At 37.3% G+C, this 72,089-nt stretch overlaps 2 protein-coding genes across 8 annotated transcripts; both read left to right on the top strand.

The window, feature by feature from the left end:
* Positions 1–27,894: 27,894 nt before the first annotated feature.
* Positions 27,895–58,674, top strand: LOC104226272 (inositol hexakisphosphate and diphosphoinositol-pentakisphosphate kinase VIP2-like). 7 transcript variants are annotated; one of them, XM_070156410.1, is made up of 30 exons: positions 27,895–28,539; positions 29,179–29,408; positions 34,257–34,399; positions 34,546–34,605; positions 35,382–35,428; positions 35,685–35,768; positions 43,143–43,296; positions 44,598–44,702; positions 45,651–45,743; positions 46,114–46,188; positions 46,764–46,849; positions 47,912–48,118; positions 48,198–48,297; positions 48,392–48,462; positions 50,412–50,493; positions 51,339–51,497; positions 51,642–51,684; positions 52,054–52,136; positions 52,369–52,431; positions 52,520–52,594; positions 52,955–53,080; positions 53,352–53,593; positions 53,779–53,823; positions 53,974–54,040; positions 54,410–54,481; positions 55,858–56,096; positions 56,251–56,308; positions 56,977–57,144; positions 57,703–57,777; positions 57,983–58,674. In XM_070156410.1, exons 3-30 carry the CDS (start codon positions 34,337–34,339, stop codon positions 58,244–58,246), a joined length of 3,006 nt encoding a protein of 1,001 aa, XP_070012511.1. In that variant the 5' UTR covers positions 27,895–28,539; positions 29,179–29,408; positions 34,257–34,336; the 3' UTR covers positions 58,247–58,674. The 7 variants fall into 7 exon arrangements, with proteins under 7 accessions (XP_070012511.1, XP_070012514.1, XP_070012510.1 ...); XM_070156413.1 differs by having other exon boundaries at positions 29,118–29,408; positions 34,257–34,381; XM_070156409.1 differs by having other exon boundaries at positions 29,118–29,408.
* On the top strand, positions 27,949–29,390 carry LOC104226271 (uncharacterized). Its single transcript, XM_070158055.1, has 3 exons — positions 27,949–28,198; positions 28,259–28,539; positions 29,118–29,390. The coding sequence occupies exons 1-3, from the start codon at positions 27,949–27,951 to the stop codon at positions 29,388–29,390; spliced, it is 804 nt and encodes a 267-aa protein (XP_070014156.1).
* Positions 58,675–72,089: the final 13,415 nt, after the last annotated feature.

Here is a 72,089-nt window from a genome sequence, read left to right as displayed (position 1 = left end):
TGAGGATGAAGAAGTTAAAAAGAAGTCAGGCGTCCACCTGGAGAATGAGGATGAGAATTGAAGAAGTCAGGCGTCCACCTGGAGAATGAGGATGAGAATTAAAGAAGTCAGGCGTCCACCTGGAGAATGAGGATGAGAATTAAAGAAGTCAGGCGTCCACCTGGAGAATGAGGATGAGAAAAGAAGAAGTCAGGCGTCCACCTGGAGAATGAGGATGAGAAAAAAGAAGTCAGGCGTCCACCTGGAGAATGAGGATGAAGAAAGAAAAGAAGCAGTCAAGGCACCCACCTGAAGAACGAGGGAATGAAATTGAAGTGTTGAAATCAAAAGCCCGCTCATATGAAAAAGGAGCACACTTAGAATCAATAAAGCAGAGGAGTCCAACAGAATCCCCAGCAAGAAACAACAAAGAGTTCCAAAAGGAATACGGAATAAGCCAAATGCCCAAGAGTCACCAAGATATCAAGACAACAAGAAACGCAAGGGCATGATCTAGATAAGATTTTTATAATTCATGTACCATAGTCTAGTTTAGCTTTTTGTATTTCCTTTAAAGTAAGGTGTAATAAGGAGGTCAGCAAGCAGTAAAAACAGCACGAAGCAGCAGTAACATCACAGTCCCACGGTAGTCCCAGCTACCCAAAATTCCCGAACTACATTGACCTGATTCCTTTATAGCCAAGGATATGTAGGAAACCTTTGAAGCAGAGGTTCGGTCAAATCTTTCTAAAAATGCTTCCCACGGAGTATTCGAACGGGCAAAAATCGCTCGTATCCGCTCACTTTATCTTTGCACGAAAACTCTTCGAGTTTCCGCACAAAGAGGGGCAGCTGTGAGCACGTGATTTTTGCCTTACGAAAACTACTCCAAAATAAAATAAATTTCTTTTACTGTGTAATTTTTGAATTTGCGTGGTGTTAAATATTTGTGTTATGACCATAAATGTTTATTTTGTCATAAATAAAATGAAAAATAAAATAAAATACATGTTGCATGCATATAGGATTTAATTATGCATTTAAAAGATAATTTAAATAAAATCACAAAAATATGCAATAGTTCGATTTTAAATATTCCACTGTGTGATTAATGTTTTGTCTATGTGTTAAATAACTGTTATAGAATAATTAACATATTTTTTGCGAAGTTAGATTTATTTTATAATTAAAAATTTAAATTAGAAAAAATGAAAAAAAAAAAGAAAAAACAATAATACATATACACAAAATCGGACCTGGATTAAAATTCAGGCCCAAATCGAATTAATTCCCCCTCACAGCCCAATCCAAACCAACCTGTCCGGTCCAACTCATGAGTAAATCCAAACGACAACGTTTGGTCACACTCCATCAAGGACCGTTGGATTAAATCAATCCAACGGCTGATATCCCCTACCCTTACCCGCAACCCGTAACCCGACCCATTGACCCGATTCAGTCCGACCCCAACGTTAAACCAAACGACATCGTTTGATTAAGTGAGTTGATCCTGGCCCTTCATTCTATCTAATCCAACGGATAATATCAATCCACCCCACCCTTATATAAGTCCCAAGCCCTACCCCGGCCCCAAACTAAGCACCCCCCTCCTACACTGTTCATCATCGTCCCCCAAACCCCCACTCCTAACCCTAGCCGCCCTAGGATCCCACCGCCTGAAACCCGGCGGCATCAACGTCGCCGGTCACCAAAATAACACCCTAGAACCCCCTGAACATCCTCTACACAAATCTGACCTTAGTTTCCTTCGAATCAGGCCCCAACTCTTCGAATCTTAAATCGAAGGTTGGCCTAAAAACCTGATCTTCTCCGATGGCTTCCAAAATAACACCACAACTTCCCCTAGATATCCTCATCACGGATCTGTTAGTTGCATGGTTCGAATCATACTGGAACTACTCGAATCTTCATTTGAAGATTCGAGTACAACCTGACCTTATCCCAACCTACTTCAAACTCACACTAGTTACCCCCCTGACCTCCCTCGTGCCTAGAACATCTTTGGTTTCCCTCGAATCTAACCAGAAATGAGTAAATCCCAAATCAAACTTTCAAGAACCCTAAAAATACCAGACTTTTGGATTCTGTCCAGATTGAATAAAGATTGAGGTTTAATCGACCTTAGTCGAAGTATTTTCAGTGGAAAATACTTCGACTAAGGTCTGTTTGATTTCAAACAAAATCCAAATCCAAGTCGAGTTGAGTTCAGTTGAATTTAAAGGTTCAGAGGTAATTTCTGTTTCTTATGTGCATTCTATGTGTATTCTATGTTCGTTTCATTAGTTTGTTTAATTTTTCATAATTTTCTAGTCAAATTTTGTTATACTGTCCCCTACCCGTCAACTTGATTCTAAATGTGAATTGTTTCTGTTGATTGTGATTATGTACAATGTGTGTAATCGACTCGACTAAGTTCGTCGATTAGTTATATCATAAATCCTGCTTCTGAAAATGTTGACTGAAATAACCTGTTTTGGATGGATTATTTTGCTATAATCAGTTAATTAGTTATTGTTAATCAGTTGGTTCTTGTTTAATAAATCCATCAAATGGACGTTATATGTGTGTTGTTTTCTGAACATTAAGTTCAGAACATTGTCAATATATTGACAATGCTCCTGTTTGTTTGATCTTAGTTCAAAAGCTGAGTTCAGTTGAATTATTAGGCTGAATTCAGTATAATGTTGTTATGATATTAGGTTTAATTTCAATTTCACAAATGTTGGTTAGATACCATTGTGTTAGAAAAGTGCATTCTCAGTCAAGATTCAGTCCAGAACTTGATAGGATTGATTATAGCTGTTTAATTCAGAAGGATAATCGATTCTGAACAATTTTTAAAATCTGTTTTTTTATCAGATTCTGATTTCCTTGAGGGCTGTAATTACAGAAGGATTTCAGTTTTATTTTAGAATGAAACAGAAGGGTAATGTGATAGTGTGCTTTCAATAATAATGATAGTGGCTATAATTTAAGTAATAATGGGGAACAAGGGATAATGGGGCTGCTGAAAAACAGGATAAATAGCACTTAGTTTTAAATTATTCAAAAGTAGTTTTAATAGAAAAACTTTCTGATTTTTAAAGGAGAAATAGGTCCATCCAACTCTAAACTGTATAGGACCAGCCCTGTATAAATACAAGGAGCTGGACAGACTGAAAGGAGGAGAGTTTTTTTTTCAGAGAGGGAATTGAGACTGATTTAGGGTAAAAAAATAGAAGAAAAGATCAGTTTCAGAAAAAGAGAGTTTGGAGAGATTTTGAAAGAAAAAATCTGATTTATCAGTGAGACAGAAAACAGAATTAAGGAGACAGACTTTAAGAGATTTAGAGAGGAAGAGAAAAAATCTGAAAAAAGATACAGTTTTCAGACAGAGAGATAGAGCTTAAGGGGACTGGAAGGGTTACAGTCATAATAAATTTGAAGGAGGGTTACAGTCACACACACACACAGATACAACAACAGCAATAGAAAATCAGAAAAATGGGAATTTGAAACCGAAAAGAAATTGAAATCTGAAATATTGTTCTTTTGTTGAATCTGTTCAACTTTACTTGGTTCCACTGATTCAGTTAACATCTGAAGTGTCTTTTAAAAAATAAATGTACTGTGCATCTGTTTTCTTCGGATCTTATTATTGCTCAAATCTGTGGGAATACTGGTATTTTGCTGTTTTGTTACTGCTGCAACTGCTAAAACTTACTTCTTCTACCTCCATTTCCAGGTACATATCCTTTTAAATTCTATGTTGGAAAGAGATTCAGTATGACGGATAAATGAAGCTTGAATTGTAATAATATCTTTATTCATTTGAGCTCTTTAATTAAAAATTCAGTTTTGTTTCTGGATCAAATAAGTAGTATATGTTGATAGGATGACTGTAAGTTAAATATCCTTTATTGAAGACTGTATAAGTGTTGTAACAAGGTTAATTTTCTAAATTTTCATTAAAGTATAGTTGTGATTAAGATTGTCAAGGTAGGAAACATGGCATAAAGTGGGCCATTATTTAAATTTTATGGTGTTGTTAGCTAAGTAAAAGAGTAATGTAGAAATATCAAGAAAACTACATTACTAACTCTTGTTGTTAAATAAGGTTAAGATGGTATTGATGGTATATTTTTTATAAAGATAAAAGATGTGTGTATAAACGTTGGTGAAAGGTGATATGATATAGCTTGTTACGATGTTAAAACGTTATGAATGTTTACGATATACAGTTAGGTTGCATGTAAGGTAATTTTATTGAATTAACTTGTATAATAATTCCTTTCCTATAAACTCGATGCCTATCTACCTTCATAAAACAAATTGACCAAATAATTAGGCTTATTAGATTAAAAGCGAGTATATGAGAATGAAACGAGATGTATAAGCACCAATTGCAACACTTTATATCAATGGTAATTAGAAATAGAATTTGTTAGTTTCATATACAATTTATTCTTTGGCATACATATATATGTTGTATTTGCTAAAAATCAAATTTTTATCCTTTCACTGAGAATTTGAATAGTCTTGGGATGAACATAATTAATACTCGGAAATTATAGTCAACGGGCAATATTTAAAAAATTGTGAATTTCTTTTAAAAGAATTTAAAGACATCCCTTGAATATGAATTTCTCAGTATTTTCATATAAAATGTGTAGATACAACAAACAATTTGTGGAAAAATCCCTAATATCATTACAAATATTTTGCGCAATTAGGGATACGTTCGCGTACCCTGATTATATTTTTAAAAGAAAAAATTCGGATTATGCGTACGCGCAATTTCGAGCGAATATTTAATAAAAGGATTTTTTTCAAAGGCGTTAAATTAATTTCATAAAAACCCGCGATGTGCGGTTCAATATTTAAGAAAAACAAATATTCTTGATTCAACACAATCTCGAAAAATGATTGCTTAATAAATATATTATCAAAAGTTATTGTGTACATGTACGCGTGACACAATTCCACATTTTTTTAATTTATAACACGAATATACGTACGCGTAATTCGATTCAAAGAAGGGTCCTTAATCACAATAAGTAAAAGCGGTAGAAAAATCACGTAACAAAAAGTATTTAATAAAAATCAAGATAATTAAGCCAATAATAAAAACAGTTAAGCGACCGTGCTAGAACCACGGAATTCGGAAATGCCTAACACCTTCTTCCGGATTAACAGAATTCCTTACTCAGGATTTCTGGTTCGCAGAATAATAAACAGAGTCATATTCTCCTCGATTCAGGGATTAAAATTGGTGACTTGGGACGCCTTAAAATTCCCGGGTGGCGACTCTGAAATAATTAAATAAATCCCGTTTCTACTGTCCTTCAATTGGAGAAAACTCCCCACGCGCCCCCGCGGGCGCGGTAAAAAGGAGGTGCGACACATGCCGCAGCATGTTGTTACTGATTTATGACTGAGTGAGGCCGAGGGCCTGATCTGTAAGGATATTTATGGGATCGGGTTGCACACCACAGCATGTTGTTACTGATTTATGATTGAGTGAGGCCGAGGGCCTGAGTGATTTATGCTACGAGGTGGCTTGTTATAGCACTTGGGCTGAAGGATCCCCTCCGGAGTCTGTACATACCCCAGTGAGCACAGGTACCTACTGAGTGCGAGTGCCGAGTGCCGAGGCTGAGCGACTGGGAGGAATGACTGATTATGAGGTTTGAGAGAATGGGAGGACAGAGTGACTGTTATTCTGAGAAAATACATTTACTTCATTACTGTTGCATAGCAGATGTCATATCACTGTTTTGAAAATTATTGGAAGATATTATTTACTGCTCAGTCAAATTTGATAGTTGGTTTATTGAGTACGTACTGATGTGACTTAAACTGTTAAATTGAAAGTATGACTACTCCTATTTGAAAGTTATTGAGTTAACTGTATTTGCATAGCTCATCACTACTTCTCAGTTCTTTATTTATTTCTGTTACTTACTCAGTTGGTGTACTCACGTTACCCCCTGTACCTCGTGTACAGATCTAGATACTTCTGGTCACAGCGGTTACTGATTGAGGAGTCATACTCATGAGACTATTGAGGTAGCTGCATGGAGTTTGCTGACCTTGACTCTCCTTTCCTTTTGTGTTGTACTGTTCTATATTTCCAGACAGTATTTTATCAGTCGGATGTTGTTATCATTTAGATGCTCATGCACTCAGTGACACCGGGTTTTGGGGATGGATTGTTTAGTACTTTTGGAGTTATATTCTGTTCTAAAAGGTTTTATTCAATATTAACTGCTTCCGCCTTTATTTAAAAGTTCTACTATGTTGAGATGTTGAGTTGAGGCTTGCCTTGTACCACGATAGGCGCCATCATGACGGGTGAGATTTCGGGTCGTGACACCTACCCACCCATATCCATTTGGCTTTGCTTAGCTTGATTTGGCTTGGCTTGGCTTGAATTTGCTTCTCTTAGATTGGCTTAGTTTGCTTGGCTTGGCTTGAGTTAGCTTGGTTTGCTTGACTTAGCTTGAATTGGCTTGGTTTAGTAGCTTAATTTGACTTCTTTTGGTTGGCTTTTACTGGGTATTAAAAAAATGGGTAGAGGAAAAACCACATGGGCAGGAGCGGGTAAATAGTTTTCCCTGCATGGGTTTTTGCCAAAGATCCCCTATATGAAAAGCATGCCTAAATTCCTGATACGTGAATGAGCTGAACATGAATTCTACTAGGCTCACCAATATTACACTATGTTTGCGCAACAAAATAAATGGGAATTTATGTCCTCTTAAGTTAGAGTTCCCACCCAACAATGCAACTATGTATGTTGTGGTAGTGCCTTAGCTTCATCAGCGTCTAAAGGTTAGTACGCTCGACCTCATCTTAACATATAACAATGTATTTTATTTATATATGTGTTCACGGTGTTAAAAAAATTACATTAGGCTTGAATTGGGGTATGATGCACGGTTTTAGCATTTTATGATGTGATTTGAGGTTTTGACTAAGTTCGTGTGATATTTTAGGACTTGTTGGTGTATTTTGTTGAGGTCCTGAGGGCCTCGGGTGGATTTCGTAAGGTTAATGGATCAATTCGGACTTGTATTTATCTGCTAAAATTTTTTGGGCAGTTTCTACATTTTTCGCACGTGTGAACAGTGACCACACCTGCGTGAACAACAGTACAGTAGCCGTATACAGTATCCGTGAACAGTATTCGTGAATAGTATCTGTGAACAGTAGCCATGTACAATAGCATGTACAGTATCCGAGAACAATATCCATGAACAGTAACACGCGTGAATAGTACCCGAAAATTCTGGACAGTGTAAAGGATGAGCAGTCCGGTTTTCCTCATTTTTTTGGACTTCCAAGCTCGGATTTTGGGCAATTTTGAGCGAGAAGTTACGAAAATTCTTGGGGTAAGTGTTCTTTACTCTCTTGTGATTATATTCCATGAATAAATCTTCATTTTTGGCTTTAGATTATTGATATTTGAAAAGAAATTGAGATTTGAACATCGATTCATAGTCGGATTTGAGTAAAATTAGTATGATTGGACTCGTAATTGAATGGGTTGTCGTATTTTGTGACTTTTGTCATATTCCGAGATGCGGGCCCCACAGGCAATTTTTGGGTTAATTTCGGATTTTGTTGAAAGATTAGTATTTTTCATATGGAATTAATTCCTAAAATATGTATTGAATGAATCAAGTTAATTGTGACTAGATTCGGGACATTTGGAGACCGATTTGAGCGGAAAAGGCATTGCGGAGTAAAATTTTGCTCGGATTGAGGTAAGTAACGGTTATAAATCTGGTCCTGAGGGTATGAAACCCCGGACATTGTGTCGTATGACTATTTTTGAGGTGACGCACATGCTAGGTGACGGGCATATGGGCGTGCACCGTAAGGATTGTGACTTGGTCCGTTCCGCGAGACTGTGGAATTAATTGGCCTACTATTTAATACATGTTCTCTCTGTTTTCATAGAAATTGACGGTACTTCATGTTAGAAATCTTGTTTAGGCCTTATGTGATCACTGTTGAGACCTGCGATGTCGTGTACTTACTGAATTAGTTGCTAATTGTTGTTTTGTACTCAGTCATAGCTTTTCTTGCTTATTATGCCTTTGTCTCTTGATGTTCATTATTGATACATGACATTACCTCTGTTTGGACTGTTTATATGATTTTTGTGAGCCTGAGAGACAAGAGAGATTGATGACTGAGTGAGGCCGAGGGCTTGATCTGTGAGGATATTTATGGGAATGGGCTGCACGCCGCAGCATGTTGTTAGTGATTTATGACTGAGTGAGGGCGAGGGCCTGATCTGTGAGGATATTTATGGGATCGGGCAGCACGCCAAAACATATTGTTACTAATTTATGATTGAGTGAGGCCGAGGTCCTGAGTGATTTATGCCACGAGGTGGCTTGTTATAGCGCTTGGGTTGAAGGAGCTCCTCCGGAGTCTGTACACACCCCCAGTGAGCGCAGGTACCTATTGAGTGCGATTGCTGAGTGCGAGTGCCGAGTGCTGAGCGACTGTGATGAATGAGTGATTATGAGGTTGGAGAGAATGGGAGCACAGAGTGATTGTTATTCTGAGAAAATACATTTACTTTATTACTATTGCATCGCAGATGTCATATCACCGTTTTGAAAATAATTGGAAGATATTATTTATTGCTCTATCAAATTTGATATCTGGTTTATTGAGTACGTACTGATGTGACTTAAACTGTTAAATTGAAAGTATGACAACTTTTATTTGAAAGTTATTGAGATAACTGTATTTGCATAGCTCGTCACTACTTCTCAGTTCCTTATTTATTTCTGTTACTTACTCAGTTGGTGTACTCACATTATCCCATGTACCTCGTGTACAGATCTGGACACTTCTGGTCACGGGGGTTGTTGATTGAGGAGTCAGACTCATGAGACTATTGAGATAGTTGCATGGCATTCGCTGACCTTGACTCTCCTTTCCTTTCATGTTGTACTGTTCTATTTTTTCAGACAGTGTTTTATCAGTTGGATGTTGTTATTATTTAGATGATCATGCACTCAGTGACACCGAGTTTTGGGGATGGATTGTTTAGTACTTTTGGAGTTATATTCTGTTCTAAAAGGTTTTATTTAATATTAACTGCTTCCACCTTTATTTAAAAGTTCTACTATATTGAGATGTTGAGTTGAGGCTTGCCTTGTACCACGATAGGCGCCATCAAGACGGGTGAGATTTTGGGTCGTGACACCTACCCACCCATATCCATTTGGCTTTGCTTAGTTTGATTTGGCTTGGCTTGGCTTGAATTTGCTTCTCTTAGATTGGCTTAGTTTGCTTGGCTTGGCTTGAGTTAGCCTGGTTTGCTTGACTTGGCTTGGTTTAGTAGCTTAATTTAACTTCTTTTGGTTGGCTTTTACTAGGTATTAAAAAAATAGGTAGAGGAAAAACCACATGGGCAGGAGCGGGTAAATAGTTTTCCCTGCATGGGTTTTTGCCAAAGATCCCCTATATGAAAAGCATGCCTAAATTCTTGATACATGAATGAGCTGAATATGAATTCTATTAGGCTCACCAATATTACACTATGTTTGAGCAACAAAATAAATGGGAATTTATGTCCTCTTATGTTAGAGTTCCCACCCAACAATGCAACTATGTATGTTGTGGTAGTGCCTTAGCTTCATCTGCATCTAAAGGTTAGTACGCTCGACCTCATCTTAACATATAACAATGTATTTTATTTATATATATGTTCGCGGTGTTAAAAAAAATTACGTGCGCGATTAGTGTTGCATAAATTATTGATTTAACTTATAGATATTGACAATGCAAAGAGTTTCTTTATTGTGTATATTGTAAAATTTCCTGGCAGGATATCTATCTTATTGTATTGAATACTGCAAGATGTGGTTAATTAAGACTTGACTAGTTGATGATTGAGCTTAGTCCATAGAGCCAATTTGGTATTTATTTTTTCGTGACGTGTATGCCATGCTCATATTGGGCTAAGTGTTATTATGTTGGGGCGACGCATACACCAAGCATCACTATTCATCTATGTGATTACGATTAACACTTGGGTAGGATCCGCCCTCCGTAGTTTGACATACCAGCAGTGCACGCAAGCATAGTATTTTGTATACGTGCTTGATGATAGGCAGTTATACCAGGCACCCATACAGTGCTAAGTTAGATTATTCTTGATGGATCGACTGTGTTATTATTGATTTGAAATGTATATTTAACATGTAAGCATAAAGATGTACTTTCCTCATGCTAGCCGATAAATAAAATATTTTAGTTAAAGTGTTAGGCTTTAACTATTTTATATGAAAAGCATGCCTAAATTCATGATATATGAACGAGTTGAACAAGATATCATTGAAATACTAGCTTACATTGTTTTCCTTTATATCCTGAGTTGTTATTAGTTATTAATATTGGTCTTTAATAGTTTCTTGAGCTCGTCACTGCTCTCAGCCCAAAGTTAGGTTTGTTACTTATTGAGTACATGGGGTCAGTTGTACTATACTACACTCTGCACTTCGTGTGCAGATGGAGGTACTTTCAGACAAGGTGATATCTAGAGTTAAGGTTCTACTAGCGTTTGGGACACTACGAGGTAGCTGATATGTCCTCTGCAGTCCTTGAAGTTCTCTTTCAGTTATTTCTACTATTACTGTTCTATTTTTCTGACGGTTGTGCCAGAGAATTTGGTTTGTATTTTGATATTTAGTAGTGCTCATGTACTTGTTGAAACCAGATCAGTAGGATGGTTGTAGTATTATTTTAGTTATTTTCATCAGATATTTTATAACATTTCTGTTGTTAAGTTATTAAACCACGTTTTTTCATATTTGTTGTTATTGGTAACTGTTGGCTTGCCTAGAAAGTAGTGTTAGGAGCCGTCGTGGCTCCGATGAGAGTTGGATCATGACAAGTTGGTATAAGAGCCCTAGGTTGCTTACGTTTCATGAGTCATGAGCAAGTTTGGTAAAGTCTTGTGAATCGGTATGGAGACATTTGTACTTATCTTTGAGAGGCTACCAAACTATTAGGAAACTTCACTTTCTTACATTCTCATCGTGCAAATTTGTTATTTCCAAAGTTTGAAGCGTGACTCTTCTATTCTTTCACAAATGGCAAGTACATATGCAGCCTGATCAGATGGACGACCACTAGTATCACCAATTAGGGCTGCGAGAGGCTAGTGCCACAGTAGAGGTCAAGGTAGGACTCGTGATACAGCCAGAGCAGTACTTGTGGAGCCACTAGTTGATCCAGCTAAGGAGCAAGTACCAGATATTGTTGAGTTGGTGGGACTAGCTCAGGCACTAGCAGTGCCTATCGTTATTCTTAGCCTTCAGGAGGCCTTAAACAAGATTTTGATTGTGTGCACGAGCCTGGCTCAGGCGGTTTTGATTCGAGTTGCACCGGCTACCTTACAGGTTGGGAGAGGTGCCCAAACTCCCATCGCTCGTACTCTAGAGCAGCTAGCTCAAGGTCTTCAGACACCGGGGGTATTGCTAGTTTAGCAAGTTGTTGTTGTTGTTGCTAGGGCTGAGGTTAGTCCACCTTTGACTGATGAGGAGCAGAAGAGGTTGGAGCGGTTTGGGAGGCTTAAACCGTCAGAGTTCAGCGGAGGAGAGTCAGAGAATGTTTAGGATTTTCTAGACAGGTGTCAGTGGATTATTCACACAATGGGTATTTTGGAGACTGGTGGAGTTGTATTTACTACTTTTCAGTTGACAGGGGCAGCCTATAGATAGTGGCAAGCTTATGAGTTAAGTAGGACAGTTGGCGCAGCGCCACTTACATAGCATGAATTCTCAGTTCTCTTCTTAGAGAAGTTTATCCCACAGACTTGAAGAGAGGAGCTGCGCAGAGATTTTGAGCAGCTATGACTGTGACCTAGTATGAGATGAGATTTGTGGATTTGGCCCAGCTCAAAGCTTTTACCATGCTCCATCAATTCAGGGTTTGTCAGTACTGGTTCTTCTGGTAGTTATTCTAGTTCTCCGGGTGCGATTCAGGCCCCATAGTTATACCTTGTTCGAGATTGCTATGATTGTGGAGAGTTGGGGCATGCGAGGAAGTATTGTCCTCGTCATTATAGAGGTCCAGTGTAGCAGGGAGGCCAGACAATGACTCATGCACCAGTTGCTACACCACTTTCTTAGCCAGCTTGGTGTGGAGATCGTACAAGTCGAGGTTGCCCTAGAGGGATAGGTCCAACAGGTGGTGGTCAGGCTCGATGCTATGCTTTTCCTGCCTTGCCAGAGACAGTTGCTTCCGACGTAGTGATCACAAGTATTATTTTAGTGTGCCACAGGGATGCTTTAATATTATTTTACCCTAGTTCTACTTATTCATATGTGTCATCATACTTTGCTCGTTATTTGGATATGCCTTGTGATTCTTGAGTTATTCATGTTCATTTACCTAAGTTGGTGGGTGATTCTATTATTGTGGACCGTGTATATCGGTCGTGTGTGGTGACTATTGGGGTTATAAGACGAGAGTTGTTCTTCTACTACTTAGCATGATTGATTTTGATGTGATTTTGGGCATGGATTGGTTGTCGCCATATCACGCTATCCTTGATTGTCACGCTAAGACTGTGACATTAGCGATGCCGAGGGTGCTGAGGTTAGAGTTGAGAGGCTCCCTGGATTATATTCCTAGTAGAGTGATTTCACATTTGAAGGCTCAACATATGGTTAAGAAGGGATGTTTGGCATATTTGGCCTTCATGAGAGATGTTAGTGCTAATACTCCTATTATTGAGTTAGTTCTAGTAGTGAGAGACTTTCCAGATATGTTCCCACAAGATCTACTAGGCATGCGGCCTGATGGATACATCAATTTTGGTATTAATTTGGTGCCAGACACTTAGCCTATCTCTAAAGCACCGTATCGTATGGCACTGGTGGAGTTGAAGGCACAGTTATAGGAGTTACTTGATAAGGGCTTCATCAAGCCTAGTATGTTACCTTGGGGTGTACAGGTTCTATTTATGAAGAAGAAGGATGTTACTATGCATATGTGTATTGATTACAAGTAGCTGAACAAAGTTACAGTCAAGAATAGGTACCCACTATCGCGTATTGATGATTTGTTTGACCAACTTCAGTATGCTAAGGTGTTCTTGAAGATTGGCCTGAGATCAAGATATCATCAGTTCAAGATCTAGGATTTAGATATTCCGAAGACAGCTTTTAGGACTCGCTATGGTCACTATGAGTTTTTGGTGATGTCTTCTGGACTGACTAAAGCTCCAGCAACATTTAAGCATTTGATGAACATCGTGTTTCAGCCGTATCTTGATTCCTTTGTCATAATATTCATTGATAATATATTGGTGTACTCACGCAGTTAGGAGGATCATGAGCAGTATTTGAGGATTGTACTCCAGACTTTGAGGAAGAAGAAGCTATATGCTAATTTCTCCAAGTGTGAGTTTTGGCTCGATTTGGTGGCATTTTTTGGGCATGTGGTGTCTAGTGAGGGGATAAAGATGGATTCGAAGAAGATTTAGGCAGTTCAGAGTTGGCCCAGACTGTCTTGTGCTACATAAATTTGGAGCTTCTTGGGTCTGGTAGGTTATTATTGCCATTTCGTGAAGGGCTTTTCATCCATCACAGTTTCTTTGACAAACTTGACCTAGAAGGGTGTTCCTTTCAGATGGTCCGACGAGTGTGAGGTGAGCTTTCAGAAGCTCAAGACTGCATTGACTACAGCCCAAGTATTGGTCTTGCCTATAGATTCGGAGTCTTATACTGTGTATTATGATGCATCGTGTATTAGGTTTGGCACGATGTTGATGTAGGATAGTAGGGTAATTGCCTACGTGTCTCGGCAGTTGAAGGTTCATGAGAAGAATTAACTTATGCATGACTTAGAGTTGGAAGTCATTGTTCACGTATCAATGATTTGGAGGCACTATCTGTACGGTTTTTAATGTGAGGTCTATATCGACCATTAGAGTCTCCAACACTTGTTCAAGAAGAAGGACCTTAATTTTGCGGCATCGGAGATGGTTAGAGTTGTTGAAAGACTATGATATCACCATATTATACCATCCGAGGAAGGACAATATAGTGGTTGATGCATTGAGTAGCAAGGCTAAGAGTATGGGCAGTTTTGCATATTTACTGGTTGCAGAGACTCCACTAGTCATGGATGTTCAGGCTTTGGCCAATCAATTTGTGAGATTGGATATTTCGGAGCCTAGTCGGGTTCTTGCTTGCGTTGTGGCATAGTCATCATTGTTTGAGCGTATCAAGGCTCGCCAATTCGATGATCCTCATATGTTAGTGTTGAAGGATGCAGTGCAATGACGTGGTTCAAAGGAGGTTGTGATTGGTGAAGATGGTGTTATACGGCTTCAAGGCCGGATTTGTGTTCCAAATATTAGTGGGTTGAGAGATTTGATCCTTTAGGAGGCTTACAGCTCGCGGTATTCCATTCACCCAGGTGTCACAAAGATGTACCGTGACTTGAAACATCATTATTGATGGCGGAGAATGAAGAAATATATTGTTGCTTATGTCTCTCGGTGTCTGAATTATCAACAGGTGAAGTAAGAGCATCAGAAACCGGGAGGGTTGACTCATATATTGGAGATACCAGAGTAGAAGTGGGGGCGCAGCACTATGGATTTTGTGGTAGGCTTACCACGGATCTTGAATAAATATGACAAAGTTTGGGTTATTATGGACCTTGACTAAGTGCTTATGCTTCATTTCGGTGATGACTTCCTATTCTTCAGAGTGGTTGGTTCATATTTACATCTGGGAGATTATCCATTTGCATGGTGTGCCTTTTTCCATCATTTCTAACTGAGGTACGCAGTTTACATCATAGTTTTGGAGAGCAATGTAGCGAGAGTTGGGCACATGGGTAGAGTTGAGTATAGCATTCCATCCTCAGACGGATGGGCAATCCGAGCGCACTATTCAGATTTTATAGGACAAGCTACTTGCATGTGTTATTGATTTTGAGGGTTCATGGGATCAGTTTCTCCCATTAGCAGAGTTCGCCTACAACAACAGCTTCCAATCGAGTATCCAGATGGCTCTTTATGAGGCCTTATATGGGAGGTGATGTCGTTCACCGATTGATTTGTTTGAGCCCGAAAAGGCTAGATTGTTAGGCACTGATTTGGTCTGTGATGCTATGGAGAAGGTTAAGGTGATTCAGGAGCGACTTCTTACAACATAGTTTAGACAAAAGAGTTATGCTGATAGGAAGGTTCGTGATGTTGCATATATAGTTGGTGACAACGTTCTACTCAGAGTTTGCCCATGAAAGGGTTTTGGTATAATGGCCCTATTGAGGTGCTTGAGAGAGTTGGAGAGGTGGCCTACAGACTTTCCTTGCCATATGACTATCTGGAGTTCACCTAGTATTTCATGTTTTGATGTTCTAGAAGTACTATGGTGATCCGTCACATGTTTTAGACTTCATCACGGTGCAGTTAGATAGGGATTTGACATATGATGTAGAGCTAGTGGCCATTTTGGATCGGCAGGTTCGAAAGTTTAGGTCAAAGTATATAACGTCAGTGAAAGTGTATTGGAGAGGTCATCCAGTAGAGGAGGCTACTTGGGAGACCGATCAGGAGATGCGGAACAGATATCCTCACCTTTTTGAGACTTCAGGTATGATTCTTGACTCGTTCGAGGATGAACATCTGTTTAAAATGGCGAGAATGTAATCATTTGGCTGGTCGTTTTGTGTATTATAGCCTTGTTCCCCTATTTATTGCTTCTTCTATGTTCATTTGTGGTTATGTGACTTGTCGGGGTAGTTGGATTGGGTTCGGGAAGGTCGTGGAGTAAATTGGGACACTTAGTCCCAAGGTTGGAGGCTTAAGTTGAAAGAGTTGATCGGAGTTTGACTTTTATGTAAATGAACCCGGAATTGTATTTTGATGACTCCAATAGCTTTGTATGGTGATATGGACTAAGGTGTACGTCCGGATGTTGATTTGCAGGTCCATAGGCTGATTTGGCGCTTTTTGCTGAAACTGGAAAAGTTAAAGATTTAGAAAGTTGAGAGGTTTGACCGAGAGTTGACTTTATTGATGTCGGGATTTTATTTTGGTTTCGAGAGTTGGAATAGGTTTGTTGTATCATTTTAGACTTCCATACAAAATTTGAGGTCATTCGAAGTTGATTTGATATAGTTAGGCAAGAGTTTTGGAAGTTGAAAGTTCATTAGTTTTATTATGCTTGAATTGGGGTGTGATTCGTGGGTTTGATATTGTTTTGTGTGATTTCAGGCCTCGAGTAGGTTCTTGTCCTGTTTTGGGATTAGATGGGGTCCCCTCGGATGGTTTCGGGCCATTTCTTCATGTTTTCGAACTATTGGTTCTCATTTCTGGTTTTCTTCTTCGCGATTGTGTAGAGTGATCTTGATGGCAGGAGGGTTGTTCTTCGCATTTGTGGAGCAGTGAGCGTGTTCGTGAAGGTTTGGGTATAGTGATCATGGTGATCACACTAGGATGGACGCATTCCCATAGAAAGGAGTGCGGCTGGGGGCTTCAAGTCGTAAGCCTTCACGATTGCATAGGGATTTCCGTGTTTCCATAGGCATGGGGTCATTTGATCATCGCATTCACAACTTGGACGTCGCGTTCGCGTAGGAGTAATGGGCAGCTGGTGAATTTGGTTCTTCACTATCGCGGAGGCATTTCCACGATCGGAAAGGGTAATGCTTGGGTAGATTGTTTTAAAACTCTATTTCAAGCATTTGAGTTATTATATTTTGAGTTAGAGAGATGAGTATGAGGCATGTATCTTGGGTTTGAGGTTGGCTATAAACATGGGTGTCCAGGAAGTCTTGGTCTTAGGGGACTTGGACCTTCTGGTGCACCAGATTCAGGGAGAATGGGAGACACAGGATTTAAAGCTCATACCGTACCGACAATGTTTGCATGATCTTTGTCAACGGTTTAAATCAATAGAGTTACGGCATATTTCGAGGATTCATAATGAGGTTGCCGATGTTCCGGCCACTCTGGCGTCAATGTTACATCATCCGGATAAGGCTTTTGTGGACCCTTTACAGATTCAGGTCCACGATCAGCATGCTTACTGTAACGTGGTGGAAGAAGAACTTGATTGTGAACCGTGGTTCCACGATATCAAAGAGTATATCAGGATGGAGGTATATTCAGTACAAGCCACATGTGATCAAAAGAGAACAATTCGACGGTTGGCAAGTGGATTTTTCTTCAGTGGAGGGGTGTTGTACAAAAGAACTCCAAATCTTGGATTGTTAAGATGCATAGATGCTAGACAGGCCACGACTATCATGACCAAAGTGCATTCCGAAGTCTGTGGACCGCATATGAGTGGGTATGTTCTGGCAAAGAAAATCCTCCGAGCAGGTTATTATTGGCTCACTATAGAGCGAGATTGTATCAGTTTTGTGTGCAAGTGTCATCAATGTCAGGTGCATAGAGATTTGATTCATTCTCCACCATCTGAATTACATACAATGTCTGCACCATGGACCTTTGTTGTTTGGGGCATGGATGTCATTGGACCAATCGAGCCAGCAGCGTCCAATGGGCACAGGTTTATTCTAGTGGCCATTGATTATTTCACCAAGTGGGTTGAAGCTAAAACTTTCAAGTCTGTGACCAAGAAAGCAGTGGTCGATTTTGTACACTCAAATATCATTTGTCGGTTCGGGATCCCAAAGGTGATCATCACAGATAATGGTGCTAATCTCAACAGTCATTTGATGAAAGAGGTGTGTCAACAGTTTAAGATTACACATCGCAGTTCCACCCCATATCGCCCCAAGGCGAATGGAGCAGTCAAAGTAGCCAACAAGAACATAAAGAAGATACTTCGAAAAATGGTGGAAGGTTCCAGGCAATGGCATGAGAAGCTGCTTTTTGCATTGTTGGGTTATCGCACTATTGTTTGTACTTCAGTAGGGGCAACTCCTTATTTGTTGGTATATGGAACGAAAGCAGTGATACCCGCAGAAGTTGAAATCTTATCCCTTCGGATTGTTGCTGATGCCAGAATTGATGATGATAAGTGGATCAAAACCCGTCTGGTGCAATTGAGTTTGATTGATGAGAAAAGATTAACAGCAGTGTGTCATGGCCAGTTGTATCAACAGAAAATGGAAAGAGCATATAACAAGAAGGTGCCTCCACAGAAGTTTGAGGTGAGTCAGTTAGTATTGAAACGTATCCTTCCTCATCAGGCTGAAGCAAAAGGCAAGTTCGCCCCAAACTGGCAGGGGCCGTTCGTCGTAACAAAAGTGTTGTCCAATGGTGCTTTGTATTTAACAGATATAGAAGGCAAATGTATAGAAATGGCCATCAATTCTGATGCGGTCAAATGATATTATGTATGATTTCTTTGGTTAAATTGTGTTTGTTTGTACTTGGCATGTCTTGAAGATTGGAATGATGAAGGCATTTTGTTCTGCTATTTAAACACTTTATCCTTTGTTACAGCTTTCGACCCTTATTTATTTCCTTTCATACCCCTCTTTTGGAATCAGTGGGAAAATTCAGAAACGCAGCAAAAGATAAGTAAGGGAAAAGAATGAAAAGAGAAAGAAAAGAATGAAAAAAAGAGAAAAAAGAAAAAGAGAAAAAGAAGAAAAGGCAACAAAAGAAAAACAAAGAAGAAGAAGAAAGGGAAAAGAAAAGAAAAGAAAAAGGAAAAGTCACAACAACAAAGCAATTTCTATGACATGAACTACGTTCGACCTGATTTCTTTTAAGGATACATAGGCAGCCTCACGGTTTAGTTCCATCAAAATAAAATCCAAAAGTCTCCAAGCAAGAAACTAGGGCCAGATTTGTGGTTGTTGTAAGAAATCTGATTCCGAAAGTTGTAATTTTTAAACCCATTTGAATTGTTTTGAGCCTTTTGATACCCTTTCTTTATAACCCTACCAAAATCCCACGTTACGGTCTAAAGAAAGACCTTCTGATCAGTCTTCGAGAGATGCCAAGTCGAGCAAGTGGAGGTGATTCATATCAGGGGCAACACTCTGGTCCAAACAGGAAAAAAATAATGAAAATGAGAGAGTCTTATTGGTGAAAACCCTCACGGGCACCGTAAGGCGACGAGAGCTAAGAGAAATAAAAAATGAGAGAGTCTTATTGGTGAAAACCTTCATGGGCACCTTGAGGCGAAAGTGAGTTGAGAGATGAACAAATGAGAGAGGCTTGTTGGTGAAAACCCTTCAGGGCACCGCAGGCCGAACAAGGTCAAGGCTTTGGCGACGAAGAAGTCAGGTTATGGAAACTTCGGGGCAACAAAGTATGGCAACTAAAAGTTGATTGGTTGGACAGATTGGGCCGATTAATTCGAAATGCATGTCATGATCATTGATACCAGCTGTTCCACTCAGATAAGTCTCTTTCCTTTTTCCTTTTTAACAAGTCATCCAGTTTGGATTTTTTTTATCCTTAACTCTCAAGGTCGTTACATTTCATTTCTTTTGGGTTTTATTTCTCTAAGATGTTTCAATGTCAGTCTTGTTCAAGCAAATAAGAAAGGATTTCAAAGCTCACTACCAACTTCCAAAATTGCAAAGCACAGTGGGCCAGAACATACCAAAGATAGTATGATGTAAAGTGGGATATAAAGTGCCAGCGAAAGTTCCATCGACGGATTGATTTAGTAATTTCATGGGAGATGCAGAGGTTTAGGTAAAGAGGTCAGAGGTGTAAAACAACGGTTTGGGTATAGAACACTCGGGTCATCCAAGGTCATGTGGGTTGAAAGTCAGTCAGAAAGTCAAGCGGTTCAGGGCCAGTTCGGGGAAGCCAGTCAAAACAAAGTACGGCAGCGGAGAGACCTTCAACAAGAATGCCATCAACTAACCACCACATTTTAAACTGACAAGATTTTTCTTTGATTGAAACAGAGGCAGAAAGTTTCGTTGTTTCGGAAAAACCCTCCATAAGGAAAGGCAAGCACTAGATAGGTTTGACCGTAAACTCTCAGGACCCACCTGGATAATGGGATTTAATTTGAAGTTCTCACGACCCTCCTAGAAAATGGGACCTAGTTAAAATTCAAAACAATCATGAGTAGCATAATCTAGCATTAACGTACCCTAAAGGAATATAAGTTGGCTTCAAAGTTGGCATGTTTAAGATAGGATTCAACTAGGAGTTTTCAGGACCCTCCTAGATAATGAGACTTAGCTTTAATGATTCCATCAGATAACAAGATTTAGCGTAAGCTCTATTATAGGGTAGTTCAGCCGTAAAAATTGTCACTTTTAAGATAATACTTGATATTCGATTGTCAGGACCCTCCTGGATAATGGGGTATAGTTTTAAGACCTTCTTAGATAACAAGATTTAGCGGAAGTCACACCTTTAGAAGACATAACTTAGGTTTTAAATTGTCGTTTAATTAAGAGTTGTCCGGATCCCCTCTAGATAATGGGACCTAGCTTTCAAGTCTTAGTAATATTTGGTAACATGATTCAGTTTAATGCTCACATATGTGCCCAGCTACCAAACTGGGGCAGAAAAAAGTTTCTTTGTTTTGTCTATTTTTGTTGAAATCAGGCACCCACTTGGAGAACAGGGAGAAGCAGTTCAAGTTCAGCAGTCAGGTGCCCACCTGGAGAGCATGGGAATACAGTTCAAGTTCAGCAGTCAGGCGCCCACCTGGAGAGCACGGGAATACAGTTCAAGTTCAGCAATCAGGCGCCCACCTGGAGAGCACGGGAATATAGTTCAAGTTCAGCATGTCAGGCGCCCACCTGGAGAGCATGGGAATACAATTCAAGTTCAGCAATCAGGCGCCCACCTGGAGAGCACGGGAATACAATTCAAGTTCAACAGTCAGGTGCCCACCTAGAGAGCACGGGAATACAGTTCAAGTTCAGTAGTCAGGCGCCCACCTAGAGAGCACGAGAATACAGTTCAAGTTCAGCAGTCAGGCGCCCACCTGGAGAGCATGGGAATATAGTTCAAGTCCATTAGTCGGGCGCCCACCTGGAGAGCACGGGAATACAGTTCAAGTTCAGCAGTCAGGTATCCACCTGGAGAAAGGGAAAGCATCTCAGAGTACAATTCGAGTTCAGCAATCAGGCGTCCACCTGGAGAAAAAGGAAAACATCTTAGATTACAATTCAAGTCGTCAACAAAGGGATTTCGCTGGGAGAATACAAGGCAACAAGAACCACAAGAGCAAGTTTGAAGATATAGATATGATTTTTGTAATGCATAGATCATAGTCTAGTCTAGCTTCTTTTTATTTTGACATGGTGTAATAAGGAGTTCAGTGAGCAGCAGCAACAACAGTGAAATCACAGCTTACCGAAACTTCCCGAACTACACTGACCTGATTCCTTTATAGCCAAGGATATGTAGGCAACTTCGGAAGTAGGGTGCGGTCAAATCTTTCAAAAATGATTCCCATGAAGTATTCAAACGGGCAAAAATCGCTCGTATCCACTCACTTTATCTTTGCACGAAAACTTCGTGTTTCCGAGCAAAGAGGGGCATTATTATTGATTTTACATGTATATTTGACATGTAGGCATGCGATTTACTTTCCTCATTCTAGCCGATAAATAAAATATTTTATTCCTGTTGGATTTTAACTGTTATATATGAAAAGCATGCCTAAATTCCTGATACGTGAACGAGCAGAGCATGATAACATAGAGCTACTTGCTTACATTGTTTTCCTTTATATTTGGAGCTATTATTAGTTATTAATATTGGTCTCTGACTATTTCTTCTGAGCTCGTCACTGCTTTCATCCCAAGGTTCGGTTTGTTATTTATTGTGTACATGGGGTCAGTTGTACTCATACTACACTCTGCAGTTTGTGTGTAGACCCAGGTACTTTCGGACGAGGTGATTTCTAAAGTTAAGTTGCTACTAGCGTTTGGGAGACTACGAGGTAGCTATTATGTCGTCTGCAATCCTTGAAGTTCTCTTTTAGTTATTTCTATTATTACTGTTCTCTTATTCATACAGTTGTATCAGAGGATTTGGTTTGTATTTTGATATTCAATAGTGCTCATGTACTCGTTGACACTAGATCATTGGGATGGTTGTAGCAGTATTTTAGTTATTTTCATCAGATATTTCATGGTATTTCTTCTGTTAAGTTATTAAACCATGTTTTTATCAAATTCGTTGTTATTGGTGATTGTTGGCTTGCCTAGGAGTCCGAAACCTAAATGCCAAGTTTTTGGACTCAAAATATGTTTCTATTGCAAAACAAAAGATATTTTTCTATATATAACGCGGTATTATACCGCACTATACTTTAACGGTGTTTCTGCCGTTAAAGTATAGTGCGGTGTAATATTGCATTATATATAGCGCGGTGTAATACCGCGCTATACCTAATTGTAGGCCCACCAATTAGTCTCCCACATTTAATTGACATAACTGTAATTCAAATATATATAGCGCGGTATTACACCGCGCTATACCTGTTTGTGGGCCCACCAATAAGTCTCATGTGGTTAACTGACATAACAATAATTTAAATGGGTATAGCACGGTGTAATACCGCGCTATACATCAAAAAAATTCAGCCCCTCGTGCTAGGCATTGCCCTATTTAAAGGCGTTAGGATTTTATGAAAATCCATTCAAAAAATATTCTAACTTCCGTTCAAACTTTTCTTCTTGTTATCAAGCATTTTTTATAATGCCTGAAGAGCCAAAAATAAGGGTTTCATTATATTGGGGGGGGGAGGGTGAGGTTGTAGTGGAGAATAACTCTCTGAGGTATAGTTCATCTCCACAGTATCATGTTAAATTGCCGCTTACAATGGAGTACGATAAATTGGTATCGTTGTTATGTAAAAAATTGAGTGTGAGGAAACGTTCGGTGAACCTTAAAGTAACCGGTAGATTTCCATATTCTGTGACTCCGGAAGGGTTTGCTTGTTATTCTGAGTTTAACATCGAAGATGATGAAACTGTTAGAGATTTTTTTGCGGATTTCGGATGAATACATGAAATTTATTGTGATAAAATTATTGGAAATGTACGTCAAGGCTGAAGACGTTGGCAATAATGAGATTGCGCAAAGCAGGGATAACCCTCAGTCATCGGGTGGTTATTCTTGAGCAATTTTAGCCCAACAAGTTCCCGCTGAAAGAGTTTGGTCGGATCTTAACTTATCTCCGCGGGCGAACGAGGATCGAGTAAATAATTTCTCTCCTACTTTACATAATCCACAAGACGACTAGTAAACTTCAATTTTCCTTTCTGTTACGATGTTTATTTTTTGTTGAATTAAATTTCTATTAACACTCATATTTTTCACAGGGGGTACCATCCGGATATGAATTTTACAAGTTATGACCCCACGCCCAGTTGGAAGATGCGTAGTTCTAGAGTGTTGGATCACGGTGGTCCATCCGGGAGTCATCACCAACAGGAAAATGTCCATCATGGAATATCAGCACAGTATTACATCGCGTTATATATAACGTGGTATTACACCGCATTATATATAACGCAATATTACACCGCGCTATATATAACGCGGTATTACACCGCGCTATACCTTAACGGCAGAAATACCGTTAAAGTATAACGCGGTATAATACCGCGTTATATATAGAAAAATATCTTTTTTTGGGCAGTAGAAACGTATTTTGAGTCCAAAAAGTTGGTATTTAGGTTTCGGACTCGCTTGCCTAGAAAGTAGTGTTAGAGATCATCACGGCTCCGGTGGGTGTTGAGTCGTAACAAGTTGCTCTTGTCGTTGTGCTCCTCATGGTAAGACTATCCAACGTTTGCTTATTGAGAGTGATGCTGCACAATTCCTCTAGTGTAGATTTGGCCAACCTTTGGGAATCAAATACCATAGAATTTCTGTGTGGGCTTCCCTCAATAACCGGTGGCAAAATGAATACATGAAACTTGTCCATATAATGCTCATACAAATAACATCTATTGTCATTTATTAGGAACTCCAGAAGAGCAGATGTGCTTGTAAATATTGATAACAAAAAAAAAATCTTTCTTCTAGCATGGAACACCAAATTATATGGACTATTAAGACTACAATTGCAAGGGCATTTCCTAGCTGCACTATGCCTTGGAATAGAATCTATGAGGATGTTGAGAAGCTTAGGCCAATCTCTAGAAGTATATATGTCACATGGGAGAAATCGAATTTTGGAGAAGTTAAAGGTAATACATATGGGAGTTTTTTGGAGGAGAGTGGAAGATCAGGAATAGGTGGAATTGTCAGAAATAAACATGGGGATTTCATCTTTGCATTCGATATCCTTATATAATGCAAGGACCACAACTGTGCGGAAGCTTTAGTTGTACATTATGAGGGATCTGGTGTATTTCTAGCTGGCATAACAGATGTGCTATAGAGATGGATTCACTGGTTGTGGCCAACATGTTGAGAAATAGACTCTTTGCAACCTTCTCCTCAGAAACACCATCGACAACACATTGCAGCTTTTAGATCAAGCAATTGTCAGGATATCTTATTGCTATGGAAGACAAATAAATGGTTGATTATCTCGCGAAGTTAGATGCTACATTGACTGAGGGAGCCATATATCATTCCTTTTAGTAATAGCCAGAGAAAGCTAGAGGATCACTTTGATGGATAAATAGCAACTACCTAGCATCAGAATAAAATACGACAAACCCAACTTTTTTGTTAGTTAATTGTGTAGTAGTTATTTTGGAGACTTTGTGGTTAACTGTCTCCTTTTTGTATAGATTGTCTAACAATCTGTGTTGTATTCTAGAGGTCAGGTCAACCCCCCTTTATTTTCTGAGTTTATGATATAATACAGCACCCCTAGAATCCTTTCTAGGTTTAACAAAAAAATTGAACTACAATTTTATAAAATCAAAACTAACATTAAAAAGACAACAAAGAGAATTCTACTAATAAAATAAGCAGAGAACCAAAGGAAAGAGAGTTTCAAGAGGCTTATGTAGTCAGGATTCGAGCCCATGAACTCCACCTTATTTTGAATATGGTTAGTGTTGGGTTGCCTTTCTCAATCATATTAAGGGTTTTCAAAGAATATTAATGGGAACCTTACACAAATGTCCCATATAAGTTTTAACTTACCAACATCTAGCCATTAGTCATAATCTTACCAAAACTAGCCCATTACATATAAAAAATGAAAAACTAAATAAATAAGGTTCTTTATCTCAAAGAATCACATGCAAAAATCTCCCTCCATATTTTTAAGCGTGATTAGCAACATTAGATGCAAGATGGAAAGGAAATTTCATGGATAAGGTAGCAAATAAGGTAATGAAATACAAAAAAAATATAATATTCCAAAAGTCTAAGCAAAAAGGGAACTTTTTTCAATGGGTATAGTTGAAATTCATTGAAAACATATAGATAAGTCAATATATAAAATTTGAGGAAGATTGGAGGTGATTTGGACTGATTTTGTATCAAAATTCATAATAAAATCGAGTTCAAAAAAGTTCTTCCACGACACATGTATCAAACATGCATCACGCATATATCTCACACACAGGTATACATGAATATATATGTGATACATAATTGGTACAAATATGATACATATGTGATACACATATCATTTTTTTTCATGTTCGAGTTTTACTTCGAATTTTCAATTCAAACCGCCTCAAAACTTCACCAAATCATCCCAAACTGAGATTCAAACTTTTTAAGATATATCCAATCTATTTTAATAACACCCACTCAAAAAAAAAAAGCAAAACATTGACCTAATTTTGCTACAAATAGCTAATTGGCTAATATTAGTAATATATCATGAATTGACTAATTTTTGTAATGAGCTACTTATAAATGGACATAGCCGGTAACTTCCCATTAATAGTCACATAAAATTAAATGATATTTAACCTATATTGTGTAGTATAATTTTTCAACGAAGGATGTTCGCGTGACCACCCTTGACACCGCTATTGTGTTCATCCAACCGTAACCTTTGGTGGGAAGCTCCTTTCTACCCGTCCTTCATTTTCATAAGGGCATTTGTATCTATACCCGCTTTTTGTGTCACGTTTTAACTTGTGCCCTCTTTGCAAAAAAATTTACAAACGTACCCGCTTTTTCGCATAACTTCAGCATACGAGGCAGAAGTAGCAAAGACAATCACGCAAAACTTCAGCATTCTAGTAGTCGGGCCTGAAGTTCAGCTCTAGAGCTGAAGTTTTTGTTTTGTAACTGGCGAACTTCAGCTCTAGAGCTGAAGTTTTTGTTTTGTATCTGGCGAACTTCAGCTCTAGAACTGAAGTTTTTGTTTGTAACTGGCGAACTTCAGCTCTAGAGCTGAAGTTTTTGTCTTTGTAACTGGAAAAATATTTGATTAACTTCAGCATGTTTTATGCTCTCATGTTTTATGCTATCTGATCCAAACTCTTCTTTCTTTTGTCCAATATGTACGCAGTATACAAGGTATCCATAGTTTTCACTCACGTTTAAGTTTGTCAACGCATTGGACTAATAAGCAATATGTCTTGTATGTAATGAGAAAAGTTAGTTTCCATTAATTTTGGAAATTTTGTAACTTATCATAAACCCAATGTCCATTACCATCACCTCCATCTCCTCTGTACTGTTCTGAATCATTGTAAAAAGAGACGACATAATGTATTTAATAATATTACCGGCTTGACATATGCTACTTTAGTTTGTTTCACCGAAATTCACAAATACAGAACTGAAATTTCAAAGAACTTTTATTGTCTCTTGGTTTGAGATTTTTAATGTTATAATAATCCAAGTGGAAGTCCTCAATATATTTGCTTTAGCTTCATTAATCAAGGAGAGCAATGTTGAAGTCATCGTTGTAGAAGAAGAAAGAAGAAAATAAAAGAGGAGAAGGAGGAGGAGAAAGGAGGCTGAAGTTGTTTAAAAAGTGGGTACAAGTTAAAAGTTTTGAAAAAAAATAGATATAGGTTAAATGTGGGCGACCAAATAGAGCGCCCCGTACAATTTTTACGTTTTCATGGCATGCCTTCAATAACCATTTTCAAATCTTTCTCCTGCTTGTCCTTATATATGATTCATTTTGCATTAAATGTAACGTGGACAGAAAGGGACCAAAGGTTATTGATCAAGATGAAATCAAGATTAAAGATCGATTTTTTTTAAGGAAGTAATTAATTAGTGATAGATCTATTATTTCTTGAAATCTCTTTTTATTCAAAATTGTAGTAGGCGTTTGGCCATGAATTCCAAAATAAATTTTCAAATTTGGAATTTGGAAGTTGTGTTTGGTTATAATTTTTGCAACATATTTGAATGTCTTTTTTGCAAAACCATGAAATATGATTTATACCCCATAACTTGTAAAAAATATTAAAACCATCCCAATTTAATTATACTACTTGAAATAAACAATCAAACATGCTATTGTTTAGTAATATGGTAGTCGTCACAAGGAAAGGGTTCATTATCCGTTGCGGTAGCTTCATCTGATAGTCGAGGGGAAACACGTGGGGTAGTTGTAGGTTAATAATTGATGGGGTCATTTTATAAATTTTAAAAGTATAGGGTAAATTTATAAAATTTAAAACTAGTGAAAATGCATTTTTAATTGAAAAACCGGTAAGAACTTGTTTTTCAAATTTGAAAATGCATTTTCAAGTAAAATTGAAAAAATTGATAATATATGGATAACCAAACATTGTTTTCAAAATTGTTTTTGGAAAAAAGTAAAAATTTTGTATGCCCAAATGGACTCGTAGCGTCTCCTCCCCTTTTCTTGGAATTTCATCCTTTCTCTCTTTTCCTTACAAGATCCTAGGATGGAATTCTTCGAGAAAGCCAATCTGTTAGGCTAAAAGTCTACCATGCAAAAATAGTAGATTAAAAGATGGACCTTCTTTTTAGGAAGTTGTTTGGTGAATAGATTTGAGATTTGCTGAAATTTTCTTTTGATTAAAATTGTAGCGTTACGTGAATATGTCCTTGTTTTTGGAATTTCATCCTCATTATAGAATCTTAGGATGGAATTCTTCGAGAAAGCAAAATCCATCAGGCTAAAAAGCCACCACGGGAAATTCTTACATGCCAATTCCAATCAAGAAACAGTGCACCAACATCGTCATGGAACATCTAAGACTGCAAAATGGACAGTTGAATTTCCTAAAGGAATCAATAATAATGTTGTACGTTTGAATAGTTGTTATGGCAAATATCTAATGGCCACAGATGAACAATTTCTTCTTGGTGTAACGGGTCTTAAAGTTGTTCAAAGTTTGCCCAAAAATTTGGATTCCTCAATTGAATGAGAACCTGTTAATGTTGGATCTTTAGTGAAGCTCAAAACAAAATATGGGAAATTTTTGAGGGCAAATAGTGGATTACCCCCTTTTAGAAATTCAATTACACATGACATACCTTATAGACATCAAGATTGGATCTTATGGGAAATAGATATTATTGAGTTACTGCCCGGCGCAACAATAATAACAACTATATCTCAATCCCAATCAAGTAAAGAGTTACTGCCCGAACTACAGAAAAAATTATTAGATGGTGATTTGAGCTCATCTTTTCGTCTTACGTTTTCCAGGTCTTCCAAGATTCATAATCAGGTTAGTTTTCTATATACAGCTAAAGCTAATGTCTAATATATTGATCACCACTTTCTTATGCCAAATGAAATGTGGTTAATTTCATGTCATCGAATTAAGGGTCTACTGCAAAGAAGTCGTAAAATTATATTTTGTAACCAGAAAAATAAATTAACTATCCTTTTCGCTCAAATGAAATTATTGGGAACTCATTTAAGCCAGCCAATGCTAAATATTTACAGCTAATTAAGCTGACACATGATAAGATAAGATTGTCAAATAAGTATTGTCACGTCACCAACACTAGAAACACATTTACAGGGCAACACCTATGTTATTACTTCCCCATTTCTCCCATTTTTACCCTAGTGTTATTCATATACGTTTTTCCAATAAGAATTATCAACATATATAAGATCGAAGTTGAATTTAACTATATATGTGTCGATGACATGGCAATGCTTTTACAATTTTATCTTATGTGGTTGCTTAGTTGTTATTACCGGTGTTGAGTTAATAAATTTCTGACAATTCTTATTTAAATGTATATTTCACTTTTATATATATATTGCATATAACTTAAATTCATTAACATGCAGTCAAAATTTGATGCTGCTATGACAAAGCCCGAAGGTCGGCTGATCTATTATTATGTGGCAGATGAGAAGGGAACTGTGAATGATGAAGTGAAAGGACCTTCATTTCAGTTCAAAGGGCAAGGGCTAGAGGAACTAACTCAAAAGTTAGAGGAAGAAACAGGGCTCAAGAATATTACATTGTGTTTGCGCAACAAAATAAATGGGAATTTATGTCCTCTTAAGTTAGAATTACCACCCAACAATGCAACCATGGATGTTGTGGTAGTACCTTAGCTTCATCTGCATCTAAAGGTTAGTACGCTCGACCTTATCTTAACATTTAACAATGTATTTTATTTATATATATGTTCGCGGTGTTAAAAAAAATTACGTACGCGATTAGTGTTGCATAAATTATGGATTTAACTTATAGACATTGACAATGCAAAGAATTTCCTTATTGCATGTATTGTAAATAGATGCGGAGTTAGGATTTAAAGTTTATGAGTTTAGGATTCTAGTTCTTTTAAGTTACTGGGTTCTAACTTAATAATTTGTACATATTTAATAATTTTTTAAGACATATATAAGATTTGGACCAAAACTATTGGGTTCGGCCGAACCCGTAGCCGAAGGGCTGGCTTCGCCCCTGATTGTAAAATGTCCAGGCAGGATATCTATCTTATTGTATTCAAGTGACTAATTCCGCTTATCATAGATTAGTTACTTGTAGTTATTTTTAGATGACCTGATAGAATAAAAATTCTACACTGTAAATATATGAAAATTAAATCCTTAATCTATTATAGCTGGTTATTAAATTAGTACCATTATTAATTAACAGGTTATAAATTAATTATCTAGATATTAATATATTATGCTACCTTTTGGCTCCTTGTTTGGAAGGTTTAGCTTCTGTTAGATCGATAAGAATATAATAGTCCTCGAAAATCATCTTTGTTACTGTTCAATTTAGGTCAAACTTGGCTTGTACATATATCATGCGTTTCAACTTATATATACTGATAATGTAAAAAATAATTTAATCGCTTTTTTTTTTTAAAGTTACCCTACTAGACTCAATTGTAAAGTTGCCTATGTTACAAGTCAATTTTAAACTAATAGAGTATATAAATTCATTACACAATCGAGCATAATCTCTTTCTATACCTGTAAGGCTGTACGTATCTATTGATGTTCTTTTCTGTGGCTTTGTTAGCATCTGAATAAAATGTTTTTTTTTCTTTCTCCGAAACTGCAGCAAAGAGAATAGGTAGCAGATATTCCGCGTCCAAATGGTCGGTGGTCAACATTCTATTCATGAAATTTTGCCATTACAAGCTATCATGCATGTGAATTCACGCTGAAACTGTAAATAATTTTTAATTTAACCTTTAACTAGTTACTAACTGTTTTTTTCTGGTTACTAATGTGTATCATAAAGATTTATTTATAACTATTTTAGAAGATATTTGATACCCATTTTTGGCTACTACTAATTTGGATTCGCTCCAAAAAGTCTCATTTTGGGGTAAAACACTCCCAGTAAAAAACGACTTTATTTTTAGTATACGAAACTCAAACAAGTTTGATTATGAATGGAGGGGTACTTACCACCCACCACAACCGTTGGTGTGGTAATTATCTTATAAAACTTGCTCGTGTAAAGTAGGATATATACACAATAATTACGTGTTATATGTCGCTTAAAATAGCTCATACAGTATTAATATAGAGGGGTTAAACTCTTTATGCATTAGTAAATCAAACTTGAAAGCCATGAGAATATATGTCTGGACGGGCCCCCACGAAAAGTTCCATTACTTTTTTTTTTTCCATCAAAAAAGTTCCATCATTATAAAGTGGTGAATATGCGAATTTTTTTCGACTAACTATGCGGCTTCACAGGCATTACGCTTTAAAGGTTTCCGTCTTTTTTTTTTATGGAATATTTTTTTTTAATTTTTGATTAGCATTGAAGTTCAGATTAATTTGAAATCGTTCTGTGTGAGTTTTATTAAAGAAGAAGTGCTTTTTATCAAATTTCTTTTATTTCTGCAACTCAAACCTTGTGATGTTTAATCCGAGCAACCTATTCATCTTACCACATATTTGATGGTGTGGAATACATATATACATATTTTGAAATAATAGATGGATATACCTTATTGAAAGAAAAAGTAAAATAGGGATATACTTTGTATCATCTTATTGCGAAAGGATGAATCAGCCAAAAAAAAAAAAAAACAAGGAGAGGGAAGAAAGACAAATGCATGATTTTCATTGTAGGAGTATGTATTTAGTATTTATACTCATTGGTCAGTGCCTTAAAATTTGATCTTAATTATATTAGTTTAATACTACCGCTAGTCATGTAATTTGTCCTTTTAAACTGAAATTATTGTAAAATATTTAATAATTTAGAAAAACAAAAAAACATTCTTTTTGCAAAATTCACTCTTAATACTTCAATTAGCGAAATGTTTATTTCGATATTAAAAATAGATAAAAAGTAATTATAAAATATTCTTATAATCAACATTATCAGATATTTTTTTTTATTAAAGATGAGCAAAAATGTGAACTAACGGATAATATAGAACAAAAGGTAGTAATTACATGACATGAAATAAAACAAAATAGTTAGTATGTTTTGGTGAAAAGAACATATTTTTTTTTGTTAAGAGCTATAATTAAATAGTGCAAATATCATAAAAGCATCATGATTATATCATGTGCCAAAATGCATAAGAACAACTTTATAATCCATCACCTTTTTTCAAGTGAACTTTGATACTACGAAAAAGGACAGTCAAGCTCTATGATATTGATAGTGACATGGACAACGTAGCACTTATATATCGTTTTATAAGCTTTTCAAGGTCGATCCAAATGTCCAAAACTTTTCACGTTTTTTCTCAATTGTTTTTTTGGATCACCTTCTAAATGTATATTCCAAGATCCTATCATCCTAATACCTCCAGCCAATATATTGTGTTTGTCCATTATCCATATGTCACCAAATCACATTACTTTATCATAATTCAAAAATAATTGAAATAAAAATATCCTAATTAAATTATAAAAAATATATACTTCTATAACAGAAACATTTAATATATCATTAATTGATTTTGGGCAAAGCAAAGAACATAAATAAAAATACATACAGTGGACATAAATTAGCTTGCAATTGCACTATAGTTGATTCACTGACACAATTGTGATTTTCTATTTTACTTAGATTTTAGCATCATAATTTTTTTTAAAGAAATTAATGAAAATATGTTTAATTATTTCCTCCGTTTAAAAAATTGAACATTTTACTATTTGGAAATTAAGTTTTTTTTTGCAAAGAGTTTTTAAATATTTTAAATTGTTAATTATTACAATTTATAATATTTTTATATAGTTTTTTAATATATAAAATTTATTTTAATTTTTTTTTATAAAATTTATATCCAAATTAACATAAAAAATTAATTAATTTCACTCTCGTACTTCGAAAACATTCAAACAAATATCTTCGTAAGGATGAAGACCAGTATTTTAAAAGGCAGAAGCATAAGACGAGACCTTTTACTTAACGTAGAGTGAGGTATAAGCCCTGAGACATGGGGTATAAGCCCCATGAATCATAAAAAAAATTAATTTATAAATTAATAAAATAGCATATAATCACAATAAGTATATAAAGCACATTAAAAGCTTAAGAAAATTAAAAAATTAAAAAAACTCACAAAAATAAAATATTTAGCATTTTTTATAAATATAAATAATGCAATAGCGTTAAAGTTACTATAAGATAAAAATCAACTATCATGTCTTATCTTTCAAATGATTAAAAAATTAAAAATTATAATATTTTAAAAAATATTATCAAACTACACAGTCTATCTCTCTAAATGTTAATAATCAAGAAACTTCATCAATAATATAATTTTAAATATTATTCCACATGAGTAAATATAAAATTGCTTTCAAATAACAAATAATATCTATAGTAAGTAAAAATATAAATTTGGCTATTCAAATGATATTCACTCTCTTCTGATATTCTCAATTGGTAAATATGCAATACTATGTCTCATTATTTAATTGAGTTACTCTCACTTTTTTATATTTCTATGGATGAAGATAACTTTAATCACTTAGGGGTCGTTTGGTTGGAATACGATTTATACCGATATAAGTTACGTCGATATAAGTTATATTGAGATAAGTTATGATGGAATTGTTGTTTATTCATTGTTTGGTATGTTGTATTAAGAATGACAATTGCATAATTTCTAGGAAGAAGGTATAAGTTATACTGGTGCTAATTACCCCACCTTCTATAAGGTATAAGTTATCCCAGTGTTAAAATTAACACCGGGATAACTTATACCTGGTTTGCTAACCAAACAGAATATTAATGTGGTATTAAATTTTTATGTCACCCTTATACCTACTTATACCTCATACCAAATGACCCCTTATTTGTTAAAGAATTTTGAGTGCCAACAATACCAATTAAGGGATTTGACGTATGCTTTGCACTAGAAACTTTTAGGCGAACCGCGAATGGCGAATATTAGGCATGTTTCGGGCATACAATCAGACAATTAAACTCGCAAAATTAGGCTCCATACCTAAGTCTCAACGCGTTTTGATAGTGCCGCCAAGCGAATCCCAAGTAAACCTTTTAAAACACAACAACTAGGCTTGGGGCGGGCATATTGTGAGATTCATGGCAAGTTTTACGTTGATTTTAGCCATAGGCAATATCCTTCTTTTTCTATCCTGACTTGAGATCGACCATGTAAAAAGTATACGGAATCAAGGCAAAAAATATTTTTGTCTACAGCTACGCGTGTCAAGCAGCCTATCCGCCCGCAGACCGCAGTGCGCTTTCTGCTCTCGTGACTCCCTCTACTTCTTATTAGCTGCTGCTTAATACTACAACTTTTTCAGCAAGTAGCAAAATCTCCATTTTTTTCTCCTTTCCGTTACAACTACCGCGAATCTTACGGTTTATAGTTACACTTTTACTTATTTTTTGCTATATTTTTCATTCATTTTCATTATTTTTCCCTTTCCTTCTATCTATCATACGTGTGCTTTTCGTACATTGAATGTGTATAATGACTGTTTGGATTTGCCAATTTTTTCTTTTTTCAGAGCAGTGAAAATAAGAGATTTAAAAGCATGTTCGAAGCTTTTCATCGGTAAAAGAGAGAAATAGAGAGGGAAAAAAAGAGATGGAAAAGAAGATAAGGATAGGTGTTTGTGTAATGGAAAAGAAGGTGAAATGCGGCCCGGAGGTTCTCTTCCTTTAATTTATTTAAATTCATTTTCGCCCAGAGCGCATGCAAAATTACCACTGCTATATTTATTAGCATATCAAAAACTATTTTCACTCGTAATGATACTTTTTTTTGTCTTTCAATTGTTGAATTTTGATTTTTAGGTATTTTCGGCTCCCATGGGACAGATACTTGATAGATTACAATCGTTTGGTGAATTTGAGGTAATTCATTCACTGTTAAACTATCTCGCCACCTTTTTAATTTTGTTTGCTTAACCCGTAAATTATTCCGTCTCCTGAAAATTGTGAAAAAGAAAAAGCACCGCCAGTGAGTAAAGCAGAGTGTTCTGACAGTGGAATTGTTGAATTGTGCGTTAGTGTTATTTGAAAGCTTTGGACTATTAGATAGGGGACATTTTATTTATTTAATTTATGACGGTGGTCCGTTCGCATGCATCTTGACTGATTACCTGCTAGGACTATTAGATAGGTGACTTATTTATTTATTTATTTATTTATGACAGTGGTGTTCTGGCTAGCAACATGAGTATTGGATAACTCTGTCCACCAAGGATTAGATCGATTAGATAAATGGGAAGAAATTACCTAGTATTTTTTTGCCTTTGATGGGATTTAAACTTGAGACCTCATGGTTCTCCTTCTGCTTCCCTTGGGTGGACACTTTTATTTACTTATATCTGGAACACAATTAGCTCACTCAAACGTCTAATTTTTTTTTTCTTAGACCAAGTAAGTGAAATATTTTTGTCGAGTGGTGATGGTGAGAGTTGAAGTAAAGATCTCTACCTACTAATTTACCATGTTAAATTGTGTGAACCATTCAATCTGAAAACTTTAGAGAGGTAGGGATGGGACAATTTTATTCATTTATGTCTACAAAAGGAAGTATTTAAAACAACTGTTTTACTAATTTTGCTGCTTTCGTTGTTTATTATTAAGATTTATTCGTTTTTCTGATAAGATGTATATACTTGCAGGTAGTTCATTTTGGGGACAAAGTTATTCTCGAGGATCCAATCGAGAGGTACTTATTCCAGAATCAACTCTGACTTCAATTGCTAGTATACTACTTCAATTTATACTATATAATATTTCTGTTTGCTGATGCATGAGTTTAATTCTTAAAGAACATTTTGTCTTTCTAATCAGCCATTACCACTAACTTGCAAATTTTTTCAACCTTATGTTTTATATGCTTTGTTCTTACATGTAACTGAGAGCAATTCTTTTCACTATATACTCTACACATTATTGATGGGGTGAATATATCATGTTTGCAGCTGGCCGGTATGTGATTGCTTGATTGCCTTCCATTCCAGTGGATATCCTTTGGAGAAGGTTGAAGAATATGCTGCATTGAGAAAGTAAGTGAAACCCTTTTATCATGCTTTCATGATGTGTTCAAAAGTCATGCCTATAATTAAAGGTGTTTAAAGAGTCGTAAGAAATTGGTCATTCACACATTGAAACAACGAGCTTATGTTTTCTGATGTCATACAGACTGTTAAACTCCTTTTCTTTTGCCTCGTCAACTTTGATAAAGCATACTATGCTGATGTGTAGAACTTTTGTTGTTTGCAATTGATTTTTTCATTTAATCTGCATGTGAAAAAGATGAGGAATGATTGTTGTTTCGGCAAGGTGCAAAGATTTGGTAGCAGATTTTTAGTTTGTGAAGACAAGTGAATGCAACTAGAAGATGAGACACTTTTTGCTTTTATCTTTCCAGATATAGTTTTGATGTTCTTCCTCTTTTTCTTGTTGCGGAAGCCAAATGTATATAGTGTGAATAAATCACAACTACTATACCAAAAATTATGACAGCCACCAAATAATAAATAAGACAATAAAGCAATAATAAAAGAAACACCAGAATTTACGAGGTTCAGCCAAATTTTGCCTACTCCTCGGACACAACCAATATTTTATTCCACTCCAAAAATACAAGTGAAATAATACTAAAGAGAGAAGATACAAACGCCTTAAGAAAATAAAAAGGCAAATGAGAGGTGTGTTTAAATCCTAAACATTAGGCCTCCTTTTATAGGGTGAAGTACCAACCAAAATTGGTACTTCACCGATGTGGGATTTCTGCCATTCAACAAATCTCCACCTTAGCAAAATTTCACATCTTCAATTTTCTCTCAATAACAAAATTTTAGTTGTGTCTTCATCTTCAATCTTCAGTGTTCAACAATGTTGATCAAATCCAAACAATGTTGAAACTTGATCGCAGTTACCACTTTTGTCAGCATATCAGCAGGATTCTCTGTAGTATGAATTTTCTTCACCGTGACTCCACCTTCTTCTATGATTTCTCGTACGAAATGATACCGAACATCAATGTGCTTCGTCCTTGCATGATAAACTTGGTTCTTCGCTAATTGAATAGCACTTTGACTATCACAAAAAATTGTGATACCTTTTTGTTCAACACCAAGCTCCTTTAGCAATCCTTGAAGCCAAATTGCCTCTTTCACAGCCTCTGTAATAGCCATGTACTCTGCCTCTGTTGTAGACAAAGCAACTGTTGACTGCAAAGTAGACTTCCAACTAACTGGTGCCTTTGCAAAAGTAAACACATAACCAGTAGTTGATCTTCGTTTGTCCAGATCACCCGCAAAATCTGAGTCACAATATCCAACTACAGACTGATTGTCTTCCTGCTCAAAAACTAACCCGACATCTACAGTATTATGAATATACCGTAGAATCCACTTCACAGCTTGCCAATGCTCCTTCCCTGGATTGTGCATATATCTGCTAATAACTCCAACAGCTTGTGAAATGTCAGGCCTTGTGCAAACCATTGCATACATCAAGCTACCAACAACATTTGCGTATGGTACCTTTGACATATACTCTCGTTCAGCTTCATCCATTGGCGACATAGTAGTACTTAGCTTAAAATGGGGAGCAAGTGGAGTACTAACTAGCTTAGTCTTTTCATCTATGCCAAAACGTTGTAGTACTCTTTTCAAATATTCTTTTTGAGATAAACAGAGTTTCTTTGAACGTCTATCTCTTATTATCTCCATGCCAAGAATTTTCTTTGCCTCACCCAAATCCTTCATCTCAAACTCCTTCTTTAGTTGAATTTTCAACTTATCAATTTCTTCCAAATTCTTGGAAGCTATCAACATATCATCAACATATAGGAGAAGATATACAAAGGAACCATCTTTAAGCTTGCGCAAATATACACAATGATCGTATTTGCTTCTTCTTGTACCCTTGCCGCAACATAAACTCGTCAAATCGCTTGTACCATTGTCTAGAAGATTGTTTCAATCCGTACAACGATTTTTCAAGTTTGCACACCATATTTTCTTTTCCAACAACTTTGAATCCTTCTGGCTGAGTCATGTAGATTTTCTCCTCCAAGATTCCATGTAAAAACGCAGTTTTTACATCCATCTGAACTAGTTCCAAATCCAACTGTGCTACCAAAGCCAACATAATTCTAATGGAGGAATGTTTTACAACTGGAGAAAACACTTCATTGTAATCAATTCCCTCCTTTTGAGCATATCCTTTGGCCACCAATCTTGCTTTGTAGCGAACATCTACTTGGTTAGGAAATCCTTCCTTCTTTGCAAATACCCATTTGCACCCAATTGCTTTCTTTCCCTTCGGGAGATTGGCCAATCTCCATGTATGATTCTGATGAAGGGACTGTATTTCATCATTCATGGCAATCCTCCACTTATCTTCTTCTGAACTTTGGACTGCGTCTTTATAAGTGGTAGGAACATCATCAGCTACAATTGAGGTTGCACAAGCAACCGTCTCTATGAGACGAACAGGTTTCGTTATTGTTCTTTTTGGCCTGCTGGTTGCTATTGATTCAAGTTGTTGTTGAGGTTCCTGAGTTGGAATCTCCTCTACTGGCTCTCCTTCTAGAGGATAATCTTCATTTGTTTCCTCCTCTGCTTCTTGTGTAGGAAAAATAAATTTTCCCTCAAACTCCACCTGCTTAGAAGCATCTTCATTTTGTTTGGTATCTTCTGTTACCTTATTTACCATAGCAGATTCATCAAAGGTAACATCCCTGCTGAATATTACTTTCTTTGTCATAGGACACCATAAGCGATATCCTTTGACTCCAGAAGTAATTCCCATAAAAATAGCCTTCTTTGCCCTTGGATCCAATTTTGACTCTGTCACATGATAATATGCAGTTGAGCCAAACACGTGCAAAGAGTCATAATCTACAGCAGGCTTTCCATACCATTTTTCAAATGGTGTCTTGCCATCAATAGCAGCAGATGGTAGACGATTAATGAGGTGGCATGCATATGTAATTGCCTCAGCCCAAAATTCTTTGCCCAAGCCAGCATTGGACAACATACACCGTACCTTCTCCAGCAAGGTCCGGTTCATACGTTCTGCCACTCCATTCTGTTGTGGTGTATGTCTAACAGTGAAGTGTCGGACGATGCCATCATTTTCACAGACCTTATTGAAATGATCATTTTTGTATTCACCTCCATTGTCTGTGCGAATACACTTGATCCTCCTGCCTGTTTGATTCTCCACCATCGTCTTCCATTTGAGAAAAATTCCCAGCACTTCATCTTTGTTTTTCATTGTATACACCCACACTCTTCGAGAAAAATCATCAACAAAGGTTACAAAATAGTGCTTCCCACCCAATGAAGGTGTTTTGGAAGGACCCCAAACATCAGAGTGTACATAATCCAAAATGCCTTTAGTATTATGGATCGCTGTACCAAATTTAACCCTTGTCTGTTTCCCTTTGACACAATGCTCACAAAACTCCAAGTTGCAAGCCTTTACTCCTTTTAACAATCCTTGATCTGATAGAGTTTTCAAGGATTTTCCTCCAGCATGTCCCAAGCGCATGTGCCATAGCTTGGTTGCTTCTGCCTCTTTGTCGTCACTGGATGTTACTGTCGCTGTCCCAATAACTGTACTGCCACGATAGCGGTACATATTATTATTCTTCCGATTAGCCTTCATTACCACTAGTGCACCGGAGCATACTCTCATCACTCCATTTTCTGCAATGATTTTGAACCCTTTTGATTCTAGGGCTCCCACAGAGATGAGATTCTTCTTCAAATCCGGTACATATCGAACATCTGTTAATGTTCTGATCATTCCATCATGGTTCCTTAATCGTATTGAACCAATGCCATATGAGGTAAGAGGGCTGTTATCCGCTGTGTGGATGACTCCATATTCTCCTTCTTGAAATTCCACGAACCAGTCCCTGTTGGGACACATATGATAGCTACAAGCCGAGTCCATCAACCATATGTCTGATGATGTTGATGACTCTGTTGTAACTAATGAGAAGTCTGAATCATCACAATCAGCTACATTTGAATCCATAATGGCCTTTCCATTGTTATGTTTGGCCTTATTCTTCAACTTCGGACAGTCTTTCTTCCAGTGCCCTTTTTCTCGACAAAAGGCACATTCATCTTTGCTGGGTCTGGATCTTGACTTGGATCTTCCCTTCTTTGTCCTCGTTTGATTTTGAGGACGACCCCTCACAAACAGTGCTTCTCCTTCTCCGCCCTTCTGTTTTTCTCGCTTTCTTTGTTCATAGCTGTACAAAGCTGAACAAACTTCTCTGAGAGAAATTTCGTCATTTCCATGGAGTAGAGTAGTTTCAAGGTGCTCGTACTCATCAGGAAGTGACGCCAACAACATTAAGGCCAAGTCACCATCATCATAAGTTGTATCCATATTTTGCAAATCTGTGACCAACTTATTGAAACTGGTGATATGTTCATTCATCGTGGTACCAGGAACATAGGTGAAGTGAAACAGTCTCTTCTTCATGTACAATTTATTTTGACTGTTTTTCTTCAAAAATTTATCCTCCAGTGCTTTCCATAATTTACTTGCAGAAGTTTCCTTTGTGTATGGATATTTCTGCTCTCTAGCAAGGTAGGATCGAATGGTACCGCAAGCAACACGGTTGATAATTCTCCAATCTTCTTCTCCAATAACATCTGGTTTCTTTTCTTCAATGGCCAGATCTAGCCCTTGTTGAAAAAGGACATCTAGAACCTCGCCTTGCCACATCCCAAAATGTCCGGACCCGTCAAATATTTCGACCGCAAATTTCGCATTTGACACAATTCTTGTCATAAGCGAAGATGCCAATGATGACGTATTGTTGACACTTGATGTAGATTCTTCTTGTTTATTGTCTCCCATCTTTGACACAAATATTATTTAATAGCTGACGACACAAATCAAGATTATTTCCTTTCTGGTGTGGAAGATCAGACTAAGCTGCAACCACAGAGCATACTCAGACAGAACCTTGACTCAGTTACCAAGATAAATCTTTTCTGATGTGGAAGATCAGACTATGCTGCAACCACAGAGCATACTTAGACAGTACCTTGGCTCTGATACCAATTGTTGCGGAAGCCAAATGTATATAGTGTGAATAAGTCACAACTACTATACCAAAAATTATGACAGCCACCAAATAATAAATAAGACAATAAAGCAACAATAAAGGGAACACCAGAATTTACGAGGTTCGGCTAATTTTGCCTACTCCTCGGACACAACCAATATTTTATTCCACTCCAAAAATACAAGTGAAATAATACTAAAGAGAGAAGATACAAATGCCTTAAACAGATGAGAAGGCAAATGAGAGGTGTGTTTCAATCCTAAACATTAGGCCTTCTTTTATAGGGGAAAAATCCCCCCCAAACTTAACTCCCAACCAATGTGGGACTTTGGCATTTTGCCAAACTTCAACAAATCTCCACCTTGGCAAAATTCCACATTTTCAATTCTCTCTCAATAACAAATTTTGGTTGTGTCTTCATCTTCAATCTTCAGTGTTCAACAATGTTGATCAAATCCAAACAATGTTGAAACTTGACCGCAGTCACCACCTTTGTCAGCATATCAGCAGGATTCTCTGTAGTATGAATTTTCTTCACCGTGACTCCACCTTCTTCTATGATTTCTCGTACGAAATGATACCGAACATCAATGTGCTTCGTCCTTGCATGATAAACTTGGTTCTTCGCTAATTGAATAGCACTTTGACTATCACAAAAAATTGTGATACCTTTTTGTTCAACACCAAGCTCCTTTAGCAATCCTTGAAGCCAAATTGCCTCTTTCACAGCCTCTGTAATAGCCATGTACTCTGCCTCTGTTGTAGACAAAGCAACTGTTGACTGCAAAGTAGACTTCCAACTAACTGGTGCCTTTGCAAAAGTAAACACATAACCAGTAGTTGATCTTCGTTTGTCCAGATCACCCGCAAAATCTGAGTCACAATATCCAACTACAGTGGCCTTGACTTGTTCGTCTAAAAGTGTTTTCTCGTTAAGCGTATTTATCAACAAAAAACTGCACTAATTGATTGCTATGCTTCCTTTAGCTGTCTGTCTGAAGGTTATTCACATACTTTGTAGCAACATGATTCCCTGCGAAATAAATATATTTGAGTGAAATGCTAATAGTCATTCGTTCAAAGCAGATTGGATTCATAATGTAATGCAGACATAAGGTGAATAAATTAATTACATTACCCTTTTTACCAGATCGTAATTCTCGGTTGTCCACTTCTTCAACGAGTTCTCTGGTTGCAGACTCACAATTGTATTTGTGCACTGCCATTTTTAGTTGTAAAATTGTTGTATTTTTCTTCGAGGGTGTGAGTACAAATACATTCGCTGCCGGCTTACATCCAAAACACTGTTATAAACTTAAAGTTGTGCTTTATGTACCCTTTATACTCCTCAACATGTTTGCCAAGTAGGTTTGAATGCCCTGTTCAAGATATAATGTGATCGTGCTTCAGCATTATCGAGGGTCAGAGTAGGATATGGCCAATTTCAGCATGATCATATTTTAGAACTGAGCAGTGCCCGTGTCAGTAACATGAATACTAACGCCAATAGACTTCAGAAAGATCATTTTCAACTTCACTTATGTTCTAAGAATGAATATATATTTTCCTCCTTTTCCTGTAGCTCGTTTGTGATTGACACATATTTTTTGGTAAGGTAAGTAATTTTATTAATAACGGGAAAATCTCACGTATACAAGCAATAAAGCAAAAAGTAGATTCCTATAAGCATTTTCCCATAAGCATTATGAATATGTAAGTTGATTACCTTTTGTGATACATTCAACTGCTTATTTCAACACAGCTACACCTCAAAAGTTTGGGTCTATAAGATTCCTCATTATTCACTTCCTCTATTTGGACCAATTTTATTTTAACATGAAGAAATGAAAAAAAGATTAGAACATATTATTTGGTAAAATCTTCTGCAAAACCATCTGAATATCCCTTTGAACTCTTTCCATATTACGAGGAAGAATAGGAATGACTTACAAGAAAAAAAGATAAAGAAAAAAAGAACTAGGGAAATGTAGGAACGATATTTAATTGGTTAACCGGATTAGTTGGCTTTTTCAAGTATTGCCAATCCAAGCTTTCTGCTAAATATCCGACAAGCTTTCTCCCAACTTAAACTTCAAATCATTTTGTTTATACTTCAACTTCAAAGTTGTCAAGACAGCTTATTGATATCTCCACTTTAGACTTTTCGGCCTTCATCTTCCTGTTGGAAACCCTTTCCCCCTTCTGTGAGGGACTTGTCAATGTAAAAACTAACCTTGTATGAAATCAGTATCTTCTTGATTTTGTATTTCCATAAAAAAAAAGGAATTATTTAGACACTTTTCATTTTTTGTTTTGCTTTGTGGTATTTCAGCATCTTGATATGTTTGGAATCCCAGTTCCAAGATATGCTTGCGTTAATAGAGAGGTGCCTTATCAAGAACTGGATTATTTTGTTGAAGAAGATGACTTTGTTGAAGTTCATGGGAATCGCTTTTGCAAACCTCTCGTGGAAAAGCCTGTTAATGGTGAGTCTCCTGCCTTCCCATCTTTGTGAGGTTTTTATAAATATGTGCTCTTGTTTTTTTTTCTCTCTGATCGATTAGCTTCTTAATATGTTGTTTGCACTATAACTACAACATATGGCTTCAATAGACTGCAATATGTCAGAAGGCAAGACACATATTTATGTGTTCCTTGCAAAATTTGCTAAATAAATGACCACCTGATGCTATCCAAATAGTGGGATACACATGGATGCCTCTTGGCTAAGTTTTGCTTGGATGAGAAACCAAAATGATTTATATTAGGTTATGACTGCTAAATGGAGTTTGAAAAGTTTAGTTGGCTTTGCACTTAGACCTAAGGTTTATTGCTTATATCTTATGACTGCTATTACTAATGCAGGTTTTCTAACTGTGAGAATTTGCTTTTGAATGTGCTGCATTTCTGATATTATGCAAATACCATTTTCACTGGCTTATTCAGTCTCTCATTGTTTGAGTAGGTGATGATCACAGAATAATGATATATTACCCTAGTTCAGCAGGCGGGGGAATGAAGGAATTGTTCCGAAAGGTGAAAATTATAAATGACATATTGTTTGAGCAAAGATTTGGAATTGCTTTCATAGACAAGTTTTTCTTTGACCAGCTTCCTTTTGTGTCTGAGACTGCGGCTGCTCTGCTTATGGATATTCTTGCAATGTTCTTGTATTCTAATCCACAATGTCTTGTATAGAAACCCGCAATGGGTGATTGAGAATGATTTCGATGATCTGTGGTGATCCAGTGACTTTTTTCTTTAGCTGTGTCACGGATACAATTATTTTACAGATAGATTTTAAATGCTGCAGAGAGAAATTTAGACATTTGGCTAGGAGAGAGTTGCATTTGTCTGCTCGGATAATTTCATTATACATTGCCCGGGCAATAATTCCGGAGAAGGATTTAATATGTTCCTTAACTTCAATCCTTCGTCCAACATCCGTGATGATACTTAAAAGATCATTACTTTCATTATGATATTGTCAAGTCTTATTTCAGTTCCTGCTTCTCCTTGGGCTTCAAAGACTACTGGCAATTTCTGTAGGTGTCTACTTGTGACATTTCCTTTATAATGGAAAGTATGAGAGCAAAATGTGTTAAACTTGCAGCGAGCATCCTTATTCATATCTTTCAAACGCATTGCAACTTCTAACAATTGAAGTTCACTTATTAAGTCATCCATATATCTTTGCTTCTGCCACTTTTTACATTTATTTGTTGTATTTACATATGATGAGCATCAAAGTTGATAGTATGCACTTTAACTTCCTTCTTTCTTTCAGGTTGGTAACCGCTCAAGTGAATTCCATCCAGAAGTTAGAAGAGTGAGACGTGAAGGATCCTACATATATGAGGAGTTCATGCCTACTGGAGGAACAGATGTTAAGGTTCGTAAGTTTATACTTCAGTATCTATCAGTGAATGAGATTAACTGTTATTGGCAATTAAACTTGATTTTCTTTTTCTGTGGGTAGCATATCTCAGGTATTGTTATGTCTGGCAAAAAGACATCAAAAGTGGGTCCAAAAGTTTTATATTATTTTTATTAGATAATAGATACAGTGAGGAGAAAGTGTAATTACATTAAACAATGATGCAATACATGACTGGGAATCAAGATACAATATATTCAGGAGCTAGTTCAAAAAAGTAGTTAACAGTACTTTATCAGTACTTGAAATTATGGCACACTTGATCCATGAATATACATTCAATAAGAATTGTTAGTTGTTTCATTTTAAATGTAAGTTGTTAAAATTTAGAGTGAAATAATTTCTAAAACTTCTTGAAGAAAGATTAGAAAAATGAGATAATGAGCTTAAAAGTAGGAGAATAGAGTGTAGTGACAAGACTAATGAGTAAGAATTTAGGTGAAATTTTTGGTTTAGATTACTAGAGGAGACAGAGAAACCAAGGAAGTTAGTAATTTTTTGGGCAGGCCTCTGTTAATGGTAAAGATAAGTTGTATCTTGCTCTTCTTCTTCTTCTTCTTTTCGAATTCATTCTTGAATATCTATTTGTATGCGCTAAAAAAAGAAGAGCAAGGGGAGGGAGGGAGTAGTTAAATGCTAACCAAAGAAAAATTGTGGAGAGCTAAACTGCAAGTCCAACAATTTCCTCAGGGAGTGTCCATCATGGAGATAGTGATGTTCCCAAATTTCCATGCTTCTTAAATATGTTCTTAGCTTTCCATGCTTTTACCTCTTTGACTCGTAAGTGGTCTCCATTATGTGGAAAAATCCATGCTTCAAAATCCTTTTGCACGGCTTCAGAATTGTATAACTTTGCCCGTGATGCATTCATGCCTTTGAGTTTCTCTTTTTATATTTACATAGGTGTATACTGTTGGCCCAGAATATGCACATGCAGAAGCAAGAAAATCTCCTGTTGTTGATGGAGTTGTGATGAGAAATCCTGATGGAAAAGAAGTTAGTAATTTCTTTAACATCCTCGACATCTTTGAAGTCCGTTTTTTCTCCCTTTCCTGTTTTGTCATATCCTGAGGCCTATTGTCGAAGAGAAAAGTGGGGGAGAAGGGAAAACAATGGTGATATCATCTTCTTCTGTACTGTTTGGTTTAGTCACTGTGTTGCACTTGGCTCAGGAGACAGAATTAGTTTTAATAAAGTAATAATTTATTGATGTCGGGAATCTCCCCATATATAAGGCTCAGGAGACAAACTTATATCCCACTAAAAGCTCCTTAAAATAAATAAATTGGTGAAGTCTGATCTTTTCCTCTAGCAGCTGATATGTGCATTTATTTGGCTAAATGTTCAAAGTTGCTTCATTTGGCAGGTCCGATATCCTGTTCTATTAACCCCTGTGGAGAAGCAAATGGCAAGAGAAGTTTGCATAGCTTTCAGGCAAGCAGTAAGTCACTTAAGTCTCAAAATATTTGTCTACAACATTTGAAAATATGAGTTTCCTTGATCTTAATAAGCATGGTGAAAGCTATTGCAGCTAGTTTAGGTATTTGCGTCCTCATCTTTTGCTTTTTATAGGTTTATTTCAGTGCTCCCCCTCTCTCTCTCTCTCTCTCTCTCTCTCTCTCTCTCTCTCTCTCTCTCTCTAGTGTTGAGGCAGCATGATCCGCTTCAATGTACCATGTGTTTATTAGATATTTCCCATTTTGTTTTCATGGTTTTGTTGGTTGATTCTATCTCAAAATGGGTAACACTTTGCTCTAGTTCTCTCTAGCCTTTGGTGAAACTTTTGTGGCATGTGCAGAATCATCCAAATGCAAAAGATAAATGAGGCTAGTCCCCCTCCCTCACCCCAGCTATAAGACTTGAGAAATACGTTAATACTTCTTTCTCTGACCTCTAGCCTGCGGCATACTGTGCTGGCAATTTTTGTTTGATAATCTTTTTAAGCGCATCGATGACCTTGTTCCTCCATGTGATTCGGCAAAGAAAAAGATGACATTTTCTCTTTCTTTTATTTAGGTTTGTGGCTTCGATCTGTTGCGTTGTGAGGGGCGTTCTTATGTTTGCGATGTGAATGGCTGGAGCTTTGTGAAGAACTCTTACAAGTAATGTTTACAATGCTTCATGTTCTTCACCAATAAGAAAGTAAATAGGACTCCCAGTCAAGTCTAGTAACTGTTTTCATTTTTCAGCATTTCTCTATCAGCTTCATAATACAAATCGAACATGTATCTTCTGCCCCAATTGCGAAAAGAAAAAGAAAAAATGAAACGCAAAACAGAAGCACTTCCTTAAATAAATAAAAAGAAAGGGCAGCCCGGTGCAGTAAGCTCCCGCTATGCGCGGGGTCCGGGGAAGAGCCGGACCACAAGCTCTTCCTTAAATGGCAGGGAGAAACCAATGACTGGACGGATTAACATTGTTTAAGTAAGGTGAAAGTAATCAATTAATCTGGACCCATCTACTTCCTCTTAAATATGAACTCTCAAAGATGGATTATGCACTGGAGAGAGATTAATTCTGTACATCTTTAACGATTTTTTTTCCGTTCAAGAGAAGTCGTAATTCAAGTGAATGAGTCTGCATCGACTTTCACATAACAAAATTCGTAGGGGCTCCTAGCACATAGAGTGCCAATAATGGCCAGTTCTTAGTCGGATAAACTACACCCAAAAAGGGATAAAAGATAAACAAAGAAATATTTGAACCTAACTTATGTGTTAAGAGTATGTCAACATCAATAGGTTCACTTTTTGTCATGAACAATGTTTCAAGATTTATATGCTTAATTTGGTTAAGACCCCATGCTTATAATTTCCTCTCCTTGCCTGCCCATCTATGTTTTGACTGCACATCTCACTGTGGTACTCCCACTGATAAGAGCTGGAGTTTGTAGTTGAAAATTTAGTTCATGTGTTTGCTAAAGTGTCTTCATTCTTCAGTGCAACTTCATACATACGGCATGATTTTGAAGTTAAAATGTTTTGTCTCGACTTATTTTTTATAATTGTTGGTCGTATTTTCATTATTAGCATTATCATTACTGTTATCGAGTATTGTAATACTATTAGTAACGGCAGAATCGGTAGCACTAGTGTCATCTTCTGTGTGTGCATTACTGTTGCTTGATTCTAAAAGAGAGTTACCACAATGATGTCTGAGTGCAGGTACTATGATGATGCGGCATGTGTGTTGAGGAAGATATTTCTAGATGCGAAAGCTCCACATCTTTCATCCACAATCCCACCAACTTTACCATGGAAGGTCAATGAACCAGTTCAGCCTTCTGAGGGACTAACACGTCAAGGAAGTGGGCTTATTGGCACATTTGGACAATCAGAGGAGCTACGATCCGTTATTGCAATTATTCGACAGTAAGACATACCTGTTTGCTTTGCTTCCTTTGTTGACTAGGACCTTCTATTTTCCTCTCTTAAATCTCAATTTGTGCAGTGGTGATAGAACTCCAAAACAGAAAGTGAAGTTCAAGGTCACTGAGGAAAAGCTCTTAAATTTGATGTTAAAATACAACGGGGGTAGACCTAGATCTGAGGTGCTTCTTTGCTTTTCATTATCCTATTTCTAAATTATATTCCCAATGTTTTAGAGGATTGTTATTGTTCTTTTCTCTTCACAATCTGCTCCAGACAAAGCTTAAGAGTGCTGTGCAATTGCAAGATCTTTTGGATGCCACCAGAGCTCTAGTACCACGTACTAGGTAAGTGAAACTTATTGTCATTCTTAATAGAAGTTCAATTATATTGATTTCTTAAACTCACCTTTGCTATTGCCTTCTGTGCTTTGATCTTCAGCTCCAAACAAGTATAACGTGTGCACGATTCACCAAATTAGCTGAGGTGAAATAATAAATGTAAGAGTAACTTTGAAGACTATCAACTTGATAGATTTTAACTTGAAAAGAAGCAATTTTTGTGCTGAAATAAATTGAAAATTTGAACAATGTCATGCTGATTATCATCATCAACAACAACAAACCAGTGTAATCGCATGAGTGGGGTCTAGGGAAGGTGGGAATTATGCAACCTTATCCCTACCCTGGAAGGATAGAGAAGTTGTTTCCGATAGACCCTCAGCGGCAGAAAAGATGAGAAGTGCAGTGAAGACAAGTAGTAACAACACAAGATATTAAGAAAAACAAGGCAAAGAAAGCAATCACACAATAAGTAGTAATAGCAATCTAAAACGAACACAAGATATTAAGAAAGCCCACGTAAAGATAGCAATCAAACAATGGGTAATAATATCAATCTATGAAAAAAACGAAGCCATACTAGCAATAATGCTATCGGACTAAGAAAGGAGAAGGGGCACGCTCGACTATCTACTAACCTTCTACCCTAATTTTTGACCTCCACACCCTCCTATCAAGGGTCATGTCCTCAGTAAGTCCTGCCTAATCCCACTGCTTCTTTTGCCTGCCTCTACCCCTCCTCGTACCCACTAAGGCCAACCTCTCACACCCCTTAACTGAGGCATCTATTTCTCCTCTTAATATGCCCGAACCACCTCAGCCTCGTCTTCCGCATCTTATCCTCCATCGGAGCAACTCCCACCTTATCCCCAATGACTTCATTCCTAATCTTATCTGACTTGGTATGCCCGTACATCCATCTCAGCATTCTCATTTCAGCAACTTTTTACTTCTGGACATAAGAGCTCCTAACTGGCCAACAATCTGTCCCATACAACATAGTCGGTCTAACCACTTCTTTGTATAACTTATCTTTAAGTTTTAGTGGCACACTTATGCTGATAATCATGCGTGCGTAATTTTTTGGAAATGATGCCCACAATTTAAGAAAGTAGGTTAATTATCATTCATACAAAAAGGCATCCATAGGTTAGTGCTGAGCTGAATAAAGACCCTAGTATACTATTGCACACATTCATGGTTAAATAGGTGGAGGGATAGACTGAAAGTCAGATGGATTGTGCTCAAGCTTATAAAATCTTGACTCATTAAAAATTCCACGGATAAAATCTTGAACTTATCAGAATTTAATCTTTAATCTGCTTTTGGCCCTACCTGTCCTTGAAGGACTTTATTCCAACTTTTAGTCCCAATTGTTTGCTCGGTCAAATTATATATTGTTGAACAAAGGTATTAATGAATTACCCCATATTATTGTTGATCATATCTGCATTGTTTCACTGTGCTTTTCAACCAGGTATTAGAATCCATTATGTTGTAAAATTTCTGCTTCTTCCAGGATTGCGTGTAATTGTAATATGGAGGTAGTAATTGTAGTATGGATGTAGTAATTTACAGAGGGAACAATCCTGTTGCTTGTGTTTTTCACTTCTCGGTACAGCGTACTTTGGGGTAGTTGTAGAATTTGTTCTTGTTGGGTTCAGTCTGTATCTCATAATGATGCTAGTACTTCGTAGGTTTCACTGTTATGAAACTAGAGGGGAAATATTAGTTCTAAATTCTAATGACAATTGTCATTTTTCACCTTTCTTTACCTGGTCACCCCTGCCCATACAAGAATCGAAAGAAAATGAAAGAGTAAAACAACAAATTGGTTCTATTCAGTCTCTTCCATTCTTATAGAAAATTCTGCAACACTTACAAAGATGCAAAAATGATTGTCATTTACTGATTGGAAAAGACAATCTGGATTTGTTGCTCACTCTTTTGTATAGACCTGGTAGGGGAAGTGATAGTGAAGCAGAAGACTTTGAGCATGCTGAGAAACTACGTCAAGTTAAAGCAGTTCTTGAGGAGGTCAACACTATTTTCTTGCTCTATGCATTTAGCATGGCATAATATCATTGTTAATACATGTTGTAACGCAAAGTAGTTTCATTTTCTTTTCTTAAAAGAATGAGAAAGGAATATCACAATAAAGTAGAGGATAAAGTCTTAACCTATTTTGTTTTTATTTCCTTTTATTTTCTTAGATATCTAGATTATTGTTGAAGGTAATATTTCATTTATAATTTATTTTGAAGTAACTTGTGTTATTTTAATTCTGTTGCTATGTCCTCTACTTTGCTTTTGAGCTTACATGCCATTCAACAGAGTTATAGATCAGTATCAAAGAATAGGGCAATAGTTAAAGGAAAATGTAGTGGCAAATGTGAAATTTGGGCATTGCAACCTCTCCGTAGTAAGCTAAAGGGTTAATTGCACGAATGGTCTATGAGGCTTACCTTAATCGCGTTACCTCCCTTGTGGATTTCAAAATTACAGAAACTTCAGTAATCCAAACATTTTGTAATAGAACTATTTTGATATTTGTTGCTCGACTATTAGATCTTACCTTTAGAAATAATGTGTTATTTATTTTTGGGTGTGCCGGTGTCTTCGGGCGGACAGATGAGGTGATTTCTGGGATATAAAACGGTAAAAAATATAATGGCAAGCATAACTTTAACAAAGAAAGTATTCTTGTTTCTCTTTCTTCATTGCTGTTTCTTAAACGAGGGAATTTTTGTCTTTTATATTGCTCTGATGTATTCTCCCGAAAATTGGAGTATAAGAATCCAAGCAGGCTAACTTGTTCAAAATTGATATGCTATCAATTTGATCTGTTCTTACCAATTGTTAAGTTATATATTGGATTGCAGGGTGGCCATTTTTCTGGGATTTATAGAAAGGTTCAGCTAAAGCCACTGAAGTGGGTTATGGTTCCAAAATCTAATGGCGAAGGTGAAGAAGAAAGACCTGTTGAAGCTCTCATGGTTCTAAAATATGGAGGTGTTCTCACTCATGCTGGAAGAAAGCAGGTGCTGTTACGCATTAACAGTTTTGTAAATATTCTAAATTGGCTTAACATTTGATAGATAACTGCATTTGTGACAGTTACAGGTTTCTGTCCTGCGGGGAATAACTTTAACCTTTCTTCTTGTTTTTTGAAAATTCCTTTGCAGGCTGAAGAGCTTGGAAGATACTTTCGGAATAACATATATCCAGGTTGGCTTGTATTCTTGGACATCTCGCATTTGACTTTCCAAACTTTTACTCTAAAGTCATATCATCCTTTTGATAATGTTTTCTGACACGAGGTTTAGATATTGCAAATAAAGTTCTTCCTTCTAAAACTTTAATAATTTGGGAGCGTCATCAGCAAACTCTAAATTTCAGTTTCCTTGTTTTCTTTTGAAAATGTTGTATCCAAGCTCTGCAGGTGCAGATGATTAATGATTTTTGATGAAGAACAAACCTTTTTCCGATTTTGCTAACTGGAGAACTTGTGTGTTTTTTTTTTTTTGGGGGGGGGGGGGTTGGGGGTTGGGGGTACGTTATTGCATATACTACATTCCAACTACTTTGAAATCACAGGTGAAGGTACAGGCCTACTTCGGCTCCATAGCACATATCGCCATGACTTAAAGATATACAGCTCCGATGAGGGTCGTGTGCAGGTTTGCTTCTTTTCCTTTCTTAATAAATATTTAATATTGTAAGTATCGACTGTTCGTTGTTCTCCAATTCTTTTTCTATGTAACTCTTTAGTATGTCAAATTATCTCATACGAGTTCTCTAGTTTTCCTCATCTCTTATATTGGTGAAAATTCATATTTCATTTCCCTTGCATCTTATTTTATCCAATCTCCTCTAACCCTTGAGTTTGCTTTGTGCATAAACTATTGGTAGATGTCTGCTGCTGCATTTGCCAAAGGTCTACTTGACTTGGAAGGTCAATTGACACCTATCCTGGTCTGTATCCATGTCACAAAGATTTGCTTCTTGAATAGAATTCACAACTGAGATTTAATGAACTATATATTTTCTTCTTCACTTGAAGGTGTCACTGGTTAGCAAGGATTCATCTATGCTGGATGGACTCGCCAATGCCAGTATCGAGATAAAAGAAGCTAAGGTTTCTTCTCTTCTTTGCACTGTATTATTAAGTTTGTTATTATATGTGAATATCTTTATCCGGTGCTAATTTGCAGTTGTGGTTATTTCAATCCAGAGTTCTTGTAGTGTTCGAGGATTGAAGAGTGTAAATATCTATCCAGCAACAGATTTGTTAAAAATATATGCTTTTACCCGAGTTTTTCTTCACATAAATGATTCTAAAAAAGCTGAAGTGATCTAATGCAGTGTCGACTGAACTGACTGAACGCATCGGCCTATTAAAAAGATATGACTTGTACAAAACTTTAGTGCACTCGCAACTTCCAATTCATTGGTCCGCCTTTGGTTAAGATGACATTTCCCATTATTCTATTTACAGGCGAGGTTGAACGACGTAATTATTTCTGGATCAAAGACTCTACATAATAGTGGATCAGCAGAGAAGCCTTGGATGGTTGATGGAGCTGGACTCCCACCTAATGCATCTGAACTTCTGCCCAAGTTGGTAAAGTCTTCATATGCATGTTCTGTTTAGATCAATCTTCTATAAAAAATCAACCTCAAGCATTAGCGGCATGTTGTTTTCTCCGATTGTTGAAATTTTATCCTTTTTATGCCCCTGTTCCACTTCCTTTTCCTTCTCGGGGATATGGTTTGCTTTAATTCCCAGATTAATTTGCAAGATTTTGAATTGGGTTGTTTGGTGTCTTCTTTCCTTTGTGTTGCTTCCTGTCTTTCTATATTTTCACTGTCAGAAATCTCTGTCTTGCAATCAGGTGAAATTGACTAAGAGGGTGACAGAACAAGTGAAGCTTCTTGCTAAGGATGAAGATGAAGAACTTGCAGAGACAAGTTCTTATGATGTGATTCCGCCATATGATCAAGCTAAAGCACTTGGTAAAACAAATATAGATGTTGATCGTATTGCTGCAGGTTTACCTTGTGGCAGTGAGGGGTTTCTACTCATGTTTGCACGGTGGAGAAAACTTGAGAGAGATTTATATAATGAACGCAAAGAGTAAGCTGTTGCTAGCTGAATCTAACTTATTTTTGAAATTGGATATTTAATAGTTGCTCCTCATATCTTTGTGTCATGATATTAATGGTTTGGGATTGTCCTCTGTTGAATATGTGCTATCGATTTTTGGATAAGAGTTGTGTCATTATTGTTTATGTTCTCCCTAACACAGTATTCAATTGCAGCCGCTATGATATCACTCAAATTCCAGATGTTTATGACTCTTGCAAGTAAATCAACTCTCTTACATGTCTTATCATCTTTATTTAATGAAAATTACTTGATTTTTGTTTTTCTCCATCAAAATACCGTTGAAAGAGCATGTTTAATCTGGTGTTTGTTTTTGTATTTACTCGATGAACTTCTGAATTGTGTTACAGATATGATCGTTTGCACAATTCACATCTAAATCTAGAGGGTTTGGGTGAACTCTTCGAATTTGCACAGGTACGAGAAGGAACAACTACTAGCATAGTGTTTTTTTTTTCTTTGAAAGGAAAGATCGTGTCTTCTCCTCCAACACTCCTCCCAATGAAAGAACCAAAAAAGGAAAAGAAAGAAGAATGAAAGAGTAAAAAGATCACAAAATGTAATGAGCTAGAAAAACTGTTATTTGAGCTCCCCAAGTTTCTTTCTCTATAGTGACAAATTACCGTGATGGCATTGTTGATTTACCTGAGCATCTTTAGGCTATAACTTTGGAGTGTCCACTAAAATGAAAATTCTATGTTGTCGTACAATGAAGGATTTGCAGTGTTGTCTTAAGAGTAAGCATGTCTGACCTCCACAAAATATGACTCTGCCTTTGTATCTCAGCTACTTGCAGATGGTGTTATTCCTAATGAATATGGGATCAATCCAAAGCAGAAGCTGAAGATTGGATCAAAAGTAAACTTCTTACTTTCAGAGCCATTTGCATTTTTCACTTTCTTCCTTTCTGTAAATTAGAGTAACTTCATACATATTTCTTGTCTACCTATTGTTGAGAAAAAGGGCAGCAAAAACTGTATATCATGTAGTATTTCCTACTGACTGTTACCGACACCCCTACACTCTTTAGTCTTAAGAGTGAATGAAGAAGTGGATAGTATTCAAAAATCAAAGTTTAGCGGTTACCTTCTACATCTATAAGGTATATCTAGATTGAATCCTCTTCCTCTTCTAGTTAAATTGTGCGCTTCAACCTAGACTATTGGGTTTATCAGTTAAAAGAGTGTTGTGGTTTATCAGCAATCTGGTGCAAAGAATGCAGGCAAGTACATGTGGATGCCATTTTGCGTGCAATTCTGACTTTTCCAAAAGTTCTTAAGTAGCCCCTCTCCGGTCTGCATTGCTTCTATAAATATGTGCTTATGGAAGGTAACCGTTGGTAAAGTTAGTTGTTGAGTCCGATATAGTCTACACTCCACATAGCACAAATATTATGTGTTATGTATATTTAACACCTATAAAAGGTGTCTCTTGTATTGATTAGACTGTTGAGCAATCTTTTTTTCATATTTTTCCCATGATATCTAAGCCTCTACGATCTTCTATGATCTTGGTAGAGACTAGAGACTCAAGTAGCTTCCATCTGGCAGTTGGAGGTCGTATGCCACCTGTCCCGTTATAGTTTTCTTCTTGTATTCTTATCCCTCTTTTCTGCGACTCTTCTAGAGGCAACATTCTTATCCCAGGGACTATTCTGTCAGCTCCACGCCTATTCCTCATGAATGCCCCACGGGAGCTGCATTACTTTCCAGTTAATGTTCCAACAACATCACTTTTTCCAGCCAGATTCTGACAACGAAAGCTTCCGATGATATTCCAATCACCAAAAAAATTCAGGCGAAATTTCTTTTGTGTTATTAAAATAAGCAAGCTCAAGTTGATCATTCCATCTTGAATTTGAGGGGGCGTCTAAAAGTAAAGTGTTATCGAGTTGGAGTATTAGAGCTAGAATATTAGATATTAAACTGGATATTGTCCATGTTGAACAGATGTCATTTTTGTTTGGCACGCATACATTATGTCATTTGAATATCAAGTAATCGATTCATCTTCGTCATATTTCTCCATTGCAACCGTCAACATGTGCTTAAGGAAGGGAGTAGCACTGCAGCTTGCGTTCTTAATGGATCACTGGCTATGGTCTTGGCTCTCCATGGTTTAATAGGAGTCCTTTCAATTACACTTAAATCATATATCTGGTAGAGCTTTGCTTTATTACAGATGCAAGCTTCATGGAGACTTGAATACATCATCTTAAGATTATGACATTTCAGATTGCTCGCCGCTTGTTGGGTAAAATTTTGATTGATCTGAGGAATACTCGTGAAGAAGCTCTTAGTGTTGCTGACTTGAAGAGTTGTGAAGACCACCATTCAGCAGTAAATAAGACAGGGAGTGATCCCAAGCTTAACGCTAGGAGTGAAGACCTTAGGAAAAGTAGCTTCACCAGTGTAAAGTCAACGGACCAGGATGATGATGAAGACAAAGAGACCAAGTACCGCTTAGATCCAAAGTATGTGGTCTTTATCATTAGTAAATGAAGAATGCTGAATCTTTATTTATCTTGTAGTTTAGAGATGTCCCCATAAATCAAGGAAGATCTGCTAAAACATCTGTTGTGTTATTCTTTGACGTTTTTTTTTTGTTTTTAATTTTCTTGTTTTTAGGTATGCAAATGTGAGGACACCAGAAAGACATGTGCGGACACGCCTTTACTTTACATCTGTGAGTGAAAACCTGCGGCTGAGTTTTGTTACTATTTCTACTGTATTATACAGCTGCTACTGGTGATTTTCTTCCGCACTTCCTCTTAACCCTTGGAACCCTGCATCCTTATCTTTTTAGCTAGAATTGGCAAAACATAAAGGTATAACAAGCAGAAATATGTCAGTTTATAAACATGAATAATGATGGTGATATGCTGATAGTAAACAAAAATAGCAGGCAGCTAAGTTCAAATCGACTACAACGAGACCAAACGTAAATGTGTTTTACTTGATTTTGTCTGTGAATTTTTAAAAACCCCTGATACTGAAATATGAGGGAGCAAATTTCAAGTCAACCAATTTCATGATCAAACATAAATGGTCTTGACCTGATTCTGACTTTTAAAACTGACGAGAACACTTGATGCCTGCAGCTGGATAAAGAGATGAATGTTCCATCTGAACTTTCTTCAGCCGACTTTATGTTTGTTATGATATCTATATCGCCATAATTTTGTATTTCTTCCTTAAATTTGCCGGTTCTACAAATTTTCTATGATTAGATTATTTTTTAATCTTCTTTGGCTTTTGCTTGTCTCGTCTGTTTTGGCTTTTATCATTAATTTTGTTTTTGTATCCCTTATCTTTTCTTTTAACTTGCTAGTTTTACAATTGTTTGACTGTCAGGAGTCACATATCCATTCCTTGATGAATGTACTCCGTTACTGCAACCTGGATGAGTCTCTTCATGGAGAAGCCAGCCTTGTGTGTGACAATGCTTTAGATCGCTTGTTCAAAACCAAGGAGCTTGACTACATGAGTTATATTGTATTGAGGATGTTTGAGAACACAGAGGTCAGTACATCCTACTGAACCTTTATTGAGGTACAAATAAAAACAAAAAGCAGGATTACTAGTTACTGAAGTGAATCACTATTTCTGCGTCCTTAGATTTAATTTAAAAGTTGGTAAGGTAAAAAGTTTTGAATCACTATTTCTGCGTCCTTAGATTTAATTTAAAAGTTGGTAAGGTAAAAAGTTGTTAAAACCTTTTCAGCATATCAGTGAACCATTGGCAGAAGTATGGAAACCCTCTTAGCAGGACACTTCTGCACCCTTATTAGGTATAAAGTCAGGTATAAGTTCTTACAATTTTTATGGACTTAGTATATGAACCAACGGAATAAATAATGCAGCCCGGGTGAAGATACATTATTTTGAACTTATTAGACGCAACTTGAGATAAGTATATCCCAGCAAATTTTACATCTCCAATGTTCCTACTTCAACTCTTTCGGCAAATGGCAGCATGGAGAATACTCTTATTGGTTGTTAAAGTAAATGCTCAGTGTAATAATCCAGATTTGTTTTTCTTTTTTAAGTTGGATTCATTTAGCAACTTTATTCGCGCAGGTGGCTTTGGAAGACCCAAAAAAGTTCCGCATAGAGATGACTTTCAGCCGTGGAGCAGATCTATCACCATTGGAGGTATGTTGTATCCATTCAGGAAATGTAATTACAAAGAAATTCTGACTGCTGTAAAACCACTTCATTAAGGTCTAATTTCTGATAATGCTGACAGTAAAAGCACAGGAACGAATCATTGTTACATTCATAAGTCTGATTTGCATAAAACTCACAAGATGTAGAAATTCCAGGCCATTCATTTACTTTCTTTCCATATAACATTCAGAAAAATGACAAGGATGCAGCTTCATGGCATCAGGAGCACACTGTGCCAATTATGGGTCCTGAAAGGCTTCAAGAAGTGGGATCATATCTTACATGGGAAAACATGGAAAAAATGATTCATCCATTCGCCATGCCGGCTGAAGATTTCCCCCCACCATCAATCCCTCAAGGATTCTCGGGCTACTTTTCAAAAAGTGCAGCAGTTCTAGAGCGCCTTGCGAACTTATGGCCCTTTCACAAGTATGGGAACACTAATGGGAAGTAGTTCTTTCTTTTTCGCCTAGTTTTCCCTTTTCTGTGGTGGTTTGTTGGGATTGTCTTCTCAAAGGTATTGGCAAAATCAATTGAAGAATCAGTAGTCGCTATAGAGTTCAAAATAGCAGCTCTTTTTGTTAATTACCATTCTTGAATCCTTTTTCCCAAGTCTTGCCAATCATTATTCATTCTTGTAAATAATGGAACGTTTTGCAATGAACTCTAGTAGCCAGCCACAACTCACAGCACTAAATTCTTAGTGAATTAGCCTAAAATTGCTTTAACTTTTGCGCTTCTGCCTCTTGCGCAGATCTGACCCTTTTTTTTTTGTGCTGATGTTATATTATAGTATTTAATTATGAACAAGAGCAGGCAATTCTCTAACAGTTGTTCCCAATCATAGTGCTATATGGGGATACTGTTGAAGCATTAGAATGATCTTTGGAGATCAGAATTGCACTGGTTATAATTTGGATCTGATAAGCTTTTAGGAACAAACATGATTTTTATATTTGATACCAAGATGATATTGCCGTCATTGCATTCTTTTTCAACTTGGTGGCTAGTACCCGCATTGGGGCCTAACTTGTCCATGTTTGCATTGGGAAGTTTTACATTTAGGGATAAAGCACTTCCTAGCAAAGGTAACTCCATAGGCGGGATTCGAATACGATCTCTAGTTAAAATAATGAAACAGTAGTTACTATTTCTTGGTTTTCCACGTGATGTCTCTGTAGTTTCCTATTCACATGGAAAGTAACTTTCTTCTAAATTACTTGAAAGTTGTTTGATACTAATTAGGATGAACATAAAACACCAAGGATCGGTAGTAGCGGAATAGCTCAGTACTTAATGAAGTACGTGAAAACAATGGAAGATCTTTTATGGTAATTAGTTTCACTTTACAATATAGCTCTATATCATCATAATTGGTAATCAACAAAAAAATTCACTCTTTTGGTTTCATTTTATATAGCTTTGTTTGATTATTCACGATTTCTTTTTAAAAAAAGAAGGATTTTTAAAACTTGTATCCTAAAATAGTTAACAAATTTTACATGGTTATAACTTAAGGTAAATGAGAATTTTTAAAGTTAAATCGTTTTTAAATATAAAAAAATATCATTCTTTTTTGTATAAACCAAAAAAGTAAAATATATTACGCAAATTGAAATGGAATAACTGTCATTACACCTTAAGTTACATTTTATATATATTAATTTAAATTCTTTTAATAACGTCACGTAGCATTGGCATACATGCAACTTGATTGTCATAGGAAGAATGGACTCACAAGTGACAATTCAGTCTTTCGTTGTCAAATAACTTCTGTGACTTAAAACACGTATCATTCCAATTCCCACTCTATTCATGCAATAGCTTTCCAGAGTAGTACACTATTTATATTTGATTAATCACTTCGACAATTAAGGTTCTGTCGTCATCTTTTGTTTTCTTTCACTTGCTTTATCAGTTTATAAGTATTTTAGCATCATAGTGTATTTATGAGGTTGAAGGAATATTCATCGAACAATTGAACAAGTTACTCTAACGAAGAATCCGTTACCATCCCCGCACGAAATGTTAGAGATAGATATTTAAAATGTTGAAATTGGTACTCCTTAATTAAATATCCCTGACAATTCTGGGCTTGTTATAAAATAATAAAAGAAGAATATTGCAAAGAAAGAGAGAAAATTCTTATTGCTTTGAGATCAATTAAAATGGAATAGAACCCCTTTATTTATAGGGGAAAATGACTTAGCCACCAAGTAACAAATCCTAAAATCTACCTAAAGATAGACATTTACCATAAATATAATTCTATTTATAACACTCCCCCTTGAATGTCTATTCAACAGATAATATGCCCCGTTAAAACTTTAACTAAAATAAAACCCAGTGGCAAAAAAATTCTAGAGAAGGAAAAAGAGTACACATGTTTAGAAATACACCTTTTGGTTGCCTCATTAAAAACCTTGCAAGAAAAATCAATGGGACAAAACCTTGTAAGGGAAAAAGAGTGCAACGCGCATTAGCTCCCCCTGATGAGAGCATCAATTCACATCCTTGAGCTTTCGCATCCCAATCTTGTGCACCATCTTCAAAAGATCGTTGGTATAGATTCGATAAACAAATCAGCCATATTAACTTGAATGAATATGTTGAACCTTGAAATCATCCTTCTTGATAGATATGTAATGTCTTCATATAATATTGTTGTGGAATAGCTTTTTCAATATCTCCATAGAGGTATTTTCGCTATCATATTATCATGCTTATAACTATAGCAAGATACACATGCATAAATTGCACTTAGGATGTGGTACTTTAGGACCAAGAATTGTACATGCTTCAAGCGATTTAAATCTTCAAGGATTGTTATATAAGTTAAGTCATATAAATGGACTTTAGGTGCATATCAAGTTTTATGTCATGCAAGACATACAAGATAGATAAAGGTGATTGCACACACCATTGACTTTATACTTTCAAGTGTTTGAACTGCAGGTCCTACATGTATTTCATATGAAACAAATTCTATTCGAATTGTGTCTCTTTCATTTGGCTAATACTTTTGTGTCTGTGTTCGACATGCTTAAGATCCCTATCTATACTTAGCGCTATCATAGATGTCGTCGACGAATATTTTATATCGGTTCCGACATTTTTCATAAAGACATAACATAGAGATCTCTTCATTAATATTTTCAGGTACCTGAATCTCTCCTGAGATTTTGTGAAGTGTTACGTCATGTGATCTTCTAGATCACTTGCCTCCTTATTATGATCATTTTGATCATATTGTTCATCTTCTTTATCAAGAATTTTATTTGAAACTGATTTGTCTATACGCTTTAAGTGTACCATAGATGTTGTCCTTCTAGGACTTATTCTAATAGGAGCATTTGCAGTGAGAATATAGTTACTTTCTTTGGGTCAGCAAAGTAACTTTTTCTCAACTGTTTATCTTGTCTCTCCCTCATGTTAGAAAAACTAACTTGCTTTCACAACTTTGAGAACCCATCTTTGTGCGTTATAGTGTTAATCAAAATATACATCGCACATCAATAATAATAAGATAGAATTATTGGTTCCTGACCCTGAAGCACTTGTGAGGGGAGAAAATAATATACTTTCGTATATAACATATAACAAACTGATATATATAACTTTGTTCTCATAAGAAATAGTTTAGCTATTAAGTGGATGCACTCAATAAATCATTTTGCTAAACCAACTGTGATGTAAACCAACTTATCAAGATAAACTGTCTTGAACGGAAAATATAGAAATTATGCTAGATATTAAATTACTGAGCAAGTTACCTCGCAAACACCGGCCAGGTTGCGGGTTAATAATAATCGCACATGTAACCATCTCATAGATGCATCTTATGTGGTATACATGGCAGGTGAATGAGCCCATATTCACTTTTGATATTTTCAGCATTCATGGGATTCAATCCCAATTTTAGTTGGTCTATCAATTATTGAGGACAAGCAATGTAAGAGAATTCGTAAAGAACTTTCTAGTTCTTTAATATTTACCAATGTGAATTCTCTTTTATTTTTGCACATTATACTTAAATTATCATGGCTAAACCAATTATGCCAACTGGATAAATTATCAATATTGATAAAATTCAGGTTTACACCCTAACGTGTTTAATTATTGATAAACTCCAAGTTTATTATGATATGGGTTTTTATATCAATAAACATCCACTTTATTATGACATTCTTTTATTTGTGTAGTACAAATTGGAGAATAAAGCAGGTAACTTTTCACATACATATTACCCTACTACAAATTGTAGTAATTGAAGATATTAAATCTTTTCTTTATTTATAGTCTCAATATAATCAACCGATTTCGCGTATATTTTGGAAACTGAATAAGTTTCTTTGAGACTTAATATAACACAATACCTTATTGGTAATCAATTGTGTTTCTCCAAAATTGTATAATTGGCTCTTGCAGAGTTCTCGATTAATTTTGTTGTACCACATATTCATCAACATCCATATGGTGAATATTTCTTTTAAAGAGAAAGTTATACCATTATGGTTATGGTCAAAATTATATGCAAGATCTGTTTCTTCCATTACTGTTGTCTTTTAATAATTACAATGCCAAAATATTTTGGCGTATAATATGTGCGTGACGAATGACCATTTATGCCATAATAATGATATTATTTTCTTATTTCCTCTCAAACCTCCTTCTAGAGGTGAGTGTGGTATATACCACTAGCACGCTCATATTCTTCCAAAAATGAATATGTATTCATAAATCACATATTATCACATTCACATCATGAATGAACCATAATCATTTATATGTGCTTTACAAAATTTCATGTCAAATCGATGACAAATATTACTTTCACCGAGTGAAAGATGTCACGACCCAGACCGATAGGCCGCGATGGGTGCCCGAGTCCTACCTGTTAAACACCCTAAGCATGCGTCTAAGATGTAATCTTGAATTACGAGAATAATATACATGAAGGAAATCTGCCCAAAAGGCATACATACATATACATGCAACATACGTAGGGCGAGCCGACAAGGCTGCTATAGACAACTAGATACCTCAAAACTGGAAGCCGGCAAGGCCACATACTATCCAACTAGACATACTGTCTACAGACCTCTAATAGAAATATAACTGTACAAAGACGGGACTGAGCCACGTCATACCCATATATATATACAAATATATCGTACCAAAATCAAAATCAGCTCCGGATCAAGTGGAGCGCGCCAACTCTCGCTAATCAAGGATCCTAAGAAGGGGGACCGTCAACTTGCCTACCTGCACGTGCGAGCATGAAACACAGGCCCCATGAAATAGGGCGTCAGTACGAATAATGTACTGAGTATGTAAGGCATGAAAATCAGCACATAAGAGACATAGATGAAATATTAAATAAAGAAATCCATCTATAAATCTGAGTAACTTTATAAATCCTGAAACATTTATAATGTCATGCACGTGCATATAAATGTCATGTCATGCATAGGTATAGATGTACATAATATCATCATGCCTCTGAGGGCGTCCCATCATATCGTCTCGGCTACTATGGGCAACATCATCAACATATACCAGTTGATTAGGTGGTGGTGCGTATATAACGTCGTAACCTTTTTCTATATTCCATATACATATATTTACATATATACACATATATAACGCCATCTGGTCATGGGTCAATGCACATGTATAAATGGGTGAAATGCATGAAAAATACATAATAATCTCAATATTCCTTCCGGATAAACTTTTTCAACTGCGTATTATTCTGAGACCCATGAACAGAAGATAATAATAATTCTCATAGGGAATCAAGAATATAGACACCCCTAGTATTTCTATGAATAGAGTAATTTATGGAAATTGTGCGTTTGCTCGTTTCTTCTGTATAATTTGGACCATGCCAAAAGAAAGAAGGGATTGCCTTAACATACCCGGAGTAGGGAAAACTCCGTATAATATTTTTGATAAAGATTGCACCGTACTCTTTTAAAACCACAAAATTCGAATGGAATTAAGCTTCTGCTTTTTGTTTTTGAAGTATTGAACGAAATGAAGCTAAGAAATGGAGAAATTAGCTTTTTTTGAAAGCTTGAAGATGGTTACTGTTTCCATGGAGGATGACATTTCTGTTGATTCCAAAATGACAATATCTTTCGTCTTTGTAAAGTTTCTTAAATTCTGATGGTAAGATGTTATATTAATCATAATAATGTATCCCTTTTTTAGCCACCAATTGCCACCTTGTCATGGATTTAGCAAGAGTCATACCTTCACTTTGTAACCTTCTGCCACATTTTTTGAGGGGGTGTAGTTTATAAATTTTTATTCACTTATTAGTTAACTGGGTAATGTCCCGTTACCCGATAATTAACCAATTACCTGCATAATTTAAAAAATACCACAAATTACTTAAAATTCTACTTATTTTTAATATAATTTATATATATACTTTATACATTATGCTACCGTGGTCATATGATACCTTGCATGGTACTAGTCTATAATTATCGGGTATTATCGCTCGACCCGTATTTTATCCCAAATTCGCCATTTTCAATGAAACTCGTTTTCTTTAATTCGTGCACCCTCTATCCTTCATGTCACTTATTTATCGCTTGTTATAAATAGCAAAAATACGTTAACCTCAAGATAATCTCATCCTCGAGACTACGTCGATTAACAGAAGATGAAACTTTTTACATACGAAAATGCGAGATGTAACATCTCTCCCCCCTTAGAAACATTCGTCCTCGAATGTATTAAATCTCCGGGATCTATATAACCTTGGCAGAGCCACCTTTGCAACAACACTACTATCAACTCTTTCCGTGGAAACTCAATAATTTAATGCCACATAGGATCATAATCATCAATAACGAGAATGACCTCACACGACCAATGGCAATAACTGACATAAGAATCCGTACATATACCTTAAGGTTATGACATCTCAGTCGGACCCTTCTCTGGAGGAGGAAATAAGTAGGGATATCTAGACTTCATGTCTTCCTCGGCCTCCCAAGTCATTTCTTCCACATTGTTGTTTCTCCAAAGTACTTTCACGGAGGCTACCTCCTTATTCCGTAGCTTGCGGATTTGTCGGTCTAGGATGGCAACAGGAATTTCCTCGTATGACAAGTCCTCTATAATCTGTACATCATCCGGGAGTACCACTCGGGTAGGATCGCTAATGCATTTCCATAACATAGATACGTGAAAAATCGGATGGACAGACTCTAATTCCGAGGGCAATTCTAACTCATAAGCTATTTGGCCCACTCTCCGAATGATCCTATAAGGCCCAATATATCGTGGGATAAGTTTGCCTTTCTTGCCAAATCTCATAACACCCTTTATAGGTGACACCTTTAAGAACATCCAGTCATCAAACCCAAACTCTAAATCTCGTCGCCGCACGTCAGAATATGACTTTTGACGACACTGAGCTATCAATTGTCGACCCGGATAAGCTTCACTTTTTCTATGGCTTGTTGAACCAGGTCTGACCCATGTAATCTAGATTCTCCAACATCAAACCACCCTATAGGCGACCTACACTTCCATTAGTAAAGAGCTTCATATGGAGCCATCTGTATACTAGAATGATAGCAATTATTATATGCAAACTCAATAAGTGGCAGATGATCATCCCAGCTACTTTTGAAGTCTATTACACAAGATCATAACATATCCTCCAGTGTCTGAATAGTACGCTTAGCCTGTCCGTCCGTCTAGGGATGAAATGCTGTATTAAGACTTACTTGAGTCCCCAATCCTTTTTGGACGGACCTCCAGAAGTTATATGTAAATTGAGCTCCTCTATCCTAGATAATAGATATAGGGACACCATGCAATCGTAATATCTCCTTAATATAAAGCCTTGCTAATCCTCTGAGGAATATATCGTTCTAATGGGCAGAAAATGGGCTGACTTTGTAAGCCTATCAACAGTCACCCATATCGAATCGCACTTACGCTGGGTACGAGGTAAGCCTATGATAAAATCCATATTGATTACTATCACACCTCCTTTTTACTACCCCCGGAAGAGATATAAGGGAGTTTTTTCCAATTTAAGTGACAATCGAAATGGGATTATTTATATTAAAATCAGAGTCGCCACTTGGGATAATTTATGGTGTCCTAAGTCACCGGTTTAAAATCCCGAATCGAGGAAATTTGACTCTATTTACGGTCTGCGAACACAGAAATCCGGGTAAGGAATTCTGTTAACCCAGGAAGAGGTGTTAGACATTCCCGAGTTCCATGGTTTTAGCACTGTCGCTTTGATTATACTTGGCTTAATAAAATTGTCTAATTACTGATTTTAGAACCTATATGCGTTTACCTTTTACCGCATTTTAATTAAGAAAATTATCTTGAAACGGGTCACGCATATGTGTACCCATTTGTTTGGCGCGTCAAATATCATGTCACACGAACGTGTCCACAATTAATAACGCATTATTATTATTAAGAAAATTTGGCCAAAGTTGTGCGAACGCGTACTCCGTTTTTGTTTTTAGAAATCGTAATCATGTCACGCGGACACATCCACAATCACGATGGTATATTAAACGTGCCTAAAGCAACTACGAGCATTTGTCATCTTTATGTCTAGGCTTTGAAATTAATACGAGGGCCATTAATTATTAAATGGAAGATAGCACACCTTGGACTATATGAACTAAATTTAATTAGTGGCCTATTAAAACAATTTTTATTATTAAGAAAGTTTGTACGAAGTTGCACGAACGCATACCCCGAATTGGTTTTTCAAATTGTAATTATGTCACGCGAACGTGTACACAATCACACTTGTATTTTAAACGTGCCTAAAGGCTTTTCTACGGATATTTATTTAGGAGGTGATTTATAGCTTAGGAGTGTGATCGGAATGGGTTTTGGAGGTCCGAAGTAGATTTAGGCTTGAATTGGCGAAGTTGATATTTTGGCGATTTACGATTGGTAGGCGAGATTTTGATATAGGGGTCAGAATGGAATTCCGAGAATTGCAGTAGTTCCGTTGTGTCATTTGGGATGTGTGTGCAAAATTTTAGGTTATTCGGACGTGGTTTGGTTGGGTTTTTTATCAAAAGCGGAATTCGGAAGATTTTAGAAAATTTGGCTTAAATCCGACGTGTTTTGGTTGATTTGTTATTGTTTGAGGTGTTTTGAAGATTGGTACAAGTTTGAATAAGGTATTAGGATAATTTTATGCTTTTGGTTGAGGTCCCGGGGGCGTCAGGGTGATTTCAGATGGTTAACGGAGAAGTTGGATTTTTGTTGCAGTTGCTGAATTTGCTGCTTCTGGTATTTTCGCACGTGCGGATTGGGGACCGCAGGTGCGGAGCCGCATATGCGAGAGAGAGGGCCCGCAGAAGAAGATTTTAGAAGAATGTCAGGAACCACAGAAGCAGTCAGTATGGCTGCATCTGCAGAGTCACAGATGCGGAAGGCTTATCGCAGATGTGATTTTTGGGCTAGTTAGTGATTCCCACAGAAGCGGAAGATTTAACCGCAAATGCGGTACCGCAGATGCAGAAAGGTTTGGGCAGAACATATAAGTTATTTCATTCTGTGAAATTGAGCTATTTCACCATTTTTGACTTCGGCTTTGGAGCTTTTTGGGCGATTTGAAAGAGAGATTTCAAGGGAACTTCATTGAGGTAAGGGATTTGGACTTAAAACTCATTCCTATGCTATTATTCCATGGATTAGAGCTAGAAATTAAGGAAAATCAAGGGTGAAATTTGGGGAAAACTAGGGCTTGGGAACTTAGGCTTTTAATTGAGGATTTGAAGGACCATTTGGGGTCGGATTTGAGAACTTTTGATATGTATGAACTCGTGGGGAGATAAGGAAACTATTGATGTAAAAATTATTGAATTCCGAGATGTGGCCCGAGGGTCAGGTTTTGGTAATTTCGGAATTTGTGCCTTTATTGATTGCTTTTGCTTGGGCTTCGTTCCCTTAGCATATTTTGACATTCTCGTTCTAATTTTGGATAGATTCGACGCGCGTGGAGGTCGATTCGAGGGGAAAAGGCGTTGCTAGCTAGAGCTTTGACCGGTTCGAGGTGAGTAATGATTGTAAATGATGTTCTAAGGGTTTGAAACCCCGAATTGCACATTGTAGTGCTATATTATGGTGAGGCACATGCTTGATGACGAGCGTCAGATCGTGCACTATTGGGGATTGTGACTTGGTCCGTCCTAATTGATGATTTTACTGCACATTTGACAAAAATCTATTTGTTATCAACATTATTTGGGCTGAATGCCATATTTGGGCCTTGTGCCAACTATTTGAACCCTTCGGGGATTTTTACTGGTATTTCCTCACTGTTTTGACTTTATACTTGAACTTAGTCATGTTATATTTTACTATTTTCACACTCAGCCATGTTTACTCTATTTTAAACACTTATATGATCTTTTAAACGATATTTTTGGGCTGAGAAACATGTTTTACTTCTGCCCGAGTGGCTTGTGAGGATTTTTGACTGAGTAAGATCGAGGGCCTATGTTGTGAGAAAACATTTGATACTGATTATGAGGTCGAGAGCCTGAGTTATGTACGCCACGAGGTGATTTGATTGATATGAGTCCGAGGGCCTAATGATGATGCCACAGGTGACTTGATATTGCGCTTGGGCCGTAAGGGGCCGCTCCAGGAGTCTGTACACCCCAGTGAGCGCGGGTACCCATTGTGATGTGCGATTGAGCCCGAGGGGCTCGTATTGTTCTATGTGATGGCCCGAGGGGCTAGTACTGTTCTGAGATGTTGCTCGAGGGGTGGATTTGTTGATACTGTGCCCGAGGGGCGAACTTCTATTTGTTTACATTACCTTAACTGCCTGTCAATTACCTGTTTACTTGTTGAAAAAGGATTTCTACTTAACTTTTCACTGATTTACTACTTTTAAATGGTTTTACTGCTTCATTATAGAATGCATTGTGCCTTGCGTGTTTTCTTACTTTCAGTCTTTATTTACATTTGTTACTCACTGAGTTGGAGTACTCACTTTACTCCCTGCACCCTATGTGCAGATTCAGGCGTAACTGGTTCTGCTCCCGAGTGCTGATCCCTCTAGCTCCAGGCAGACATTCGGAGTTCATGAGGTAGTTGTTGGCGTTCGCAGCCCCGTGTCTCTACTCCTTTATCAGTTCTATCTTTCTTTTCAGACAGTTGTACTAGTTTATAGACTTAGTGGATTGTATTATGACTTATAGATACTCATGACTAGTGACACCCTGGTTAGGGTTATGTATGAGTGTTCTTCCGCGTAATTATGCTATCATCTGTTATTTCAGATTTATTTATGTTTAGACTGTTCTTAATGCTTACTATTAAAAATTGGAAAATGGGAAGTGTCGGCTAGCCTTCTCTTCATGAGAGGCGCCATCACGACCGGGTCCAGGTTTAGGGTCGTGACAAGTTGGTATCAGAGCCTAGGTTACATAGATCTCACGAGCCATGAGCAGGTTTAGTAGAGTCTCGCGGATCGGTACGGAGACGTCTGTATTTATCCTCGAGAGGCTGCAAAACCTTTAGGAAAAACTTCATATTCTTGAAATTCTTGTCGTGCGAACTTGTTGATCTGAGTACTAAACTTCTTTTATTCTATTCACTCACAGATGTTGAGGACACGCACTATTGGTCAGGATGGACGACCCCCAGTACCACTAGCTGTGGCCACCAAAGGCTGAGGATGCGGCCGTAGTCGTGGTAGGGGCAGAGCAACTAGGGCAGCACCTGCAGATCCACCCGCTGCCCAAGTTCAGGATCAGGTCCCGGTTATGGACACTCCAGTAGCACCAACTTAGGCACTAGCTGTGCCCATTGTGATTCCGGGTCTTCAGGAGGCCTTGGCTCAGATCTTATCAGTTTGCACTGGCCTAGCTCAGGTGGTTTCAGCCACTATAGCCGCAGCTACTTCTCAGGTCAGGGGAAGCAATCAGACTCCCGCCACTCACATACCTGAGTAGGTCGTGCAGGGACTTCAGACGCTGGGGGCACATCCAACTTAGCTGGTTGCAGCTGCTCAGGACTATGTAGTTCCTGCTATGCCGGAGGATGAGCAGCGTAGGTTGGAAAGGTTTGGTAGACTGCAGCGTACGACCTTCAGTGGTGTAGAGGGTGAGGATGCCCAGGGTTTCTTGGATAAGTGCTAGAGGATACTTCGTACAGTGGGTATTTTGGAGACCAGCGGGGTCACTTTCACTACTTATCAGTTTTTGGGAGCTGCCTTTACTTGGTGGGAGGCTTTTGAGAGGCGTAGGCCTGTTGGTGCAGCACCCCTTACCTAGCAGCAATTCTCCGTTCTCTTTCTGGAGAAGTATGTGCCGTAGTCGTGCAGAGAGGAGCTGCATAGGGAGTTTGAGTGGTTGCGTCAGGGAGAGATGACTGTGACGTAGTACGAGATGAGGTTCTCCGAGTTAGCTCGTCATTCTATTTGGATGGTTCCGACAGATAGAGAGAGGATTAAGAGGTTTGTTGATGACCTCACTTATCAGCTTCGTATTCTCATGACCAGGGAGAGGATGATTGGTGCTACTTTTGAGGAGGTTATGGATATTGCCCGTGAGATTGAGTCTGTTCGTCGCCGGGAGCGCGAGGAGAGAGAGGCCAGGAGGCTAGGAGGCCTCGAGGATCTAGTAGTTACAGTGGTACTCCTTTAAGGGGTCAGTTTCAGCACGGCAGAGGCCGTCCATTCAGGCATGCTCAGCCAGCTCGCCCAAGTTATCATGGGGCGTCATCGGGTCATGGTTTTCACAGTTCTCATCAGGGCCAGTCATCACTTAGTGCCCTTTCAGCTCAGAGTTCGTCCCGTGCTCCATCAACTCAAGCTCTTCCATGTCGAGTGCATCTGCTAGTCACTCTAGTGCGAGAGGTTCCCTTCAATCCCCTTCTCCAGTGCTTGGGAGTTGTTATGAGTATGGTGATAGGGGCCACATGTGGAGGCAATGCCCTCATCGTCATGCGATTTCATCTCAGCAGAGGGGTCAGTCATCGGCTTTAGCGCCAGTTACTTTACCACCACCTGCCCAGCCAGCTAGGGGTAGAGTTCAGTCAGCTAGGGGTCTCCCCAGAGGGGGAGGTCGATCAGGTGGCAGTCAGACCCGTTTCTATGCACTTCCAGGCAGACCCGATGCTATTGCTTTAGATGCTGTCATTACAGGTATTGTTTTAGTGTGCCACAGAGATGCCTCTGTATTATTATTTGATCTAGGTTCCACCTTTTCTTATGTGTCATCATACTTTACTCGTTATTTGGGTATGCCCCATGAGTTTCTTGCTTCACCTATTCATGTATCTACCCCGATGGGCAATACTGTTGTTGTAGACCGTGTGTACTGGTTGTGTGTGGTGACTATTGGGGGTCTGGAGACCCGTGTGGATATTTTATTATTGTGTATGGTGGATTTCGATGTCATTTTGGGCATGGATTGGCTATCTCCGTGTCGTGCTATTCTGGACTGTCATGTTAAGACAGTCACATTGGCTATACCGGGGGTGCCACAGATCGAGTGGCGAGGTGTGACTGATTATATTCCCAATAGAGTGATCTCATTCTTGAAAGCCCAGCATATAGTTGGGAAGGGCTGTCTTTCGTATCCAGCCTTTGTGAGGGATGCCAGATCTGAGACTCCTAGTATTGATTCTGTTCCAATTGTGAGGGATTTTCCCGATGTGTTTCCTGCAGACCTGCCAGGCATGCCACCGGACAGAGATATTGATTTTGGTATTGACCTGGTGCGGGCACTTAGCCCATTTATATTCTGCCGTATCATATGGCACTAGCGAAGTTGAAGGAATTAAAAGAACAACTTCATAAACTCTTTGATAAAGGGTTCATTCGGCCTAGTGTGTCACCTTGGGGTACTCCAGTTTTATTTGTGAAGAAGAATGATGGCACTATGAGAATGCGCATTGATTATAGGCAATTGTACAAGTTAACAATTAAGAATAAGTATCCTTTGCCTCACATTGATGATTTATTCGACCAGCTTTAGGGAGTGAGAGTGTTCCAAGATTGATATCCGTTCAGGTTATCACCAGTTGAAGATTAGGGACTCGGATATTCTTAGACGGTTTTCAGGACCAGATATGGTCATTATGAGTTCTTAGTGATCCTTTGGGCTGACCAATGCCCCAACAACATTCATGTATTTGATGAATAGTGTATTCCGACCTTATCTCGACTCATTTGTCAAAGTCTTCATTGATGACATTCTGGTGTATTCGCGTAGTTAGGAGGAGCACGCAGAGCATTTGAGAGTTGTGTTTCAGAGATTGAGAGA

This window comes from Nicotiana sylvestris, chromosome 9 (assembly GCF_000393655.2).
Source record: "Nicotiana sylvestris chromosome 9, ASM39365v2, whole genome shotgun sequence".
Taxonomy (NCBI): Eukaryota; Viridiplantae; Streptophyta; class Magnoliopsida; order Solanales; family Solanaceae; genus Nicotiana; species Nicotiana sylvestris.
This window is presented reverse-complemented; position numbering and strand designations above follow the sequence as displayed.

Coding starts and splice junctions, on each gene's coding strand:
- LOC104226272 (XM_070156410.1), top strand. CDS start 34,337: ATGGAAAAGAAGATAAGGATAGGTGTTTGTGTAATGGAAAAGAAGGTG. Junction 35,769..43,142: donor GAATATGCTGCATTGAGAAA/GTAAGTGAAACC, acceptor GTGGTATTTCAG/CATCTTGATATGTTTGGAAT. Junction 48,119..48,197: donor GTTATTGCAATTATTCGACA/GTAAGACATACC, acceptor CAATTTGTGCAG/TGGTGATAGAACTCCAAAAC.
- LOC104226271 (XM_070158055.1), top strand. CDS start 27,949: ATGGAATTCTTCGAGAAAGCAAAATCCATCAGGCTAAAAAGCCACCAC. Junction 28,199..28,258: donor GGGTCTTAAAGTTGTTCAAA/GTTTGCCCAAAA, acceptor TTGGATCTTTAG/TGAAGCTCAAAACAAAATAT. Junction 28,540..29,117: donor CTTCCAAGATTCATAATCAG/GTTAGTTTTCTA, acceptor ATTAACATGCAG/TCAAAATTTGATGCTGCTAT.